At 33.9% G+C, this 70,094-nt stretch overlaps 5 protein-coding genes across 11 annotated transcripts; 1 reads left to right on the top strand and 4 right to left on the bottom strand.

Annotated features, from left to right (window-relative positions):
* Positions 1 to 4,838: 4,838 nt before the first annotated feature.
* Positions 4,839 to 5,959, bottom strand: LOC137807017 (glycine-rich cell wall structural protein-like). The gene is made up of 2 exons (XM_068607435.1): positions 5,429 to 5,959; positions 4,839 to 5,380 (listed from the first exon to the last, which is right to left on the bottom strand). Exons 1-2 carry the CDS (start codon positions 5,784 to 5,786, stop codon positions 4,965 to 4,967), a joined length of 774 nt encoding a protein of 257 aa, XP_068463536.1. The 5' UTR covers positions 5,787 to 5,959; the 3' UTR covers positions 4,839 to 4,964.
* A 20,897-nt stretch (positions 5,960 to 26,856) lies between these two features.
* LOC137807016 (uncharacterized) lies at positions 26,857 to 27,851 on the top strand. The gene is made up of 4 exons (XM_068607434.1): positions 26,857 to 27,122; positions 27,322 to 27,377; positions 27,467 to 27,533; positions 27,619 to 27,851. Exons 1-4 carry the CDS (start codon positions 26,994 to 26,996, stop codon positions 27,697 to 27,699), a joined length of 333 nt encoding a protein of 110 aa, XP_068463535.1. The 5' UTR covers positions 26,857 to 26,993; the 3' UTR covers positions 27,700 to 27,851.
* A 3,631-nt stretch (positions 27,852 to 31,482) lies between these two features.
* Positions 31,483 to 38,951, bottom strand: LOC137807015 (serine/threonine-protein kinase STY8-like). 2 transcript variants are annotated; one of them, XR_011080459.1, is made up of 13 exons: positions 37,929 to 38,796; positions 37,031 to 37,451; positions 36,275 to 36,947; positions 36,028 to 36,068; positions 35,609 to 35,677; positions 34,090 to 34,190; positions 33,881 to 33,959; positions 33,515 to 33,613; positions 33,329 to 33,397; positions 33,154 to 33,203; positions 32,968 to 33,049; positions 32,496 to 32,601; positions 31,483 to 32,045 (listed from the first exon to the last, which is right to left on the bottom strand). XR_011080459.1 is itself a non-coding variant. In XM_068607433.1 (13 exons), the coding sequence occupies exons 1-13, from the start codon at positions 38,372 to 38,374 to the stop codon at positions 31,919 to 31,921; spliced, it is 2,352 nt and encodes a 783-aa protein (XP_068463534.1). In that variant the 5' UTR covers positions 38,375 to 38,951; the 3' UTR covers positions 31,483 to 31,918. The 2 variants fall into 2 exon arrangements, 1 of the variants encoding a protein (XP_068463534.1); XM_068607433.1 differs by having other exon boundaries at positions 32,496 to 32,590; positions 37,929 to 38,951.
* Positions 38,952 to 40,753: 1,802 nt separating this feature from the next.
* On the bottom strand, positions 40,754 to 46,265 carry LOC137807014 (ATP-citrate synthase beta chain protein 1-like). 6 transcript variants are annotated; one of them, XM_068607431.1, is made up of 20 exons: positions 45,925 to 46,170; positions 45,582 to 45,611; positions 45,364 to 45,453; positions 45,069 to 45,111; positions 44,839 to 44,957; positions 44,615 to 44,717; positions 44,347 to 44,412; positions 44,135 to 44,258; positions 43,904 to 44,038; positions 43,356 to 43,416; positions 43,199 to 43,275; positions 42,921 to 43,076; positions 42,696 to 42,824; positions 42,423 to 42,555; positions 42,192 to 42,319; positions 41,872 to 41,977; positions 41,658 to 41,734; positions 41,505 to 41,575; positions 41,131 to 41,415; positions 40,754 to 41,006 (listed from the first exon to the last, which is right to left on the bottom strand). In XM_068607431.1, exons 5-20 carry the CDS (start codon positions 44,936 to 44,938, stop codon positions 40,931 to 40,933), a joined length of 1,827 nt encoding a protein of 608 aa, XP_068463532.1. In that variant the 5' UTR covers positions 44,939 to 44,957; positions 45,069 to 45,111; positions 45,364 to 45,453; positions 45,582 to 45,611; positions 45,925 to 46,170; the 3' UTR covers positions 40,754 to 40,930. The 6 variants fall into 6 exon arrangements, with proteins under 6 accessions (XP_068463532.1, XP_068463530.1, XP_068463529.1 ...); XM_068607429.1 differs by lacking the exon at positions 45,069 to 45,111 and having other exon boundaries at positions 45,925 to 46,198; XM_068607428.1 differs by lacking the exons at positions 45,069 to 45,111; positions 45,364 to 45,453 and having other exon boundaries at positions 45,925 to 46,205.
* Positions 46,266 to 64,140: 17,875 nt separating this feature from the next.
* On the bottom strand, positions 64,141 to 64,843 carry LOC137805856 (dirigent protein 11-like). Its single transcript, XM_068605757.1, has one exon. It carries the CDS (start codon positions 64,775 to 64,777, stop codon positions 64,250 to 64,252), a length of 528 nt encoding a protein of 175 aa, XP_068461858.1. The 5' UTR covers positions 64,778 to 64,843; the 3' UTR covers positions 64,141 to 64,249.
* Positions 64,844 to 70,094: the final 5,251 nt, after the last annotated feature.

Genomic DNA, 70,094 nt, shown 5'->3' with positions numbered 1-70,094 from the left:
TCAAGTGCTAGGATTCCCCTGTTGAATAACGTGGAGAAGGTTTTGCAAGGGCGTAGTTGGTTTTTGAAACAGGAACACAAACTTCGGTGGGCTCGATCATCTTCAAACCAGATTCACCTTTCATCATATAGGATGCGAGACCTTATCCCCCACTTTGTCACAAATATAATATAATAATATATACAAATTGTTTCTTGTTTCAAATTTTAAAGTAAAGAATTATTAAGAAACAGGGCTGAATTGGAAATGGTTTATTTCATATGCTTAATGTTATTAGTTATGATGCAATGCATAAATTCGATTAGAAGATACATTTATTTTAAAATGTATGAGGTGGAATATAAGTGTATGATACATGTGTATGGAAATTCACTAAGTGTTGAGTTTTTTTTTCTTAGTACAATTTCACACCCTACTTACTACTGAAATGTTAAAAAGTTAAAAATTATCAAATGGGTAAAAAGTTATAAATTATTAAAATGGCTAGGTTATATCAACTTGTGATGAATTTGTATCAACATGTGATGAAGTTGTTAAGTTACACCGTAATCAAATTTAAACTGAAATCATATATTATATATGATTTATCTATTTTAATAATTTTTTAAAATTTTATTTATTAAAATAATTTGTTTATGAAATTACTCCTAATTAATAATAAATTCTTATACTGTTGAGTGAATATATATATTTATTTTCTGCAATTCTTTTTTTCACTTTTTAATTCTTATATTCTTCTTCTGTTAATTTTTTTTTCAGAAATTTCGTATTTTTAAGAAAATAATAAACTTTTCATCAAAATATATAATTTTACTTTTAAATCATTTCCTGCCGCTCAGGAATTTGTTGGCAGAAAAAATAGCATCGACCTTTGGGGTAAGGTTTGCCTGATGGAACACCACCACTTTTATGTTGTGTTTTATGATTTCAATGGCTTGTAACGAGTCCAATGACAAAAAAATTATATTCATATATCTCAAAATTAAAATAATCAAAATTTAAAAACAAAATAAATAATAATAATTAATTCGGTATGTTTAATAGTTCACGTTACTTATGTACCGTCCCGTCCCCGGACGTTGACTTTGGTCAACGTCAAAGTCAAAGTCAACATATGGTGGGACCACTCGAGGGCCCCAAAGAAGGGAAGTCAACAGATTGACCACTGAAGGCGTTGCCAAGAGAAGGCGTCGCCAAGAGAGGGCGTAACCAAGAGAAGGCATCGCCAGGGTAAGGCGTCGCCAAGAGGAAGGCGTCGCCAGGTTGAAGCATCGTCAGGTTAAGGCGTGGCCTAGAGCAGTTACAAAGAGAAGAGAAATGTGGCTTCAAGGCCATTGTTTTGGTACCAGCAGGGAGTAACCTGACTCGTGAAGTACCCACGTCACCTCAGGGAGACCTCCGGGATAGATACGACCCATGAGAGGGTCATGCCCAGGGGTGAACCAGGTGCATGGTGCGAGAGGAAGGTAGATATACTCCCAGGGCGAGTGACTAGAAGTTGGGGTGCATGAGTTGGCACCCAGAAAGTCACCCCCTTGCGCCAAATGCACTTCGAGAAAGGAGGGTTTGCACTATGGATTAACCTAAGTTGGGTTACGGCGCTGTAGGGCCCTCCACGAAGAGTCGCGATCAAGTCAGAAGAACACGTAGCAATAAGCACTGAAAACATCAAGGCTTTCCTAAAAGTTCGCTAAGGTACGCACTAATTCAGTTAAGATTCGAACATTCCAAGGAATATTTTTATACGCTTTCAATGCGCTTTAACGTGTTTTAAATGCGAGAGGTGTATAAAAAGGGATCTTGGGACGTTTGAAAGGGATCCGAGTTTTGACCTAATTCTCGCAGTTTTACACAGAGCATAAACCCTAGTTGTTTTCATTGCGCACCCACTGTGTGCACAAGACGATTAGGGCAACACAGTTTTAGTCACTCAGTTACTTCTGACCACCTTCAGAGCATTTGTTTATGGTGTCCCGATACGGAGGTGCGTCACCTTTGATGTTTCTCGCTAGCTGACTTGATCGTCGGAGTGCAAACGGTCGCGAGGGCGCCCCTATGTCCACTTCTTTTCAGGTACTCGCAGACGGAGCAAACGAAGGTACCCTAGCTCGCGAGGACAAGCCACGCACGAAGATGCACCCGGTCAACCGGCGAAAACAACTTATATGTGGTATTAAGGACAATTTAATAACAAAATCATGATAAAAATTTAAATTTCAAGCATATTGATTCTAACAACTTTATTTTAATATATTTGAGTTCGAAAAATTGATAAAGTTGGAAGAAGAAAAATAGTTTGAATAGAAAAATAATTTAAAAAATGAATCTTCATTTTTCTTATATTTCAATTGAATAGACTTATTCTGGTACTTCTAAAGCCTCACAACACTTGAAAGAAATTGATAAGAATTTGATATGAAAAAAAAATTAAGAACACTTTTCTCATTTAATCATTCAAAATCATTTTTAAGAACAAATATAATTATAATTAATAATATGATCTAAATGGAATTAACATTGGAATAATAATAATATAAAATTACTTGAGAGAAAGAGTAGGGGTTGGAATATTTATGAATTGAAAAATGATAAAATAACAACTTTGCTCTGTATACAACCTTTTTTTATGTTTAAAATTCCAAATTTTACATAAAATATTAAAAATATCTTTTTTTTATATCATTAATAAGGAGTTGTAAAATATAACAAGATATCACCATACCATATCATTGCTCTTATTATGAATTGATGAAATTCCTTAGACTTGAACTCAAAGGCATGGCTTGGAGTATCGTACTGGCAGAATAAGAAAGTGCAACTGCAAAAAGTTGTTTGAGGCTTCAATGCGGCCAAAAAAATAAGTTTATGCCAAATTCAAACTGACAAGTATCAATAAATGATAAAACATAAATTGAATACATAGTTTTCGAAACATAATGTATTTTAATGAAAAAAATAAAATACCAACATAAAAACGATATCAATATATAATATACTTTGAAATACATAGTTTTTAAACTTTTTTTTAAGTAAAAAGTTTAAATTCAAGTCATACAAATGAAAAATGTAATTAAAAAATCTCACCAAAAATTAATTTTAATCAAGTTCTCACTAAAAAACTGAAGTTTTTAGCTTCTCTGCAATTTTAAAATCTTCATATTGGCTGGAAAATGTTTTCTCTCTTTATTGATACGATTCAACGCAAAATTCTATTGTTATTTTGACGAATAGAATGTTCCCTCTGTCTTTGTCTTCTGCTACTTCATGTTGTGATGTTGGTAAATTTCAGGCATGTGTATGATCTTTAAATGCCTCATATTTATTTTTTTATTCATTCTTTTGCGAAAAAAAAAAATCTTCAGTGTATTTAGTTTGAAAAACCTATATGAAACCCTGGATAGCCAAAATTGGTTGAAGCAATGGGTCTGACATTGGGTGTATCAACTTCTTTATTTCTCATAATATATATTCTTTACTAATTATATCTTTAAAAAATTATAAATAATTTTTAATAAATAAAAATAAGAATTAAAATAATTTTTTGATAGAATTCAACACTAAAGAATGTTTGAGATTAGCATGTAATAAAATATTACAGGCTAGGTGGATGATATTTAAAAAAAATATATTTATCAGCTATTTCAATAGAGATGATGTTTTAAGCTTCGTGAATTAATATTCTTATCTTGAATCAAACTTTTATATCCATTTTCATCTCTATTATTACTTTTAAACTATTATTTTTCTTCCATAATGATCTTACTTCTATATGTATCTTCGTATGATTTATGTGTTTAATTATATTCATTCCTGATAATCTAATTGTAAATAGTTATGGCTCTTGTTAATCTCATACGAGAAATTCTTTGGTACGTAATTTGTATACAGCATGTGAACTATACTATAATTCATGAAAAGATAAACAAATTTAGATTTTGTAAATGATGTCATCAAGTAAGAGCTAGTTGTTTTGGAAACAATTATTATGTATAAGGGTAGGTGTATTTAAAATAGTTTCTTAATTTTATTTATTTGATAAAAAAAATCAGACATAGTTAACTTAAATAATTTTGGAAGACAGGTATGGAGCTCAAAACAAATATAAATCTGAGCTTCCATTTACCCAACCTTTACCAAAGCATGTATAGATACTGTTGCAGATCTTCCTGAAAATTGCATCATGCATCTACTATCTACAAGTCGTTAATTAATTAATATCCTTTCTCTATAGTCACCAGAACCAGATAGATATATATTCAACATGACATGGTTGCTCTTACTTGTCAGTTTCTTGGAAAAGATAGTCAAGAGCAAAGACAAGGGCTGTTTTTCCAGAAGAACACTAAAACCAATGAGGCCCTTAAATGAATTCTTTTAAAAAGAATAGCACTGTATGAATAAATAAAAACTATGAGAAAAAGTGTGATAAAAGGAAGAAGGCAAGTGGATGATCCATCTTTGAACTTTTGAACTTTTGAACTTTTACTGATGCTGTTCATACCAGCTCTGTAAGGTAGTTATTGGACTAAAACATTCTTCATAGGTACCTCCTATATAACAGGTTTTTCATGACATGAATTTGTTTGTACTACCTCGATTACCACTAGTGTTGGATAGAATCCAAGTTGTTGAATACCTGTTTCGAGAGATGTTATAGTTGTGCAGTTCAATTAGAAGTGCCACATTCATGCCATGTCTTTAATTTTTGCTTGTTAGTTAAGTTTATTTGAGTTGATTCGTACAACACAACAAATATGAGCGTTGTTTTATGAAGGGCTATTTGTTAACTATGATTAACTGGAGTTGTGAGCTATAAAGGAGAAGAATGAGATAGAGTATGAAAGAAAACTTCCGTTTATTTCGTTAATGTATAAATATAGTGTACGTTATACGTACTTGGTTCCTTAAATGAGCATGGCATTGCATGGTATATAGTATACATACTATTCAGAATATATTTTAACTCAGAAATCCCCACCATCATCACCGCCGTCCCCACCAGCACCACCTCCAAAGCCTCCTCCAGCGCCTCCACCGGCACCTCCACCAACTCCTCCTCCTACACCTCCTCCTACACCTCCTCCTCCACCACCTCCAAAACCACCACCTCCACCACCTCCAAAACCACCACCTCCAACGCCTCCACCTGCCCCTCCTCCGCCACCAGCTCCTCCTCCTCCTCCTATACCACCACCTTTTCCACCTCCGAAACCACCGCCAGAACCTCCACCTACACCACCTCCAACGCCTCCACCTACACCACCTCCAACGCCTCCACCTGCCCCAACTCCGCCACCAACTCCTCCTCCTATGCCACCACCTTTTCCACCTCCGAAACCACCGCCAGAACCTCCACCTACACCACCTCCAACGCCTCCACCTACACCACCTCCAACGCCTCCACCTACACCACCTCCAACGCCTCCACCTGCCCCAACTCCGCCACCAACTCCTCCTCCTATGCCACCACCTTTTCCACCTCCGAAACCACCGCCAGAACCTCCACCTACACCACCTCCACCACCAACTCCTCCTCCTAATCCACCACCTTTTCCACCTCCTCCACCACCACCAGCACCTCCACCTGCACCTCCTCCACCACCAACTCCTCCTCCTAATCCACCACCTTTTCCACCTCCAAAGCCTCCACCAGCCCCACCACCTAAGCCACCACCTCCAAAACTGTCAACTAACTCATCTTTTTTTATTTTTCTGCATTCTGCTGCTCCTATCACAAATACAAATGCCACAGCAAGAACTACAACATAGCTTTGTAACTTTCCCATCCTTGCACAGATAGAGAAAATAGGGCAGAAAATGCTTGTTATGGAGAAAGCTTGGGAAGAAAGGAGTTATTTATAGTGGGAACAAGTGCAGACACACCATTAATACACGTAGACTTATGCAGGTCTCAACATGGAACACCGCCAAAAGTTCAACCTTTGTTTCGAAGACAAAATCCAAGGGCCGGTGAAATCTTAATTGTCATGTCCCAACCATCAACTACTTTATTTAAGTACAATGGAGTGCGATTAATAACTATTAACAAAAATGTTAATATCTCGATAACAACAGAAATTCAGAAAGAGATAGTGAAAGCAACTAGCTTCCTCCGGGGTCACTGTAAGTTTAAATACCGATTAGGCTTTTTGGGTTCCTGCAGTAAAGAGAAAAGTTATGTTTACATTATGAACAATAATAACATAACATACATTACATTTTGACACTGTTTATAAAAATATAATATTTTAAATTAAAAATAAAAATGAATAAAATATTAATTTATTAAGATGTGAAATGTATTTTTGTTGATTGCTGCAGTAAATTATCTCATTCATGATCAGGTGCTAAATGGTACATTTCGTTTATCACTAAAGTGGTTGTTCACAATTTTCCATCAAACATGCTCCTTATTTTTATTGTCAAGAATCAGGTTCCTTTTACAAAAATAGTTTCATTTTGGATGATTTTTACCCAAATGGATATTATTTTTCCTATTCTTTTATAAGTTTTTCAATTCAAAACACGACTTTAAAATGTAAAAAACATTCCAAGTACGACTTTACCTTTGTCTAATTTTAAATATTGTTATCGAAGATAATGACTTTAGTTGGTAAATATATTTAAAGCTGGACGTAAGTGGCGAGGTGAAGGGTACAGAGTGATTAATTTAGTTCCATTTTGAGTGTGTGAGTAAAAAGTGTAGTTAGAAATTTTTTCTGTAAGTGACTGCTGTTGGCAGATGGCAATTATGAAATGTTGAAGACTCTCACGTCTTTATACTGTTCTTTTCATCTATACCTTCCAAGCTTGCCCTACCTACATTGGATTGCATGTGATGATGAGCTACATTTTCAGCCATCTCTCTCAAAATCAAATTAAAAATACATTTCACAGCTGTTAGTGTTTACTCCAGTTTTAGAAATATATAGCATTTCTGGACGTTTAACCACCCCACCACATCTACAACTTGCTTCAACCATATTATTTCATAATAATTAAAACTAATATTAAAAGGTTCTTTTGGTTATAGAATGCTTGTTAAAAAATAAAAGTACCAGCGCTTTCAATGCCTTTAATTAGGTTTCAATGTGCTTCCATCACTGTCTTGTGTTAATAATATCAAAATAAAGTAATAATAAGTTCAATATAATCATCTAAAATAATTAGTTTTGGTCTTGGATATCATCTAAAATTTCATATATACTTGTTTGTTTTATTTAGATTGCTGTCTTGAAATTTTGGTTTGTCTACACTCGATTTAGTTTTGGTTTTAACTTGTTGATTTATGGTTTTTGGAAATTTTGGTAGACTTTAGAGTTTTTTAGTTGGTTTTATCTGTTTTTATTAATTATATAAGAGATGGATTATCATGAAGTGTTTCATATTTATTTATTCATTATTACCTGATAAAAAAAAAGTTCAATATAATTATCCAATCAAGATATATAAAAATTAAAGAATGCATGTCACAAATAATATACACCAATTCTTAGAAAACTGGCGTATACATGATGCGTTTCATTTACTATTAGATGAATATTTTCATCGTTTGTTAGTAACGGATTTAGTGTGAATTTCCACGTTTTCTAAATCAGTTATATTATTATAAGGTTAACGTGTTTTGTGTTGCTGAACTTTCTATAGTTATTGGTTCTAATTTTTAAATTAAATATTTTATCTATTTGGTTGTTATAATTTTACATAACAATGATAATGGTTGTAGTTTACTTTGTTAAAATTATATGGATCTACATTTTAATAAAAAAAATTATTATTTTTTCCAGTTGTAATTTGATGTGGGTTTTCAACGTATCAGTATTTCAATAATAATATGATAATGGTTCTCGTTTACTAATAGTTGTTAAATTTTGTTGTGTGTGTAGCTAATGTTGTTCCACCTAGGACTTACAGATATGACATGTTTTTAAGTGAGTAAAAAAAATGTATCACTTTTCTGACTTTAGTTTGAAGAGTTGATAGAGTGAGAGAGTTCTCTGTGTGTATATGCAAAGCCTCAATTGTTGGCCTCTTCTACTCCTTCGTTTGCACATTGGTTTCTTCTGCTTCTCATGCGAATATTGTGGGGACTTATATAGGTGGTGGATTGTGAGTAGGTAAATTTGTTATTTGTAGCAATTTCTTCATCAGGTTAGCGCTATTATTAGGTAAGTTTTTCCTTCATTTTCTTCTATTCTTCCTTTAGATGCACATTGGGGCTACTGAAAGGGAAACTGTTGTTGTAAATGGAATATTAACTTTTAGATTTAAATTGGCTTCGGTTCGAAATGTCTACATATTAACAAGTTTAGGGTTCCAATGTTTGCAGGTTCCATGTATTTAGAGCTATTAAGGGTGACGAGTTATGTTTTATTTACTATAGAATGAATGTTTTGATAGTAGAAAATGGTGTTATCTGCCACCTTTTTTTGTAGTTTATAACTTTCCCAATACTACTTTACAAAGGAGGTAGAAAATATGTTATGTCACTACTACAAAATAATTAAACAACGATCTCACATTTAAGGTGTTTTTACTTTCCGACTCTGTCATTGAAAATACGGTAACATTTTTTAAATTAATTTCATTTAAGAGAATAACTATTTGCTAGAGCCGCCTTCTTAAACAAAGCGCTTTGTTTTAAGAAGGCAACTATGAGTTAAAGTCGTCCTCTTAAATGAAACGCTTTCATCTACCAAATAGTTGCTCTCTTATACTATTTTACCCTAACACAGAGTGCACCACTTAATCTTTCACATTTCTTTTCTCTGTCGCTTCGTTTTCTTCTGCTCTTTTGTTCTGGTGCTTCCTCTCGTCTTCCTCGAACCTGAATTTTCGTGCTATTGGTAAGTTTGTTTCGAGCTTTGTACTACTTCTTCACCATTGGTTTTTGTATTTTTTCGTTTCTCTTATTTGTTTCTTTTCTGCCATTGTTCAAAGGTCACCATTGTTTCATTGCCATGCTGGTGTTTAGGTTTCTCTGTGCCCCATTTGTTTCGTCGCCGATGTTGTCATTGTCGCCTCACTTCACCATCATCGTTTGTTTGATGACGCAGGGCTGCGAGACGCGATGGTCGATGTGGGTTCTAGCGCAAAAAGGGAGAACGACGACCGTGCGAGAGTAAGGGCAACGCAGGGGATGTGCAATATGGCAGACAATGATGGCATGAAATCAATGCATGACGACGACGCGGTCGCAGGGATAGCACAATTTGAGGAGGAAGAAGGTGAAATGTGGTGCCTTGACGATGCAGGCAAAGGGATAGATGTGTGCGAGACAGATGATGTGAAAGCAAGCGCTGCCCCATTTTTTTTAATGCATGCATCTTATAAGGGTGGCTCTTACCATAGTCGCCCTCTTTGCCTGCATCTAAGAGGACGGCTAAATAGCCGCCTTCTTTTATCTTAAACATAAGATTACGCGCTGATTAAAGACGGCTAGAAAGTCGTTGTCTTATAGTTAAATAGTCGATGTTTTAAAGCTTTTTTGCACTAGTGTGTATTGCAGGTTGCCCAGGATGTTGACAATTCGTCAACCCTTTTCACAGTTAAACCTAAATTATGAAGATCTTAAAACATCATTAGTCACGAACACGTCAAATTATCGGAAAACATGATTAAGGTGTGATTCAGTTCCCTTTTGGACCCTATGGAGGGGTTCATGACAGTAAAGATCCAACCAAAAAATATAAATAGGAGAGACACTCAAGAGGCACGGGTAACTTTTCAACTTGCAAATTCTACTTAGATTGGCTTGAATCATAGGTAGAAGCGAAAGGACTAAAAGACGGAAAGATCATAACACCTAGAAGTCGAAAAGACCGGAAGTTGAAGTAGAATAAATCACTCTAGGAGAAATTTGAACTTCCAAGAACATGTTATTTATGGATTTGATGGTGATAAATGATCTTATTTTGAACAATTTTGGAAAAGGTATAGGGAGTTTAAGCATGAAGTACTTGTGTGAAATAAAAATTTATAAATTTGTGAATTTTTGTGTACTGGTTATGGGAGGAAGTAACATAAAGTGTATCTATTCTATCAGGTGATATATTAATCAATATGAAAAACAGTTTCTACGTTGCTTATTCTCACAACCACGGTGATGTGTACCGTACGGTCCTCGAGCGTTGACCGGCCTCGGGCGTCACCCAGGCTCATCATGATAAAGGCATTTGGGACGTTTTGGCGCCCTAGGGAAGTGTCCCCTCCTGATACCCACGGGTAAGGATAACCGTGGAGGAGGCGGCACAGTAGGGGCGTGGAGGCCTTGAGCCTTGGCATCCCAGACAGTAATAATAGGTAAAGAAAGATGGTTCTCAAGCCACACCCCCAACACTAGAAGGGAGAGACCCAAATCACGAAGGATCTGTGCATGAGGTGTAGGGACGCGGCAGTATGCACCACTGCTGGAAAACCACTGGGACAAAAACGACCCATGAGGAGGTCACGTCCCAGAAGGTAATCCACATGCTTGGCACGTAAGGAAGGCAGGGTACTCCCAGGACGAGTGACTCAGAGAATGGGCGCATGAGTTGGCACCCATGCAGTCACCTCCGCACGAGTTGCACTTCGACAAGGCAATCTTACACACTGAGAAGACCCTAAGACTGGGAACAGTGTTGCTAAGGAGAGCCCACAAAATATACAAGTCTCAGGCTGACACGTGGACAGAAACACCGGGAAGGTATAAAAGGTTTTACGATAAACAAAATAAGGTACATTTTCACACATTCGCATACCAGTTAACTCATTTGAGAGAATTCAGTTACACATTTCTCTGGACATTGATCTTACGGTGTCTGCGACGAGAGGTGTTTGGTGTTTCCTGTCCAATAGCTGACTTGATCGTCGGAGTGCAAACGGCCGCGAGGGCTCCATTTGTCTCTCTGTTTCAGGTGCTCACGGCGGAGGAAGGAGAACGCTGGAACAGAAGCGAAGGGGCTCCAGAAGCGCAGTTTGTAGATACGCACGAAGGTGATCCAAGTCAACCAGCTGGAACATTTTCCTTATTTCAACCTAGTTTTCACCTTTTTTTTTTCTTTCTACACTCTATTATACTGTTTTTTATCCTTTCCTCTTAATACTCTTAATGTTTGTGATCCTCACTCTTAATAAATGAACTTTAAACATAACTTAATCTTACAAAATCGACTAATAAGATGAGGTTTACATCCACTTATATATAAGAGTGTAAACCTCACCTTATAAATCAGTTTTATAAAGGTGAGTTGGACTTAAAGTTCATATAAACTACACATTTGATCTTCTCATTTGTGCCATTACAAGTCGTGACCCAACCCAACACCACTATCGCTCCTCTTTGTTTCATCATCACTCACATTTATGTCTCGTCCTATCGTCGATGTTGTCCCTATTACTATGTATAGATATCTCCCTATTCTAGTTGTTCTATTTTACGATAAAGGCTAATTAGTTTCAATAAAAAAATGTTTTCTTTCAGCAAAGAATAAAATTAATTAAGAAACTGGAACACTTCAGGGGTGTCCCAACCCGTATACAAAATGCAAGATACCTTCACCATGAATGAACAAAGGATTCCCACAAAAAGCCCCAAAAAACCAAAAGAGTTGATGCCATGAGAGCACCTATAAAAAACACTTTCAGCAGAACAAAAAACTGCACCTATATTCCTACAAAAAACAGCTACATTCCTACATAAAACAACATCCAAAGAAGCATTTTACACTAGAAAATATTTTACCAACACCTCCAAGATCAGCATCTGTGTGGTTCGGTTCTATTGTTCCCAACTCCCACAAAGTTACCATTCATCATTATTTAGTTTTTGTATAACAAGAACATGATCTTGGGGCCATTCCAGTGATAGAGAAAGTAACATGACATCTTCCTTTGAACTTGAATATTCCTTCAATTCTTTACACTAAATAGAGTCTCGTAAACCTTGACAACACCAACATCATCAATCCTCCCCCCAGCCAGCAGCAAAACCAAACATAAAAAAACCGGCCGCTGGACCTGTATTCTCTTCAACGCATGCACCTCTGTGATTCCTTTACATAGAACCTTCCTTCCATCAAGAGTAGCTCCCCATGGAGCTTCCACATTTTATCCCTCTGCATCCTCCTCTATCATTGATTTTTCACTACTTCTGTACAGCATTTTACTTGCATCAAAGAACATTACCTTCCACACCTTACAGCTAATTTAAGATAGAATATATACCCATAACATTGGTCAATGAAAAAGTCAAATGACAATTTATTGTTACAAACCAGCAACACCATGTGTTGAATATTGAGACACATTGATTATTCTTTTATATTTTTATTTTGTTGCCATGTTAATGCATGTTAAAGGGGATAAAATCCAATCAGAAAAAGAGAACTTGACTTTCCTTACTTTATGTTTCATCCATACCCATAATTGGACTTGTGCCATAGTAAAAAATTTCTTTGCATCTATCTTTGCTTGGTTAAAAATAATCTTGTTCCTATGCTTCCAAATGCACCATACCACTGAGACCCATAGACTTTTCCATAATTTGTTGCCTTCTTGATTAAAACATATACAAGAAAATTGTTCGAAATGATGAATCAAGTCATTGTGGTTTACCGAACTAATCCCTATCCAGCTAAAGCACATATTCCATACTTTAATTGATACCTTGCATGACACAAGAATGTATGAAGTTGACTCCTCCTCCCTCCCGCATAATACACATAGAGTATCCCCCAATATCGCACCCCTTTTATGCAAATTCTGCTTGGTTGCTATCCTCTCTGATAGGGCCCTCCACACATAAAACTGAGCTGAGGGCATAACCTTTAAATTCCAAAGATATTCAAAAACCACTGATACCCCCCCGGATATCTGATTTACTAACTTATTATAAGAAGATTTTATCGAGAATGTGTATAATGGAGAATCATTCCATAATCGTAAGTTCTCTTTATTTGGGCGTAGTGACACATGTGATATACTTTCCATAAAATCCTCTACCATAGTTCTTTCCCACTCAAACCATTCTCTTCTCCAACTAAATTTCCACTCTCACCCTTCTGAAGACCATCTTCCGAAACTATAGACAGTCTTTTCTTTAAGCTCACAATTATTATATATTCTTTCGTACCTTCCTTTGAGTTGACCATTGGCTAGCCACTCATCTTCCCAAAATTGGATCTTCTCCCCAGATCCAAGTTGTCAAACCATATTTGAATTGAACCAATTGTCACCTTGGTCTGAAAGGCTGACTTTGGATAAATCATTCCACCATCTAGATTTATACCTGTTTCGATTCGGTGTAAATGAATTTGTCGTCCTCCACAATCCGTACTTCGATTCAAGAACATCCTTCCAAAGACCATTCTCAGAGGAACCCATTCTCCATAACCATTTTGCCAAGAGTGCCTTATTGAACAAATCAATGCATCTGATACCTAATCTTCCCTCCTCTTTCGCTTTACAAATGTTCTCCCAGCTAGTCCAGGCAATTTTCCTCCCTTCCGCTCCCCACCCCCATAAAAACTTTCTCTTTAATTTTGCGATCTCCTTGCACACTCCAACCGGGACTTTAAAAAAAGATAGAAAGAAGAGTGGTATGGCATTGATAACAAATTTTATAAGGCAAACTCTACCCGCAAAGGAGAGGTTACTCCCCTTCCATACCGAAAGTTTCTTTCTAATCTTCGATAACACTGGTTCCTAGAAAGAGCATCTAGTTTGATTACCTCCAATAGGTAGACCTAAGTATGTGAATGGTATATCCATTAGGCCGCATTGGAGTATTTCCGAGTACATTTTCACCTCATATCTATCTACTCCAATTGCACCAATTTTACTTTTGTGGAAATTTATTCTGAGGTCGGAGCTTAATTCGAAACATCTTAAGATAGCATTAATGCACAAGATATTCTGTACATTTGATTCACATACACAAAGGGTGTCATCAACAAATTGGAGTAGATTCACATCCACCTCTTTATCCCCAACTTTTAATCCCGAAAACAAGTTTTTTCTTGTTGCTTGTTTTACTAGTCCAGCCAAACCTTGTGCAACAATCAGAAACAAAAACGGTGCCATGGGATCCCCCTGTCTAAGGCCTCTAGACAGTTTAAATTCTTTTGTCAGGCTACCGTTTACCAATACTGAGATAGTAGTAGATTCAAGGCATGCTCTAATCCACTGTATCCATTTTCCACAGAACCCTAGTCTTTTCATCATGTAGAGTAAGAACTCCCAACTCACCGAGTCGTATGCCTTTTCGAAGTCAAGTTTTACAATCACCCCGTTTTTCCTCCCTCTTTTCAAATCATCCAAGACTTCATTCACTACTATGACACTATCTAATAATCCTCCACTAGATAAAAAAAATGATTGTGTCCCATCTATGACTTTCACAATAACTTTTTTAATCCTTCTAGATAGCACTTTGGTCAGGATCTTATACAAACATCCTACAAGTGAGATGGGTTTATACTCTTCAAGAGATTGAAGATTCTCAGACTTTGGGATCAGCGTTATGAATGAGGCATTACATCCCTTCGGAATCTTTCCTTCACTGTGAAAGTGTTTTAGTGCTCCCATCACATCCTTTTCTAGCAAACCCCAATGCTTTTTAATAAAACCAAAGGTTACTCCGTCTGGACTAGGGCTTTTACTACTATCACAATTCCAAATAGCATCCTTAATTTCTTTTTCGTCAAAGGGATCAGTCAAGAACATGCTATCAGAGGCTGTTAACTCCTTAAATTCAACATTATCCAACCTGACACCAATATCCTCGACAATCGACATCTTTTACTTGTAAAATTCTTTCACCAACTCCTTTACCGTATTTGGTTCTTCCACCCATTTGTCAGAGATATGGCAATGTATTCCTTTGATCTCATTCCTCACCCTCCCCCATTTAATTGATGCATGATAGTATTTAGAATTGGAATCCCCCTTCTTAAACCATAGTGCTCTTGACTTTTGTTGTAATAAAGATTCATTCCTCATATTGATATCTTGTAATTGATGCAAAAGTTATCTTTGTTCTCTGATCTTATTTTCATCCAGTTCATCTACATCATCTCTCATATCAAGCTCTTGTATTTTATTCAAAATATCAACTTTGATCTTGTCTGTATATCCAAAGACTGTTAGAATATATGGCCTTAAACGAGAGGGGGGTGAATTGTTTAAGAGAGGTTTTTGAAAACTTTTTCAGCTTGAACAAAATCTTTTGTGTGAGTCCAGATCAGAATTTCAGTTAGCCAAGAATTTAAGCACAAAACAACAAAGCACCAGAAAAACAATCTGAAATCAATACAAATGTAATCCTATTCCACTCTCTCTTGAGAAAACCCAAAGCTTGATGTGAGTGTTCAAAACTTGAAAGCAATCTTTCACAACTGAAAAACTCAAATTTGTTTCTCTTATCTATTATAAAACATAAACAAACCATTTATACCTTTCAAAGATTGGTCAAAGCATTTAATAGAGGAGCGTATTCAGTTGGAAATCATTTAAAGCACATTCAACTAACAAAACAAAATTTTGTCAGGATTTTCAAAGAAACAATCGATTGAAACCACGAAACAATCAATTGTTTTGGTTTGACAGCAAGTCAATCAACCAAAACAGTTTTCAACATTTTCAAAAACACCTAAGAGTAAAACAATCGGTTGTTTCGACAAAACAACAGGTTGTTTTTCACTTAGTTTGAAAAACAATTTAAACTAAAAATGGTTTTAAAACACATTAGCTTTAGATTCAACAAAGAGTGGATTACACATTTAAACTCCCCAGATCCTATCCTAAACACAGCAGCAACTCCAGCCTTGCATCAAACGCGTGGATTTGGATTCTTCAAAGCCTTTGATCACTATTGATCAACAAAGACATCTTTGTTCCATCCTTTCAAGTCACTCTTTAGCATTTTCAATTTCTCTTTTAACACTAAAATTTTGTTTCCCTAAACCAGATAACTTGCCCATTTATTTTTAACAAAGTTGTCAAACTCCTTATCTTCCTGCCAAATGTCAAGAAACCTTAATGGTTTTGGTCCCCAATCTGTCATGTTTGATTTTAGCACCAATGCACAATGATCAGATATTTGTCTATCCAATACATATTTTTTGCTACCCAGCCAATGTTGCAGCAATTCAAAGGTGGTTAAAAACCTGTCAACCCTACTCTTAGCCTTGCCATTAGGCTTATACCAAGTATATTTCCTTCCAATACAGGGTATATCAACCATCTTCATATTATCAATGAAATTATTAAAACCTTGCATTTCTCTCTTATTACCACTGACTTGACTAATCCCCTTTCATTCCCCTTCACTTCTTATAGAATTGAAATCCCCCAATATGCACCATGAGTTACAAGGTTCCATTTGTCTGATTTCTTTTAATTCCTCCCACATTTGCAATTTCGTATGCAGATTACATGAAGAATACACATTTGCAATGACAACAGGAATATTACTGTCCCTAAAAATCCCAAGGAACACTATGAACCATCTATTATTAATATGATTAGAACACTGGAAAAAAATTTAGTGCCATATTGTAAGAATACCACCTGCTCCATTAACGGGTTCGCTGTATAGATAATCTATATCATTATCCCCCTATAACTGACAATAATTGTTTAAACTGACATTTACCATTTTCAGTTCTTGCAAGCATACCATTCTGACACCTTCCTTCCTAATGATATCCTTAATATATTTCCACTTCACAGGACTCCCAAATCCTCTCACATTTATAGATAAGATTCTCATTGATAACCCATATTTTCCCCCGCTTCCCTTTGGGATTTTAAAATCCTATCCCTTTTTTCAAGATCTTCTAGGCTTACCATGATATTTCCTTCATCCCCACATGTAGCACCTAACTGTTTACCCAATTCCCATAATCTAATTGTTTCTAAACTTCCATGTTTTAACCAAAATAAACGATTGTAGTTGTTTATATCCATGCCAGAAACAGAATTACTAATTTGAGATAAGACTGACCTTATATGCTTGTGTTCTTCCCGCTTACTGTTTTTGCTTGATTCACCCACCCAGAAAACTCTTCTTTTTGTTGTGGCAATTGAACTAAAGGACATCAATTCATTGCCTTCCTTCATTTGTTTTTCTGTTCCATCCGAGAACGGTTGAATCCCCTTTTTTCTTTGGTCATTGAAGGGTAGATATGTGTCTTTTATTTTGTACGATCTCGACCCCGCATTAATGTGGCTTTGCGTGTAATTGTGCTCCGCGGTTGCTGTAAAATGATGTATAGGTGATTGCCTGACCTCCCTCAAGGGTGTCCTGCCAAGAGAAACCTCCAGTAGTGAAACCGCGTCCCCCACACTATCTTCTCCCATCGTCGACATAGTTTGATGGGAGGGAATCCCTTCTCCTAGCTCTTCCATTTTCGTCGTAAGCGGTAGATGTCTCCGACTCTCCTTCGCTGCCTCTACTGAGTGGGGGTGAAAAAAGGTGGTTGCGTCGTCATTCCGAGGTTGCCCATGGGCATGGAGTGCAGCGGCGACGTCTTTTCGAGAGCGGCCAAGGACACACTGTGTGGTTGCATCGTCGTTCCGAAAAAGCCCTACCTGTTTTGATTCTTCTAGAATGTTCGTCCTTTCCGCATTAAGCGGGCTTCCAAGTGGCCCAAACCATACTAAATCCTCCACCCTACAAACATTTGGGTCAGATTTAGACAAAGTCTCAATGTGTTTTTTTTCCTACACCTCTCTTCCTCATCCGCACAGGGTGTCTGGTTCGAAATGCATTGGGTCGTTTCTGAAGGCCCATTTTTCTTTGCCTCGTCAGCTCTACTTATGGTCGTTGGTGTTACAGACCCTATGTTTTCCTTTCTTGTGGATAGGCAGATATTAGGTGTAGATATAGCCCCTAGGGATTTTGCCAAAACAGGGGTACTGATGGTTCTGATCGCCAGCGATTCTGCACGAACGTTGGCGGTGCATTGCTCATTTCCATCGTCGGTTCCTCATCAACAAACTTTCTTGCATCTTCAAAAGCCCCATTCCCCGAGCGCACAGAAACATGAGACGCAATTGAATCTACATTTGTTTCGGCTTTGTCCGATGTTTGGCCCCAATGGCATTGGCAAAGTTTGTGTTCAGTAGTTGTGCATTCTTCCTCCCCTGATATATAATACAGGATTTCGTTGATTCTCATAAAGCGGGTTATCTTCGCCTCACATCCCACTGGTACTCTAACTTTAAACCTTGTATACTCTAGCTCATCCAGTGTCATTGTTGCTTCATCTACCTCAATCAGGGTTCCTAGTAACGTCGCGATATTTTAAAGCACTCTGTATTCCATAACTTCAACGGTAAGCCCCTACATCTCACCCAAACCAGTTTATCCACCGCTACAAATTGATCTTCCCATGGAATAATGGTATCAAACAGTTCTTCGAACCACTCTTTGTTTTCCTCTATAGCTTCTTTAACCTTCGTTTCGTTTTCCCCCATCAATAAGACATGGAATCCACCCAAAAATTTATCCTTTTTGTAGTTGAAGCCTCCTAGAATAAAGCTTTCGTTCAAGCATGATATTTTGCTTAAATCTGAGACCCTCCCAATATAGCACTGTTTTAACCATTATCTTGGTGTTTCTTCCACTCTGAAGTGTATAGCATGCAAACTTGCCATGTTTTGTGGTTGTGCTCTATTTCTATCACCATTCTTGACAATGTTTGCATAAGAGTTTGTTCCTTTTGCCCTCTACACTTTTTTTACCACTTTCTCTGCCCCTATTTCCTTCTTTTTAAGCTTTCCATTCCATTCCTGTCTTGTTTTTGTTGTCCTATTGTATTTCGGTCTATTAGCATTTAGTTTCCAACTTCTTATCCATATTGTGTTCAACTGGTTCTCCAACTCCCTAATATTTTGCACTCCCTGAAATCTAACAAAATCGAACATTTGCTTCTTAATGTTTAATCTTCTGGATATGAAAACATCGCTCACCCTTCCCCATCTTCTAAAAATCTTTCACAAATTTGTTTCTATGAGATCAAAGGGGAAGTCAGAGGAAAAGAAAGGTGTCCCCACACGTATTGGTTAGGTCGTTTCCATTTTATTCTTTATTTTTAATAAATAAATGTTGAACACTTGTTTTTTTTTTTTGCTCAGCAATGAATAAAATAAATTAAGAGAGGTACTTCAAGGGTACTTCAACCCATTTACAGATCCAAGATCCTTACATCATCCTTAAAAAAGTTTCAAAAACAAGAACCTACTAGTAACCAAAACATATTACACAGTAAACAAGTGTCTAATACTCCCCTACAACACCACACGTATCACCCATCAACCATAATTCTCTACTCCAAAAAGGGGGATCCAGAACATGACCTTACGTACCTGAATTCACCACTAAGAAAAGAATAACAATAGAGCACAAGTCTCAGCAGTGTCACCACTTGTCCCCACATTAAAAAGCCAACAAAACACCGCATATTCTCTTAGTCCTAGGACCATAGATAAAGAGTAACTACGTAGGTTCTTTTGACTTATCAGAACCTCCTTCTTCCTTATTATACTGCTAAAAAAACAACGCTTATCTTCCTTCCGCTCTGCTTCCCTTCCCCTGCAACTGCTGACGCTCCTTTGCTTACATATTTTAGCCTCCTTGAGCACCTGATAATCCCACAGTCCCGCTTCATTCGACCTTGTGCCTAACATCATAAGACTTGTTGCCCAATATGTCCCTGCACCAAATATGGGTCTCCGCAGTGCACGACCCATCAGAGCCTCCCAGTTTTTAATAGCAGTCCATAACCAGAATTCCAATCCAACATAACTTGATTTTCCTTTCATTCTAGTTATCCCCTCTCTTCCAACTCATGTAACAACAACCTTTAGTTCAGTTCAGTAACCTTGTAGGCACAGCATGGGATTGATAATCCAGTCAGAAAAGGAATAATTAAAAACATAAGTCCCATGTTTCAGCCTTAACCACACAGATAATGGTGCTAAGTGAAATATATCTTCAGCATCCACTACCCCTTGTTTAAACACAACCAAGTTTCTTTGTTCCCATATACTCCTGATAACCGCAACCCATACTCCCTTCCATACCTGATTTTGTTTGTGATTTAAATGAACTAAGTGAAAGCTCTCAAAATGGTTCATAAGGTCCTTATGTTGGGCAGACAAGATACCTATCCACCTGAGGCAGAGAGACCACACTTTTTGTGCAAAACAGCAAGATAGAAAGAGATGATGACTTGATTCTTCCGCTGCCTTACAAAGCACACAAAGCATGGAATTGACAACCATACCTCTCCTAGTGAGATTTTCGTATGTTGGAAGTCTCCCAAACACAACCCTCCATGCAGTGTACAACGCCTTAGGTAGCGCTTTAGCTTGCCATAGGAGTGAAAACCCGTTATGCGATATACCAGTGATAGAGTGACATAAATTGTCTTTTATTTTAACAATTTTAGCATAAATTGTTTGTTATTACCTTGTCAATCATTTTAGAAGTTCCATTATGTACGTAATTATTTTAAGTGTTTTGTTGTTCAAATTGTTTGGTGTAAATTATTCTTACAAGTTTTGGATTGACGTCAAAACGAATAGTTTATTTAAAAAAAACATTTTTTATGTTATTTAATTCAACAATTAATGCAGAATGCATTTTTTACATATATTGATTTATGATTTAATAGACATAAAAAAATCATTTATTTTTTGTTTGTTACATTGGGTAAAATATTGAATGACGTAAAAATAATTTTATTATGTTGATTTCTACTTCAACCAAAGTAAAACCTCTTTTTAAGTTCGTTGTTGATCTAAATTGACATAAATTGGACGTTGACATAATATGTCTTTTTTTAAGCCAGTTGTGTTTACGTTCGTTTCTCAAAGTGATATGATTAAATAACTGACGTAAAAATACAAAATAGTAGTAAAGGGAGAGTGAAAATATAGTGGAAACTTAAGATTGAAAGGATGAAAAAAATATATGAAACAATTGTATATGAAATGTTATAGAATTAGTTGAATATGGTAATTATAAAGAGAGCTAGTTGAAATTTATGTACAACATATTGTTAGTGAAGTTGAGATAATTGAGTTTCTTGAACTAATTCAAAGAGATGGTGTGGAGGGTGGTAATGAAAATATTATGAATGGTGGGTGCTGGTGATTTGCAAGTTGATGAAGTTGGTGTTGGAACAAATGTGTGTGCAAGGTCTAATTACCTCTTTCTATTTTTTAAAATAAAGTATTTTTCTTTATCATATTTATATTGTTTAATATAATAATTGTTTTGATAAAGTCTTTGATAATAATTTAAGATATAATATTATAATAGATATTATGATAATAAGTTACAATTTTTTATAACTTTAATCTAAATTATTCTTGATCATAGAATTATAATAAAAAATTATAATAATAATTCTAATAGAACAATATATGGGTGATATATAGTATTCATCGCATGAATATTACTAGATATCTCGTTTGTTAATTTACATATATAAAATGATAACATATGGATGTGATAATGGAATTTATTTGAATGAGATTTTCGAATGATTAATATTACTTTATATATAATGTTAATGAAAAATATTAATAAAAAATAAATATTTTCTTTAACCTAAGATTATCAGATAATTAACTAGTTATTTATTATATTTTAATTTTGAATACCTAATATTCTAGAGCACTTTTCGAGTATGGATATAATTATATGTTTTGGAATTAATCATTATTCGAGAAGGAATCATGAAACACTAAGTAATAAGTTTAAATTCTATACTAAAATTAAAACGAGTGTAAATTGAATGAAAAAAAATAGGTTTTTTAAGTTATTCATTTTATGTGAATGTTTTATGTATTTTTTTACAGTAAACTATTTAAATTAATTATCTATTAATTATAATACATGTTTAATAAAAATATTAACTTCCTCTTTAGAATTGTGTTGATATTTGTAAATTTTATTATAATATTTTTTTATATGGAGGAAATAGTCCTGTAAGTGTTTAATATATATTGTTGACTTTAACGTGTTTGTATTAAATGTTTGTAATATTTAGTTATATATATAAAAAAAAACTATATTGAGTATCTTTTTGAGATGTTACATTCATATAGATAAAAAATAGTAATTTCTTGTTAGAAATTTAAATAAATCAACGGTTTATACACAAACCAATTATGTGACGTTGTAAAATTTAAACATAACTTCTATATAATAAATAATTAAGTATAATCAGACGTTTAATTATTATTTTATTCAATTAACAAATAAACTTAACCACATTTGACAAGTAAAACACAAATAACTTAAAAATATACAAACTCATTTACATTTGTTATAAAATGAATTTGTACATCGATCCCATGCAACTTTCAAATAAAATGAATCCTTCAACACTCCTATATAAATATGAATAGCATGATTATAAGCATTTATTCTCATAACATCTAAATTTACAGCTACCACACCATTATCTGTGTTGAACTTGATGAAATTGAGATGAACAGCTTCACTATGGAGAAAAAATGGCTACAATATCAGTGAAATAACTACTTTCATTTTCAACAACTAAGAAAAAAATGGACTAACAAATCAAATAATTGGAATAGCTGGATCGCAGCACCATGTGATTCATCAACCACCAAATTCTTGGGGATATCCTGTGCCTTAATTGAGCTACCCTAGCTAGCTGTTCACCATTTCAGAAGCAACCAAGTTCACATCCTCAACCATACAATTTAATGTTTTTTTTAGATTGAGGAGAAGATTTGAGAGAGTGGATTTAGAGTGATTTGAGAAAAAAGTGTAAAGAAAGTGAGATTGTTTGAATTAAGGTATGTTAGAGTAGATTTGTAAGAAAAGTTTATTGAAATTTGTGAGTGATATGATGGTTGTAAGGTTTTTTTTTTAAATATATAAAATATAAATTTACAAATTTATCTTTTTTTTAAAATATTTAAATAATAAAGTATGAGATATTTTTGTGTAAATTTTAGTTAATTAAAATTTTATAAATGCATAAAAAAATATTTTTATAAAATCAAATTAAAATTAAAATTAATTTTTATTATTATTGTTTATAATTTATTATTATTTTTATTTTTATTTTAAAAATTTATTTTAATTACTAGTATTGTTTATAATTTTATTATTTTTTTATATATTATTCCTATTTTAAATTTTAAATATATTACTATTATTTCATAGTTTTTATATTTATATTACTAATTTATTTTATTTTACTATTACTATATAAATACATTTACATTATTATTATATAAATTTATCTTTAAATTTTTTTTATATTTTAAAAGTTAAAAAATAATTCATTGATAAACCATGAAAATATTGACTTGTACTTACTTTGACTTTTTGTTAAGGATAAAAATGAAAATTGATCATGCTTACATGTCTTTCTTGGATGATCTTTGCATACATGAATGAAAACTATTTTACAAATATAGTGTCTTTCCACGTCCTTAAATCAGCTTAAATTAATAGAAACAAACATGATTTATTCTGCATTTCTATCTTCGGTAACAGTAAAAATCCAAAAACAAACACAACTAAAAGCATTGCACACCATTATTACCTTACTTTTCACACCACACACATGCTAAAATATACTATTTAATTCAAATACACTAATGCTACTTTTTAACCAAAAAATATTTTAAATTCTTTAGCCAATATTCTAATATATACTTATTATTAAAATTGTGTACACAAAACTAGCTAATTGTATAGATATTTTGATTTACATTGGAGTTCAATGGTAGTGTCTTTGGCACAATTTTTTTTGTTTGGAAGACACTTTTTTGTTTAAAGGACAATTTTGAGTAAAATAGCTACAATGCAAAATTTGCATAACAGGGAAGTCCAGAGAGGAAGGTTTCATTACATATACGTATATCTTATAATATATCAAATGCAGTCTGGAACATGTGTAATAAATGACTAGGGTAAGTTTAGTGAATCATAATGCTTTGTTAAATCATTTTTTACCATTTTCATTGTCTTAGCTTCAACAAGCAAAATAATATTCTATGGAAAAGCATGTGAATTTCTATCATTTGGTGTATTGAAAACACAGAAACAGGTCAGTTTTCAATCAAGCAAAGGTTGATGTAGAGGAAATATTAGCCTTTGCATAGGTCCAATCGTAAACATGGATGAAAACATAAGGTAAAATGTATCAATTTCTCTTACACTGATTGAATCCAATCTCATATCTTATGTATCAATATGACTACTAAACAAGTTAATTGAAAGTGTAAGCATATTTTTGTTCATCATAAATCTATTATAGCCTAATGCTTCTCTATCAAATCCTACAAATATCAATCTTGCTCTATAATGTTGAATTTTGTTCTCCATAATATTCATTTAGTTAAAAGAATACTTTTTTTCTTTTAAAGGACGAAACAGGGGTTGGAGGTCTTTGTTATTTTGAATAGTAATATCGTATCTTACAGGATTTAGCATAGCAAAATGTTTAATATTTTGATATCTTGGGAGATTGTCTTTGCAAGCATGAATAGGGGAGCTTCCTAAGAGAAGGAGAACCTATGCAGAAGAGGAGCTAAATATTCCCTACTCAAATTTGATCTCCTTCCAGCTTGAAGACGTTGATATGCATAGAGGAAGACATTCTTTTTCTGCTACAGAATCGTAAATCAGTAGTGATAAAAGGAGTAACAACAATTGGCTATAGGTCCTTGCAGCAATAGATGCAAAGTTGTGGTTATAGATATGAAGATGTCCTTAATGTATATTTTGGCTTTCATGAGTGCATTTTTCCTTAGATGGTCAGAGATGCAGTATTTTAGTGAAGATTATACTTGGTAGCAACTATCCAAAGAATTTTTGGGTATTTTGTAAGTAGCATTATTTTGACTATGTGGCAAGGAGGAAATATTAGTTATTGGACATTGGGATGGTGGAGGTGGATAAAAGGGTGGTTAAAGTTTGGGTTTCATTGGGAGAGAAAGCTGAGAAGGAAAAATGTCACAGAAGGTTTTGGTTGCAACAAAATGTGATGAAAGCAACAAAAAATGATGCAAAAATTGCTGCAAAATTTGGAGTAGTTTTTGGTTTTTAATATGTGAAATTTGTGATGGGGAAATGATATATGCAAAAAAACAATTTTAGCTAGGTATCAATGACTTATAGAGTATAGTTGCTCCAAGCAAGTTGCTATTGTGGGAGCTGTAACATCTCTGTCACAATTTGTAGTCTGATTTGGCCACGGAAAGTGTAGCAATGTTCGGGTAGTATCTTTTTGTATAAAGGTTGGGACACTGTTCCTTTTTATTAAATTTATTCTTTGTTAAAAAAATAGACCTGAGAAGAAACTATCGATAAAAAAAAATGTGTCTGCATCATCCCTATAAACAAGCTTCTCTTTTTTAAAATGGCATCAGACCAACATCTAAACTAGGAGTTGCACTATAACAAAGACAAAAATCGAAAAACAGAGGTTGTTAAAATTGTTAGTTGTGAATCTAAAGATGAACACAAAATAAATTTGTAATTTTAAATTATTTAATACAATTATTGACACATGTCTAGGTTGTTGGAGATAAGAAGAGATGATAGTATATAAGTAGTTCATCTTATGAGGTGATTTTATAAAATTGAATTAAGTTTAAATTTATTTTTAATATTCAGAGTCATTTAAAATTTATACTAACGAGAGTTTCAGACCAATTCGTTATCAAGGAATATATATATATATATAATATAATAAATAACTTTGTATGTAATTATTTCTTTAAAAAGTTATATATATTTAAGATAAATTTTAATTAGTTATCTATTCCTATATTATAAACTAAAATATATAATTCGGAGAGTGAGGCTAGCTCTTCGTGTTCTCTCAATTACACACGACCAATATTTTTTTTTTCTATTTTCTTATTTTATATACATTTTTATATTGCTCCTACAAAAATTTTCTTTCAGAAATATTAAAATACCATTCTTTGATTTTATTTTTATTAGTATATTTGATCTCCTGTCTGTTCGTTCCTTTCTTCATATATATTTTTTATTTCTAAATGTTTTTAATTTTTATATTTAAAATTATAAATAACTAAAAATTATTTGTTTTATTTATAATATAGTTTATATCTTTTATTGGCAGTGAAAAATATCCTCGTTCTTTTGTGAAAATATAGTTGGGCCTAGCTTAGTGCGACAGTTATGAAGAGTGTTTTAGAGAGGGCTTCTTCTTCCTGCACCCCTACATTTTTTTCCTGCACTCCCACAATTTTCTAAATCCTAAAACTGACCTTAATCTTTTACTTGAAAAAGGACACCGTGGTTACCAGAAATAGGGATTTGGGAGTGTGCTACGGATTCATCAATCTGGAACTGAATTTTTTTTTTTCCGGATGAGGGGGTGTTTCAGAAGCAATTTTTGCATAAATTGTTGATTTCCGAATTGCTGAATCCAGAAGCCTAATTCTGTTACAGATTCGTGGATCTGGAATGCTTTTTTCTGAATTACGGATTTCAGAATCCAGAATGCATATTTCTGTTACAGATTAGTGGATCCGAAATGTTTAAATGTGAAGTGCATATTTTGAATTATGGATTGATGAATCCGAAATTTTACCGAAAGTGTCAATCCAAAATTTTTCCGGATTCCATAATCCATAATGCAAAAAATAAATACAGTTCAAGTGCATTTTAGGGTTTTTAAAAAATAATAGGGACAATTTAGTCTTTACATAACATTATGGGGGTGCAGGAAGAAAAATGTAGGGGTGCAGGATGAAACTGCCTTTAGAGAGATGGGTTCAGGTTGAGCCCACGTTGAGCCCAATAAGGCCCGAAAATTGCTTCAGGCAGCACAAAGTAACAGTACGAGAGATGAAGCTCTTCCAGCGTTGCGCGTGGGTTGTGTGCGTTCTGTTGTGGAGTTTGATTTTGCAGCAGAAAGTGTGAAATTGGAGAGAGAGAGAGAGAGAGAGAGAGAGAGAGAGAGAGAGAGAGAGAGATGGAAGGTGCAGAGGAAGGAATAGAGAGGGTGGTGGACTCGAAGGACATGCAGCAGCAGACCAAAGCTTTCGACAAGCTCACTGACCGCGTCGAGGATCGCCAACTCGATTCCTCTCGCGTTCAAGAGGTTCTGTTCACCCTTTCTCTCTCATCTTTTCTTGTAATCGCTTTCGAAATTGAAAACACGTTCAGAAGCGCGTTTATCAGCTTCTCAAAATCACGTCCTAAAACTGAAATCAAACAACCAAACGTTGCCATAAAATTTCACACAAGCGATTCGATTCGTGTTAAACTGAATTTTGCGGTATTGTCTAACGATATTGCAGGCCATGGCATCAATTGCTGCATCTGCTGAAGCTGACTGGCAAGCCATGCGTTTGAGGTAAAATCATTCCTAATTTTTTTTTCTGTCTTTTACATTTGATTAATGATTAATTAACTCTTAATCTGTATTTTTTCCCCTGGTTTTAGGGAGAAAGAATTAGCTGCTGTTAAGATAAATGCCGCCGATGTCGACATTATCGCTAATGAATTAGAGGTAACTTTTTCGGTATGTCGCTTTATAAATTTTCTAATTTTTTTTCAATCAATTGATGTATTTATATATAATTTGTTTTCAAAAGCTGGATAAAAAGGTGGCTGAAAGGACCTTGCGCGAGCATAAAGGTGATGCTGTTGCTGCAATCCGGCACTTGCTTCGCTAGAGTTGTGGGAATGGAAGTGCCAGAGTTTAGCGAAATCATACTTATCTGAACACAGACTTTATACAGAAATCATAGGATTCATGCGCCGAAACATGTGTTTAAATGTTTACAAATTTATTATATTCATAATCAAGTTCTGTCAGCACTTCAAAGCATGATAACTAACATAAAGGAGCTAACAATAGATTAGCTTAGTTGTCTTGCGTTGTGCTGCTCTTCTGTTTGGTGCGGATATTAGACGAGACTTTGAGCAAATATAAGCCGATAGAACCAATCAATTAATGTTTCACGAAGGCTAGGGAACCTAGTGGCATGGCTAGTGTTTTGCTTTGGCATAGATATTTCTAGCTTGAATTGGGAAAGTGGGGAGTGAGATTTGAACACAGGTTATCACCATAGGTAGCACCCGTTGGATCATGGAAATAGTTTGAAAAACAAAACTCACCATTCCAACAATGTTTTCTTGAGAAAACTTGGGGTACCCAAGGAAATTTAAGAGTTTTGGTACTATTATTGTTTTACTTTAAGTTTAATGATTTTCTATTTAATGAAGTTTTATCCCTCCTTCCCTCTCTTTTTTATGTTTTAAAATTCATTCTGTTACTGACTCAAGCAATACATGTATCAGAATTCTTAGATTTCTCCGGGTACCATGACAATTCTGTTCTTTCTCTCATGCATCAAATTGACCAATTGGAACTAAACGAATGGCTAAGATGACATACGATAGGATCTTGAGTTCTTGATCCTTGGATCATCTATGCATAGTTATTGGAGCGTGGAATAATTGGAGTCTTGTATCTCCATGTTTGTCACCAATATAGGCTCATTTGCATGTTCAACGTGAAGCTCCTTCATCTTCAGTTCAGTGCTTAATGATTTTTCAAGTACTGTGGTCAAATAGAAAACACTGTACTTAGCATGCTCTTGTAAGGTATTGTGTGCAAGTGGTTATGACTTATTTGCACTATTTTTACCACTTCCAAGTTGATAGAGGCTAGATTCTCGATGTCACTTGAAGTTGACATTGTCGTGAAGGAAGCATCCACTATGTTTTTGCCTACTTTTTTCCGTATTAAAGAAAGATTCCAATAAAACATATAGCTGCAATAGTTCTTCATGCTATGGAGTCTTTTTTTTTATCTTTACTTCTACGATGTCTTTAGAGCCATTACTTTGTTATCCTTTTTTTCTTGTTTGTTTGTCGGGGAATCCACTACTTTCTTTATCTGAAAATATAATGCCACTTCCCAAGTGATAAAAGTAACCTTAGTCCTGAAATAGGCTTTATAAATTCCCCACCATGAAGTTGTTTCAGAATTCTACAAGTTGCATGAGATGCTTCCCTCCATCCATGTCAAATAACTTACATCACATTTTTCACTAAACAGGAAATCGGTAGGAGGGAGGAAAAGGGCTATGTTTGACCCAACCTTTTTTCTTATTGTTTAAAAGTTGTTTTTAAAGTTTAAATTTGAAATGATTGTTGCCTAGTTGTTTTATCTGAAAAACTATTTGAAAGGTAACTTTTTTGTAACATCAATTAATTCAAAATGAAAGATTAAGGCGTGTAATTTAATTTTAAAATTTATTTTAATTAGTTTTCCCTTAAAAAATTCTTTCTCTTTTTTTTTCAGTTAAGATCGTTATTTTTTTTTTTCAGGAGTTTTTCTTTAAATGTATTTGGCGCAACTTTATTAAAGAAGAATGGAAAGATAAAGTTAGGTCAAAAACTACCTAAATACAAATTATCAAATCAATATTCTCTTGAAAAACTCATAATATCATGTAAAAATATATCATTGTATATGAGTAAGGTTTCCACAATATTATTAAAAACAGTTTGTTAGAAAAAAAGGGGCCCTTGATTTGAAATTATATATATATATATATATATATATATATATATATTCATTTTCTTTAGTTTGCAAAGCTGTGTATAAGAATTATTACAACAACAAAATCTTCACTAGGTCAGATCAATTTATAGATCAAATGATAGCATTAAAACATATTAAAGACCAAATATTCAAGGTTATTTTTTATAAGAGATTCTTTTTGAAAAATTCCTTTTTAGCATGCTTGGATAAATTTTTATAAAGAATTTGATAAATTATATATATATATATATATTCATTTTCTTTAGTTTGCAAAGCTGTGTATAAGAATTATTACAACAACAAAATCTTCACTAGGTCAGATCAATTTATAGATCAAATGATAGCATTAAAACATATTAAAGACCAAATATTCAAGGTTATTTTTTATAAGAGATTCTTTTTGAAAAATTCCTTTTTAGCATGCTTGGATAAATTTTTATAAAGAATTTGAAATATTTTCGACAAAATATATTGTTTGGATGGAGAATTTTAAAACAAATTTAAATTTTAAAAATTTATGAAAACAATAGAATTACCAAAAATTAGAAAAATAAACTTGTTTTATTTTCTCAATTAATATTAGCATTGATATATTTCATAGTCATATTTTTGTTGATAATTGCTAAAATTGTTTTTCAATCAGTGTCTTTGAAGATATTTTTTCACAACGTATGTCATATTTTTTTCAGTGTTAAATGGGAAAACTTTTGAACTTATTTTGAGTGAACTGTTTTCACTAATCTCAGAATCTCAGTTAGGAGATTTATTTAGTCAACGTGTACGAAAAAATAACTCCAATTAATATTAATTGAAATAAGAACGATTAATATCTGAAAATAATTTTGATTGATTCTAATAAAAAAAAATCCTTTAAGCGTTTTTTTTAAATTGTAAATTTTCTTACAAACTTGTGAATGTCTTAATAATCTTCATATCACCCTTTACCCATGTAATTTACTCTTCTCACTAATAGTTTCTACATAATATTAAAATTCATGTAATTTACTCTCCTTAGTAATAGTCTTGTTGGCTTTTTTATTGTACATGTTCAAATCATCTCTTATTTCGGGTTATCTTTTTCTCAACTGATACTACATCAAAGTCTTCTCCTTAATTTGTTAGGAGTTTGCAGCACAAATAAGGACTTAAAAGTTTGCAACGACAAGTTAAACAATGGATCCTATTCAAATGAAGGAATAACTTATGTAATAGAGTTAGGAATAGAAAACAAACTAGACGATTTTTTGGTTTTGAACTTAAGATGGCATAGACCATTTATGAACAGTAACCCAATTCACTCCATGAGGAACCTGATTATACGGAAGCCTCACGTGTGTATCGGGGCCACGGATAAAAGAGATTTTTTACTATTTTGGTGCAATTTCTTTTTGAAATGATGAGAAGAAGTTGAATTGAAAAATTTTACCACAAAAGGATAAGTTGAGTCTCATACTTCAAACAAGAGAAGTTGTCATATTTCAGCTGCACTGAAGTATAGACCAGAAAAGTGTCATGATTCAACGACTTTTGCGCAAATTCTCACTATGCACAACTTTGACTAGCAGATAGACATTCACAAAGTCGTGCAGTTAAAAGACGATTTTTGCTTCTTTTTTTTTCTATATAGAAGTGATATCACATGACGTCAATCCAATATAAAAATAACGTTATATCCAATAGGAAATCAGACTTTTACAGTTCGGTTAAGATTAACAAAAGGAACGGCCAATAGAATGCAGAAACAATTTGAAAATTACTGTCTATTCTAGAAATTATTATCTGTACTGGTTCGATTAGTTGAATTGATGACAGCCAATGAAATTGTGAATGGTTCATTTCAAAGGCTGTCTGATGTGCTAAACTGCACTTTTTGCTTCGAGTGGATAATGAAGGAGATCCAACATTAACTTAAAAACACTGACTTTGTGATTCTAATCTATCTAGTCAAATGATGTTCCCACTTCTTTTCGCCACCTTCTGTACAACTTTGAAATAGTGGCGGAAACAATTGCATAGAATAAGTACAACGCGGGTGGTAATCGATCCAATTGACAAGACTCTAAACATTCAAAACCACCAATATGAAACTTAAAAGATGGCACAAGAGAAAAAGAAGAGTGACCCAATCACTATCAAAAGTTTGGCAATTCCCACGTTTCTTTTATCAGTTTATCCCTCTTCTCCAAAATAACTTGGCAAATGTTGAAGGACTCAGATCAGCTATGCTACAAATTTCCAAGACCAGCTGTTTGTTTGTACTAACTCATCTACTCCAGCAGCTTCGGTAAAATATATGCAAAAAAATCATTAACCATCAGAAAAAATAGCTCCAAGGTTTTCTAGGACTCTTTTTGGGTACTTTCCTTGCTGGCGGATCGGGTTGCCTGGAACTGAATGGCATACTGTTTTTGCAGCTCTCTAAGCCTATCAAGTAGTTCCGGGAACGTTGGCCGGCTTGCTGGATCGCTGGTAGGAACAGACAAATTAGTAAGTTGGAAAAAAGTTTGATAAACTCCCCTACATGGCTTCAACATTAGTATGTAAAACTACCAAAAGAAGGCAGGAAATAATTGGAATCAAGGATTTACATAAAAAAAATTGAGTAGCAAACACAACAACCCAAGGTCAACTATGGAACCAAGAATTTCTTATTCACTACAGTCCGAAAATGTAATTGGGCTACATCAAGTAGGTAACCTAATATTGAATAAATAAAAGGGCAAACAATTCCAGTATGATGAAACAGCAAGAAAACAAGAAGATTGTTTAGGTAAGCTTGCCAACTATTGGAGCACAAGTAAAGCAACTTCTATATTCATTTGGGTGATAACTGGCATCCTTGGATATTAAAGACTATATTTGGAGGGTTGGGTTTGGTTTGGGGTACAAAAGTTTAACAGAGATTAGAATGCTCACGTGTGCCAGCAGCTCTCAATTATAGAAGCCCACCGTGGATCGATATTTTTTGGAATTTCTAGCCGTTGATTCATGAATCCTACAGCTCCAATCACCTGCAAGATCCCTAGAGGAACAGTTGTTCATATATGCACCAACAGTGATCCATATTCCATAGTTCATAAAAAAAATCTTCATATTGAACTGGGAAAACATTATGATATAATAATTTCCAGTCACCGTGGTCTTTAATGACGTAGAATGAGCGTAATTCAAAAACTAAATAAGCTGAAACTAAAGACACAATATAAACACCCAACGTGCATCCTTTATGGAATAATAGTTCACTCTCCAGTTTGAAGCCCCGGAATAACAAATAACTTAAAAAACGATAAAGCCAATCTCTGCAATGGATTTCGGTTCAATAAGCTTTACTAATTTTAAACTTCGCAAGTATATATTTCGAAGGTTCATGTACGCATGAAAGCAATACCTGCATTGAGTTGAGATTATCCCAAGGTATCTTTTCAGTTGCAATTTCCCATAATATCACTCCAAAGCTATAAACGTCAGATCTGATGTTCCCAAGAAGCAGCAAAAACAGATATTCATAAGTCTGAAATTTGTTTAGAAACATCAGTAGAGAGAAAGAGTAATTGAGAGCATAGATAGGACATACTTCTCATCGGAGGGTTCATTACGAAGAACTTCGGGTGCCATCCATTGAGGCTACAAAACAAAAAAATGCTAGAATCAGTAAGATGTTTTTGAGACTCTGTAGCATTGAAGAATATGAAGTGGACAATTGCAAAAATATAAGAAATATTATGTCCCACTAAAAAAAAGGAGCGTACCGTGCCCCTTCCAGTCTTAGTTGTGAGATATGTTTCATGCTTAACTCGTGAAAGACCAAAATCACCAACCTGTTCAGTTAAAACGTCATCAAGATATTGTGTAGCTTAGTGTTAGAACCTTTACGCAATCAAGGACAATTTCAAACCAACATTATAGGATAACTAGAAAAGTGAAAAGTGGCAGACCTTCACAGTCCAGTTCTTATCAACTAGAAGATTTGAAGACTTCAAATCTCTGTGGATGATAGGTGGGTTAGAATGATGAAGATAATTTACGCCCCGTGCCTGTAGAAAGAATATGCTGTAAGCTTACAACAAGCTTCAAACAATGAGAGATGCTTTCTAAGATACTAAAGGAATTTATATTTCTAATAGCAAAGTCAAAATTACGTTATGCTCCAGGAACAAAACCCGAAATAAATTAATACCGAAAAGGGAAAAAAGTGAATGATCCATTGTTATACTAAATAAATAGCATCATAACAATGATCTTATTTAGAAGGAAAATGGATAAACACCATAAGATCTATAATTCTATTACTAAATACTTACAATATCCAAGGCCATATGAACTCTCCGTCTCCAGTCAAGTTTAGAAGTGTTTCTGTGTAACAAGCGGCACAAGCTTCCACTGAAGTCATAAAATACAAATGTACACAGCAATGATTAACCCAGCTAAGTACTCTCTGATACCTAGCATAGTAGACTACAATCATATGCTCTTGATACAAATGGGCAAAAAGCAGAAGTTCAGTACAAACCGCGGGAGAAACTCTGTCACGATGCAGAGACGTTGAGGTGAAGTCACGGCCCCCATAAAGAGAAGAATATTTGGGTGTCGAAGTCTTTTCATGACAGACACCTTCATACAACAAAAATATCATCAAATCAATGCAAGACAAGAAATTGTAGGGGGATGCCAAGCACTCGGGAGGTTTAGACGAGAAAAGTGATTAATACGGTAAAATAATCAAGTGGAAGAACAAGACACAGTTCCATATTAGCTAAATTCTAGATCAAATTCCCAGCGATTATGATAGCTACGGCACTCAATAACTAATAGTTTCTGCACCGATCCAAAAATTTTCCGATTATTTTAAACATATTATAGGAAATTGTCAATCTTGAACATATAATGCAAAATCTAGGATGTAAGCGTCCATCCATATTACCATAGTAAATTGGATTATAAAGTCGGATTATTAAAGGAATATAACATATATGGGTCATATCAAATCAATATAAGCAAATATTTAAGGAAGATGTGGCTAATAACAAGATGCTGACTAACCAAACAGTATTGTACTTGAAGGACAACTAATGAAGAGAGAAAAAGGCATCCAGTCACAAAAGGGAAACCACATCACAAAAGCTAGCTGTTGTAGGTGGAGAGCCCAAAGCCTTATAAATCCCGCACTCTAGAAACCCTTGTGTTCATACGGGCTGGATGTACACACTAGCCTAAGTGAATGCTGCAATGGCAGAGTCACCACCCGCTGCTTGTTTGTAACTGATAGACACAGTCTTGAAAAGCTCTAATACCAATTGATAAAGAATCATGGAAGAGCTAGATCACAAAAGCTAACCATTTTAGTTGGAGCCAAAGGCTGTATAAATCTCACATTAGAATTCCGTTCTTTCAGTATAAGTCTCATACTTTACAATTGGATTTAAAATTTCTAACTTGGGACAATCTCTCCCCTCCGAAACCCTTTTATTATCGAAGAGGAGATTAAGATAACGAGGCTGAATTTTACTCAACCAGTCATGCTATAAAAATGATACGTTAACTTTTACGCTAAATGTGTGGATTTACACTGTATTTGGCTAATTGTATCCACTCCACAATGCAAAACAAAACAGAAAAACAATGTAGGCCATCATTCGCCTAAGCAATGTACTATAAACACTGATCTCTTTCGCAAGCTTAGCAAAGTCACAATAATGCCTGTTGATCCTTCATAAAACAACCTAAAGTAATTAAGAAACCTAACACATGGTTAACAAATGAATCAAGTTCACATATTAGAGACCTATGATGCCCAACGTGAATGTGGATTTGTGTGTCTCATAAAATCAATAAATGGTATAAAAAAAAGTGAAAGCAACAAGTATGACATTTCCCTCCCAATTGTGCAATAATTGAGCAAACATCAAAGTAAGGAAGACTATTATGTTTTAGTCGATTTTTCTCACCTAATTACATTAGCAACAATGGTTGTTTTCTACACCTTTGTCACTTCCTTACTAATAAGCAAATTAGGCTATAGGAAAGCATACCTCTTGTCTGAAGGACAGTATCAATTCATCTGAATATTCTTGCTTTGAGAAAACTTTAACGGCAACATCCTGCCAAAACCCAGATATAAGTTGACATCAGAATTTCACTCAGAAGAAAAGTAGGTTGTCTGTCTATAAAAGACGCATTCTAACGTTGTCTGGCTTAGAGTTGCCGTCCACATTTCACAGGACAACCAGCAATTCTGTGTTGCCTTAACTCAAGAATGTTGAATTAGCACCATAAAGAACATTGGTATACTAAATGCTATTAATTTCCAGTTGCAACAATATATAAACTTACACCCCAAAAAAGGTAAGGTAAAGAATGCAACAAAGAAATCTAAGTTGGAGTAAAATTCTTGGAAAAATCATCTATAATGCATGAAATCAAAATAATTGCAGCAAGGAAAAGAACATACTGATCCATACCACAGAGCATGATAAACAGTTCCACAAGAACCTGCAATTTGGAAAAGGAAACAGTTATGTGAATAGCATAAAAGGCATAAACTTGATATTTGGGTTTGCAAGCACAGGTATAATAAATTATGAGAGCTCTAGAAAGAAACGAACAACATTTCAAATATAAAATATTTTTTGTTCTTAAAGCATAGACGTCAAAGGATTATGTCCTCAAGTTTGCCCCTTTAGTTAAGAATGTCTCACCTTGCCCAATTTGTTCTCCAATTGTCAGGTCCTCCCACAAAATTTCATAATCCAAGCAATCAGTGTCCACATCCACTTTATTATTGACAGCACAACTGCCAGCACTCCCACAGCTGCTGGCACTGCTTGTGCTGTTAACATTAAAGGAGGACCAGGATCCTGAAACCTCATTGTTATTAGGGCGATTACTTTCACCTCCCTGGCTTTCTTGCTTCAAGCCAGAAGAAAGAATCTTCTGATTAACTGATTCACTTTCTCGATCATTCTGTCTCCAGGGCCCAGTAGCACGAACTTTGCTTCCCTCTGATCCATCTGAACCTTCTCGGTCCTTTGTTCTCCATGGCCATGATAATGTTTTCCTTTGAATCCAGGCTTCAGCCTTAGCAGGTATGCTCTTGTGAATAGATTTTCCTTCACTCTCGTCACCAGACTCTCTCGAAGATTTTCCCTGGGATTTTTCTTCGCCATGAGAAAACACACCAAAATGGAACGGTGGCACATCACCTCTGGGGGTGCTAGCTCCACTGGAATTAGCATCCTCTCTCTGGTCCGAAAGAACAGATTCCAACAAACTATGCTCAGAATTATGACTTTCACCGCTCCCACCTTCACGATCCACATTATTTTCTCCCGTCCAGATCCTTGACCTTACTTTGTTACTCACCTTTGATGCCTGTTTAATGATTAAAGATGTCAAGAGTCAAGATATACCACGGTATACTAAAATTACAGAAGCGAGAAAGTTATGTCACAAACCAAATTTGAAATTTTTGACGCAATAGCAACTTGAAGTGGCTGCTGAGTGTCAATGCCAAGTTTATTCGTAATGCTACTTCTAGATCGAGTTCCACCCGAGTCCAAATCCGACTCAGTGTTCCTTACACCAGACATCGGAACTTTCATTTCAAGAAAGGGCCGTGAATCACAAGAGACACAAATTATCCCAACTAAGCTTCCATCATCATCATAGAAAGGTGTATTAGTCGCTACAGCTAAGAACTTCTCCCCCATCTTATTCTTGACCGGAAATTGCCCCGTCCAATTCTCTCCCACCATCACACGGTTCACTGTATCATTGGCCAAGCCCAAATCCCGAGGGTCTACAAGCAGCTCAATCCCATCCCGCCCTAAAGCTTCCTCTGCTGTATAACCATACAGATTTTCCGCACTACGGTTCCTGTAAAATTTTCCCCAACCACATTTTTTTTTCTCAAAACAAAGCTTTTAATACAGGTTCCTTGAATTCCCGCAATCAGCACCATACAACATCACATGCTCAACAGTAAACGATATATCAAAGCTCAAACACAGTCAGCACATCCATTTTCCAGTAATGAACTAATCATAAGTTTTGAAAAACTTTCCCATAAATATTTATTGCAAGACACTTCTCTCCACAAGCATTTGTAGTAAGAAGCTTTTCCCTAAGTATTCACAGAAAAGGAAAATCATCCGACTTTCTCTTATGCACTAAAATTAACTCATGCATCATCTCATTTTGAAAAAGTTAAATGAGAAAGTTGCTATAAAAGTCAATATATTCATATATTCCACATCTTCATTAACTATCACCGTTACGGAATAGAAAAATTACACAGAATTTAATAGTAAAACAAATAAAAAAAAGCGATGCGCATTGAGACAAATGACTCACCAGTATATTATGCGACAGTTAAGATCCAATATATGAACAGACTGTCCCATTGACTGCAAAATATTAAGATACTGTCGTTCCGTAAAGTTCACGGCGGAAGGACCACGGCGCGGAGTAGCACCTTCTCCTCCTCCTCCTCCTCCTCCGCCGCCGCCGCCGCCGCCGTGAATTTGAGGATCCCCGCCGCCGCGGCTCTCTCTCTGCAGAGGCGAGGATTGTTTAAAGGAACACGAACCTCTCTTCCACGCAGCCGCCGGTGCATCGGTCCGCCTCCTCGGGGGAGCGCCCAACCTGGAACGCTGCGGAGAGACGGAGTGCGACCTCTGGCGATGTCCGTGTCTCACATCGGAGAGTTTGAGCTTTGACATTTCTTGCTTCAAGTGCGCGTGTCCTTCTTCTAACTGTTGGATCTTCTTCACGAGTTCATCCGTTGGTGGAGTTCCCATTGCAACAGCAATCACAATCACAATCACAATCACAATCCCAATCACAAAAACACGCTATACGCTATTGCTATCGTCCTCTTCAGATATCTGTATCTATCCACTAACAACAAGCAACCGCAACAACAACAACAACATTCATCTTCCTTCTCTCTAGAAGCTACCAACACATATAGCTCACAAATAAATTGATTAGACACACAGATTGCAATAAATTTTCAATTGAAGTTCAAAGTCTTATCTCTCAACAGAGTCAATAAAACATCAAAACAAAACAACAACCTAATCCTCTCTCTATCACTATTATCTCTACCTATATTCTTCACTCTTACTTTTTTTCTTTTCCTTTTTTTCTTCTCCTTTGCCTTTGCTTACTCTTACTTCAACTCTTTTTCTTTCCACTCTCTATCTCATCGTTAATATCTGAATCCAGCTATTTGAACCAAAACAAAAGTTATTCATTATTATTACATCATAAAAGTAGACCAAAGAAACCCCACTCGCGATCACGCGCGTGGAACTTACAGTCCGTTCTCCTTTCCAGTTCTTAGTGTTGGATGGACCAATCCACGACGCACGTGTGTCAACTCTCTCCTCTGGGTGTGCTTTATGTTCTTAACGTACTCTGTCTTTTTGGTTTAAAAACTTTTGAGTCGCTTCATTCGTATTGGTTCATTCTCACACCAACGCTTTTTTTTTTATTCCGTGGAGCATGCTATTTTTTCTCTTCAGGAGGACTCCACTTGTTTTAATATGGTTCAGACACATTTTTTACCTGTTTTTTCCTTGTTTGCAAAATTTGTGATTACTCATCATAAAGTGAAATAAAATAAAACCTCAAAATGTGCAAGCAACAAGATATTTTTCTTTATACATTTTGGGTATGTTCATTGGACTGACACATTATAATTGAATCTGTTACCCATTGTCTATTATAATAATAATAATAATAATAATAGGCATATTTGATATATTTTTAACATATTAAATATAATTTAATAAATGTAAGTATAGTTACACCCATGGAATGCACATTTAAGATAAGATAAAAAAATTTAAAAGAAAATATTATTCTTTTCTTGGTCAAAACACACAATTTTTATATCATTTATTTGTTTATTTATTTTCAGTTGTGTTAGTAAAATAAGAGAGTAGAAATATTTTGAGATATTAAACAAATAGAGCCGCCATTGAAGTAGTAAGTAATATCAGAAGGACTGGCGTGTCCAAAAGGAAATCACGGCTTTGTTGTCTTAAACTGTCTAAATCAAATACATTCTGTATTTACTTTTCAAACTAGAAAACTAACTTTTTTTTTTTTTTTCAAATGGAATGGTTTTACTGTAACTTTTGTTAGAGTGGGTATAAATTTTGTTTCTTATTATTGAATTTTATCCTTGTATATCACTTTATAGTTTTTTTATTCTCATACAACTTGCATTACAACAACAAAAATTTATCCACTTCTTTGTTTTATTTTAGCCTTTGGAGAGAATTTTTAGATTTTTTTTATCTTTCAAGAACCTCAAATTAATACTTTTCTAAGGTTAGTATGTGACACCCTAGTAGATGGTTAAATAATCATTTTAAATGTTGCACAAAAATAAAAGTTAAGAATTAAGAATATTAATTTGATGAATGTAAGTTAAGAATTAAGAATTATAAATATAAAGAATAGTATGACATTTTATTTAAATTTGTAATAGTAAAAAATATTATTTTACATTGGTTTCTTCAACTTCAATGAGTGCACGCACACAATTTCAGAGGGCATGAAAAGATTGAAAGATGGGAAGAATCAGGACATCCTATCGCCGTTTAGGAATAGATATTCCTCAAGAGGGAAAGTACATGAATTATTATTACAAATTTTGCAAGTGTAAATTGTAATACAATAATAATAAATGTATGAAAAAAAAGACGAAAAAGTGAAAATATCATTTGACCAAACAGAAATAGAAATATAAAAAAAAATAGACGCAGAGAGGAAAAAGTAATTAGTATATATAAAGTTAGAGTTACATTTCAGGCAGGGTTTGAAAGTTTACTTTGGTGTGAAATAGAGAATAGAAAAATTTATGTCATTCAAATAAATTACTAAGAATGAAATGTACTAGTTAAAATCATTCTGACCTGTGACAGTTTCTTAAATTTGAAATTCAATGCCCAAGCTTTTGAAATCCTGTTTATTTATTTTCTTCAACTACATTTGTTGAACCAAACAAATGATGAAGAACTTGAAAATAATTGGGACATCTTTTCATGGTCTACTTAGAGTTGTTATTAGCATAAATAAATCAATCATATACAAGTTTATGATGATCAGAGTTTTTGCCAAAATAGCAGAGTAATGCAAGAATGTGCGCGGACTCGGTGACCATCTTCATCAAGAGGAAGAAGAATAATTTTAAGTTATTTCTTAAAGAAATTTCTGATACAACTTACAAACAGCTAGATACCAATAAGCCCCGTACACTGGTCTAACAACTAAAACAAATCTCCAGCGTGATGCGTGATTTCCCGAAAGACAGCTGATTTGAAAAGCATAGCAAAGTTCCCTCATTTTGTGTACAGAACATCTTCCCATGGGTGACGATAGAGTGGTTGTTTCAATCTCTTTTGGTCAAAGGTATGCCTGAAAAGGTTAATTAATGAAAAATGAATTAGTTGTAAGTGTGTACACCCAAAAATGATATCTGTTATTTACTTAAAAAAAAACGCTCTTCCTGATAAATAAAGACAATCAAAATGAAACTCACCCGATCAGACCAATGGAGCGTGCCAAAACAAAAAGCCCATTCAGATAGCCAATCCCCACAATTTCGTCAACCTCTTGTTTAGTGAACATTCCGCTACCAGCTAGAAGATCCAAGAAAAGTGACCCAATTGCACCATCTACGTTTAGAACTAGGTTATTTGCCTTGGTGAGGGTGTAATTTTCAACTTCAACAGCATACTCCATGTATTTCACAGACGGAAAATGTGTGCGTGCAAACTTTTGTAGCAGCTCGACTCTCTTATCCTTGTTATCCCTATTCTTGATTCTAATTTACAGAAGAAAACCAAGATATACATTTAGATTTTCAAAGAAACAAAAACAAATAGTAAATGAACACACAAGTATCCACACTACCTGTGCCCTATTCCAGGAACACGGATGCCCTTCTTCTTCATACTTTCAACAAATTCATAAGGTGTAAGACTCTGTAACAAGAAAATGCGTAGTATCGCATGTTAAAACTATAGTTGGATAGCTAGCTTCACAGGAAAAGCCTATTAATCATACCCTGTCATAAGCATCCTTGAAATAGCGAGCAGCATCATCAATGGCACCCCCAAATCGAGGACCAATTGTAAGCAAGCCTGTTTCATAATGTTAGGAATCAAGAATGCCAAATGAAAAATATTAGAGACCATTAATGGAAATATTAGTGCACAGACACGGTTACTCAGATAACAAGCATACTTCAGCATTAGAAAGACTAGAGGCCAGTATTTACCCGATACAAGACAGGAGACAAGATCTTTCCCAGCCCTTGCTGTTACTATAGAATTGTGAGCACCAGAGACACAAGGACCATGGTCGGCACACAGCATGATACATATCTGATAATCACCAATTTAATGCATCAGAAAAATATAAGCTAGAAGATGATCTCAATATTTTACTATACCTATATGAAAAGAGAACAGTACAACGATAGTTTTAAAAAAGAGCATGAGCATAGACAGTTTTACATTCTTAAGATAGACATGCATAAAAAGAAAGGGAAAACAAGATTTAAGGAAAGCTCTGCAAACTGGAGTATGAATAGTATACCTCAATAAATTGAGTACAGTAACGGGGAAGGCTACGTTTGAACCACAAAAGAGAGATAACATCCCCCACACCATAACCATTTTCAATAATGGTAGACATTGGTACCCCAGCATAGCAGGGTTCCTCACCTTCGGAAAATAATGGAAGAGAAGTTTGATTTAGCTACCAAATGTGTCTTGGGACACCTCATTTCCATGTTACAACTAACAAACTTGATGGATCCCAACATACCTCTGTCATCAGAGATGGTGGAAATAATATGAGTTGGAGAACGTACTTTTCCACTCTTAATTGCAATGTTTAGGTCTTCGGGGATTGGTGGAGGAGTAAACTCTTTAATGGGTGTGATATTCCCTTCTTCAACCTAGCAAAAGAAAAAAAAAATCACGATACTCAAGCTAATCTCGAAAACTTAACGAGACTTCTTTAAAACATTGCTCCTTATGGGAGATGGAGACAACGTAAAAATATCAGTTAGAGATGAAAAATTCAAGATAAACTAACCAATTTATCAAATGTTTCCTTTATTGCAACTTCAAAAGCTTCATATGAAGTGGGAACAACAGCTCCAGCTTCTTTTAGTGCCTGATTCTTTGCTTGAGCAGACTCCATCTCACCGCCACTTTTTGCTCCCTGATTTATAAATTTGCCAATGAACATCAGGAATTCGCCTCCCTTATTATAAATGTAACTGAGAATTAGTCAAAAAATAATGAGCCAGTGACATACAGCATGACCAAATTGTACTTCAGATTTGAAGAGTCGTGCACAGGTTCCGCTAACCCAGGCAACAACTGGTTTTGTCACTTTCCCCTGTTTTAGGGCTTCCACCAGAGAATACTCATCTCGCCCACCAAGTTCCCCAAGTACTACTATCATTTTAACCTGAGGTTTGATGTAAATACAGACTGATCATTCACAAGAAAATTATAGGCTCCAAATTCTTCACAGTTCTTTATGAGTTGCAGATATTCTGTACAGTAATCAAGATGAAAAAGAAATTTCACCTGTGGTATGTTGCTAAACCGCAAAACATGGTCAGAGAGTGTGGAACCTGGGAAAACATCTCCGCCAATGGCAATGCCTGTATCAAGACGGAACATTAAAATATAATTCAAAACTATCGTTAAAGAAATACAGCAGCAACATACACCCTGGCAGTACCTTCATAAATTCCATCAGTCACACGGGCAATACTGTTGTATAACTCATTGGACATCCCACCCTGCAATTCAGTAGTTTTTTCTTCTCTCAAAACCATTGGTGTATACATAATAAGATAATATCAAAAGAAATAAAGCTCAAATTCCAAATTTCTTAGCTGTTTGGTAATCCAACATCGGATAACCGTAATTTCACTATCAAAATGTAAGCACATCATCTTAGCTATACTAGCGGGCGCCCCTACTTACCAACAGAAAGGGGGTGAGCGAATGCTGCCTAGTAACGTTACAGAATCCTATCACACAGGTTTACTACTACCAATTTTCACTGTTAAACAGAACTGCACTTCGATATTAAATTGATACATCACTCCACAACCATAATTTCCACTATGAAATCTACAAGACCGAGTGCTCACCAATATATTAATAGAAAAGTATCTCTCCTTCTTTCAAAGTAGTACTATATAAAAATACGATATCCTTAAGAAGAGAAAGGTTAGATGGAACAACACTACGACATAAACTGAAAAATGAATAACTACATACAGATTTAGAAACAAATCCAACAGATCCAGGCCGGTAGAGCTTGCACTGAATTATGTTGTCAATTGTTCCAGCAGTGTCACCTATCTTAAAACCACCAGCTTGAATTCCTCCGACAGTGGCTGGACCAATAACAACCTAGCACAACATCATCTCTAAAATTAGTATTTCCAGCCTATTCTATTTACCTATGAAGTTTGTTTATTTAATTTGAATTTCCATTTCTTCTCTCACCTTATTGTTTGCCCGAGCATACGCTATCAATTGTTTAGTGTCTGACTCAGGCACACCTTCAGCAATAATAGCAATAACTCTAATTGTCGGCTGCTTTAAAGCAGTCATGGATGATGCAGCCGCACTGCAAGTATATCAAACTATTTCGTGATACCATGCAATACAATACTCCTGGACTAAAAAAGAATAGCCATGATCATAGCAATACCAACCTTCTAAACGATGCAAAATTGATGAACACATCAGCAGTAGGGTGTGCAGCACAAGCAGCTTCAATACTGAAAAATAAGTCAACATAAACTTAGACAAACAAGAATTTCCTTTCATTACAGGTCACTTGGTATTCCAGTCCAGCGGCATGTGCAAGTGGTAAAGAGACCACAAAAATGAAGGGAGAAAAAAAACTCTTGACTATGTTTGGTTCACCAAGTCCAAATTTATAGCAAAAAAGAGACAATTTGTGCATCACGACACACATACTCAGCATGAACTGGGATGGCAATTTCCTCCTGACCAAAAAAGAGCTTTTGAAATCCCTCGGAACCAGGATTAATTATTCCAGCAACTGATGGTGTTTCTCTACCTGCGAATAAAAAAATTGGATCTTCCATTAATAAAAAAATACATTAATGTAGCCCTACAATTTGCTACTCAGTCTCGAATTGTAATAAGGATTTAAAATAATAAAAATTGATGATGCACACCACAAAGAAAGTCAAAGTCAAGCATCCGCTGGATGGGAAGTTGCTTGTAGTTGTAAAACAGAGCTTGTGTAGTACGCGAGAATAGTTGTCCAGTGGCCATGACGAAGAAGCAGATAGATCTGTTAACATATACTAATGCATTACTTTCTACATTGCAGTATAAACTAGATACGGTATAAAGCAATAATTGAAACCATAGTAAAAGACATCTAAAATTCTCTCAAAATCACCTATAGATATCGAAATCTCTCTCCAGGATTCAGTATCAATCAACTATTTCAATTTTAAGCAGCAAGACAGTTAAATTCTTAAAGATAAATCATTAAAAAAATAACCACAACACTCTAATGACTTATTGACACTCTAGCCTAACAGTTATATTACATAACAGCTCTAGGATCACGGGACATATTAACAAACCATAAGCAGATCAACCAGATTCATAATGCGCAAAAATCCACGTGTCATGCATGTCATGAAGTCATCATCAAACGCACGCAAGGAAAAGGAATAGAGCAAACAAACCAAAATGTGAAACCTCTGAAACTTGAAAAGCAAGAAAAGAAACCACTCAGCGTAGGCATTTACGAAGAAAAACAACACGCGTTCCAGACTCTAATATAACCTCAGAAAAGGCAATGCAAAAGTACATCATTAAGTTCCTAACTTAAAGAAAGAAAGGAAACAAATTAACGAAGAAGCGAATTTGTCAAAGGAGTGAGTAAATGAGACCGAAACCTAACCGAGTCTTAAACCACCACCAAACAGCTACCCTGACAAGATGGACGTGACGTTAGGCATTAAGTTCGATTCAAACAAAATTATAAAATCTAACGATGATCCAACGTAATTACTGCAACTCGCCAGATCCGAAATTCCGATTATAATTACACAAATTCTTTTGAAAGAACAAGATGATATCGTGAATGTGCATGATGTGAGTTTTGAAATTGGGGAAAGAAAAAACGAGAGAAATGAAATTGAAGCAGATTAGAGAGCAGCGAAGAGAGAAATGTGATAAGATTGGTGAAGTGAAAATGGAAGGAAATGGTGAAAGGTGATCTGAGATTGAAAGAGAGAGTGTACCTGAACGGAGTGAGTTGCTATAATTTAGGATGATTGCAATAGAGAAGTTAACTTTTATATATAACCAAATGAAATGAAATGACAAAATGAATGAGAGTGGTCACGTGAGAAGGGTAGTTAGCATAGCTCGTGAGTCACCATTATTATGAGTGGTTAAAACCTCATCCACATATATACATTCTCATTGACCAACTTCCATAACTCTCTCTCTCTGTGTTTTGCGAAACAGAAGGTGGGGTGAGCACTGGCAGTACCACTGGCCTAGTTGGTCTTTGGAGAAGGAAGCAGTGACTGGTTGTGTTGTGTTATGTTATATGTGTGCGTGGTGAATCACACCCCAAGTTTTGTTTTATTTTTTATTAAATAATGACACATTGAAACCTTATCTAAGTATACAATTCTCTTTCTTTGTCTAAAATTTTAATTTTTTTTTATATGATAAAAATATTCTTTTTATATCATTAATTACAGATGATAGTGGAACAAGTGTCAGTATATATTGTTCTTTATATTTAAGGCTTTAACCAAAAAATGCACATTGGAGTGGCCCACCCTTTTATATTACAAAGTTATCACATCACTTTCGACTTTGATATTAATTTTAGCCCACAACACGTAAATACTATTAATATAATGATAAATATTTTTACTAAACGACTCTTACTTTCTCTATAAATATATTATATTTGGTTCACTCATTCATTATTTATTAAGTTTATGAAAGAGAAATTATGAACAAAATAATAGATTTATTATGAGAATATTAATTATTTATAAATATTAAAACTATAGATAATTTAAAACAAAAAATAAAACAGGTATGGATTTTTAAGAACTAAAGTTTAATATAAATAAATTTTAAATGAATCAAATATATATATATATATATATATATATATTTCTTTGTTTTATTAGAAATTTTAATTTTCTAAATCTTTTTACTCTTTTTACTTTAGAGTATCAAGATAATCTTATTTATATTGTACTTACATCTTTAAAGAGGTAGTAAAACAAAGACTAAAGTTAAACCAATAAATCTTTACTCTATTTTCCTTTTTCTTCTTCTTTTCGAGTTATAAATGAAGAAAAATGTTTTCAGTGTAGGAATTGATATTTTGGGTTATCATGGTAGACACGGTAACCCTAGATAAAGAGAGTTAATTGTATTCTATTCAAAATTTATATTCTCTATACGTGGAAATAACTTGTATATATGATTAATTATAACATTTTGGAGTATTTTGTATAATATAAAAGTGTTGAAAACGAAAATATCATAATCTTTTTAAGGTAAGTTGTGGTTACATACATTATTTATTATTAAAACACTAAGATAAACACGTTTAAATAATGAAATATATAACTCAAGTGATAGCTTTAAACTTGAAAAAAAAAATAGAGATTAAGACAGTTTTATTTTATATATCATAAATGATATTAGGTTGTTTAAATTATATTTTTTTATATTAAAGTAAGATCACTTAAAATTATACATAACTAATAAAAAATAAAGATGCAAATGTAATATATATATATATATGTATGCAGAAAATACTTTTTATGTCGGGTTTAGAATTGTCGACATAGAAAATCTGTGTTTTTTTATGATGGTTGTACACCTGTCATGAAAAATTCAATTTTTATGTCAGATTTAAAGAAATTATCATAGAAAATTCACTTTCTATGACTCATTTGTCTTTAACCATTATAGAAACTAACACATTATATGATGATTAAAATTACACCCGTCATAGAAAATATTACTTTTTATTACATCTAATTTTTTAACCATCATAAAATGTGTTATTTTTTATAACAGATAATGTTTTAACCGTCATATAATGTATTATTTTCTATAATGGTTAAAGGCAAATCAAATATATTTTATGACAGATTCAACAATAATTGTCATAAAAAGTGTACTTCTTTTTAAAATATTTTGTGATATATTCATTTTTCTACTTACATAATGTACGTTGCATAATAAACACATTTCTCAAGTAGATATTTTCAAAATAAAAAATTAACGATTTAGCACATAAAAATTATAAATTTGACTAAAAGTTTAATATGTTAAAGTTTATACAAAAATGTTAACTAGTTATAACATTATCATTTACAGTAAATACTTAAAAGTTAATATATTGACGTTCATACAAAATTGTTAACTAGTTCTAACATGATCATTTACACTAAATACTTAAAAGAAATGATGTCCATTTCTCTTAAACCTCTTGTAACACTTCCAACTTCAATGGAGATGGATCACTGAATATCTACATAATCAATTGAAAATGAAATTAACATTTAACACATTTAACATATTTGGGTTAATTGTATATTACATCCATCCACAAGTCCTTAATGTTAACGAATATGATTTTATGCATATGCCTCATCACATAATACTCGCACTCATAACTTCTCGTTGATGTGAGCACTACAAGTTAAATATAAATATTATAATATAATAATTTATACATTGCAATTTAATACTAGTAAGACAAATGGTTTACATTTTGTGCAATATATTGTAGCTTCTTTCTGATAACATGTGGAAGTCCTTGCAACCTTAAATGAGCTTCCACAACTCTATAAGTAGTTACATACATTAAAGTTTTATTAATTTATAAATCATATAACATAGGAAACAAAATAGTAGAAAACTTGCACGTCTAGTATATTTCTAATTGTTAAACTATTAATTTTCTTGTACAATGATCACAAGATAACAACAAGAGATTGTCGAGGAATAATTACTATCAATTGTGATGCAAACCAAGCCCACAAGGAGATGACCAAGGATGCTAAAGCACACAAAGAAAAGTCATCTCAAAGTAGAGACCTCACCAGAGGGAGCATTGGACAAAGACAAGAGCACCTAAAGTTCTTTCTGCTAGTCTTCTTAATGTCTAGAAAAATGTTGTAAACAAGTTGGGCTCCCTTGAGGGGTCCAAATAGTAAAGTAAGCAAGAATAGGTCTATATAGCAATAATAGGAGGTGAAGACATAAGAATGGGCCTATGAGATGTCCATTAGGGTAGGAAGGAAACCCTACCTTCTAGAACATGTGGAATGGTGCGACATTGACAAATGTCAACACCTAGCCGCACCATATTTTGTGTCTTCCTATTATACCCTCTTTTCTTCTCTTCCAAGGCTCCTAAATCTATAAATAGGGAGACCTACCTCATGTATTCACAAGTTGAAATTAGAGTAAAGAAATTATGCACAATTTTTGTGTGATTTGTGAGTGAGTGAATCTCCTCCTAAAATTGGTCTTATCTTGTGAGAAAGGAGCTCTCAAGTGGCGGCCTCCATACACTCATCTTAGTTATTCCATCACATCAAGTGGCGTGTCTCATCCTAGCTCCACATTCATAAGTTCTTCTTTCATCATCTTTTCCATTAATCCATTCCTACTATGTTTGTGTCAATTCGGTTTTCATATTCTTGTTCTTAGTGTTGCTTCCTTGTTTTTACAATTCGGTCCATTCAATTGTGTTGCTCTTGCTTATTCAATTTTTGCACCATATTTGTCATCATCATCACCATTAATTGTGTTTTCTCTTTGCCTTATGGAAATGAACATTCACATCTACTTAACCACTTGGTTAAGTTAATGTCCAGTGAGAATTTTCCTTAGGTTATCACCTATTATTGTCTTAAAATCCAAATCTAAGTAAAGTGTCACCATACAAATGAACAATCATAAAATCAACTCACATCAAATTGACGGTGACCCCTACAATGGAAACATATTTCTTCTTGTATCATGATATCCCACATTGTGGACATTGATGTAACTTGTCAAATTCTTTTTTGTATAACATACAATCATTAGGACATACATGAATTTTTTTATACTTCATACCCATTGGACACAATATATTCTTTGCATCATAATTATGTGTTGGCAACGTATTACCTTCAGGAAGCATGTCACTCATCAACTTAAGAAATTGTGTGAAACTTTTGTTAGTTCATACATTTCTTGCCTTCACTTTAAACAATTTCAATACTGCTAACAATTGAGTGAACTTAGTGCATCGTGGATATAAAGGTTTTTTTGCATTACTGTATAAATTCTCGTATCACATGTGCATGTTGGAAGACATCATGTCCTACATCACGAATCAATTCCTCTAGTTGATCATCTATCTCTAAATTTGTGTAACTTTTTAGGAAACCATCACGAAAAAATGCTCTCAAACAACTTCAGTTGGTAGTTTTCGCTCATTCAAAACAATTCACACAAGGACAATAGAATCTCCCATTATTATTCAAAACATTCACCTTTACAAATACAATAAATTGTTGTCCATTTTCATATCATGTGTTGTATGTTTATAATTGATCCAACTCCGATCATTTGTTATGTTATGTGACGTAACAGAACATGTAAATATATATTTATAAATTTACTAATACAAATATGAAACTTAAGTGCTTATTTTAACTTTATGGATACTAGTGTATTTACGGATCGGGTTGGATAGTCTTTGGGTATATCATTTTGCATGCATTGTTGCTAAATTTTAAATAACATGAAAACTATAAATGCAATAAAATCAATATTAATACCAAATAAATATTTTGCATACCTTGATAGTGTAGGTTGAAAGTTCGAAGACAACAACATTTGAGGAGATTCAAAAGAAAAATTGGTGCATTCAAGGAATAAAAAATAAAAACACAAAAAAAAAATAAGAATATAAATATATTTTGTTATAAACCTATAAAAAGTTTGGATAAGTCATACAAATTTAAAAGCAACACTAGTCAACATTTAAATTCCAACCAAAATATATAATACAATCAATCTCATGCCATGGTGTAGAAAAAAAAAAAAAAAATATATATATATTTATATTTTCGGTGAGATGCGTAAATAACATACATCTTTTATGAATGAGACAATTATGTTACTCATTTAATGTAAAATAAATAGTTTAATCTTCTTAATTTAATGCATTTAAAATTAATTACATTTATCTTCTATATAAACTACTGTAACTTTTTCTCTTAAATTATATAATTTAAATTCTTGAATCTCATAAGTCTTAAGTCTTGAAATATATGATTCACTCTTTATCTTATTGGATTTTCACTACTACAAGATCTTAAGTAATATCTTTTTTAACAAGAAACTTAAATACATTTTATTCTAAAATTTTCCATCTTCAGTGGAAGAAACAATTAAAGAATATTTTTACTTGAAAACTAAAACAAACAAAAAACACTCTAAAACATAAATTAAACATATTACTTAGAACTAAATTCAAATAAGGACAACCAGCTTTTCATTTTAGATCCATTCTTATCATTGCCATCAATGTCATACTTTTTACACAAAAAAAGTTTATCAAAAAGATTTTTTTTTTCTCTTGGTGTCATTAACTTGTTAAACACTACAAAATATTTTTTATTTTATTTTGACCACATAACTTAAAGTATCAAGTACACATTGTTAGAAAAGATGGCTTTAAGCTAGAGGGGGGTGAATTGTTTAAAGGGGTTTTCGCAAACTTTTCAAAGCTAGAATGAATTTATTTTAGAAACCAATTGATTCAGCAATTCAGTTAGCCAAAACAGCAAGCAAAAACTGTAATACTAGAAAAAACAATCGGTTGTTTCTTCGAAACAATCGGTTGTTTATATCAGCAAACAACAAACACACTAAAATTAAAGAGTTAGGGATAGAGAGATTGTACACAATTGTTTATACTGGTTCACTCCAAACCAGAGCTACATCCAGTCTTCTCAGAAACCCTGAGGATATCCACTAAGCAACCACACCTTGATCACTTACACAACAACCAAGAGAATGACCTTGAAAACCTCAAGAAACACACTCTCCTTGGTCAACACTAAGATTGCTGATCTTGAACACCTCAAGAACACACAGCCAATCTCAGCAAAACACACAAACGAATTGTTCAGCAGTTTACAAAGATTACACTTGTTACAGATGAATATCTGAAATCAATACAAGTAGAATCCTATTCCAGCACCTTTGATCAATCTCTCAACTCTTAAGCAATCTCATAACTCTTTGAAAAACTCTTAGTTAAAAAACTTTGTCTCAAGATTCTTAATCCTTAAAAACAGTTTTTCAGAATATATTCAAGAATATAGTTTGTTATCAAATCTTAACAAACTCTTAATTGTATTTAAAATAGATTGGTCAAAGCATTTAATGACTGGAGCGTATTCAGTTAAAGCATTTAAAGCTCAGTCAAAGAAAACAGTTTTTCTGTTATGGTTTCAAAACAAAGAATTGATTGTTTCCTCGAATCAATCGGTTGTTTTGTTACTTAACAAATTTCACCATTTAAAAACAGTTTTCAAACTTTCTCAAAACACCTAAGTATAAACAATCGGTTGTTTCGACAAAACAATTGGTTGTTTCAACTTATTTTGAAAAACATTTTACTTTGATAAAGATTGAGATGCTAATTGCTTGAGATTTAATCTAAGGGTGGATTACAATATTAAACTACCCCAGAACAAAGCTTAAACCAGCACAGCAACACACAGCAAAGCAGAGGCTTCAACATCCTTCAAAGGATTTGGATTCTTCAAAACATTGAACACCACTTGGTTCAACAATCTCCCCCTATTTGATGAAGACAAATCCCTGATGCTTGTGTTGTACCTGATTAAATCTGAAGCAGTTCCTGCAATAGAACTTTGAGCAATATATTGAACTTCTGATATTCTGTTAGCATACAGATAAACATTTAAAGCTTAAAACAGTTAATATCAGAAACAAAATACATGTTACTCAAACTGTTTTTAACAAAATGAAAAACAGAGATATTTAAACAAACTGGAAACACAAACACAACATATATCTCCCCCTATTTGTCTTCACAAATAGACAAAGATAAGAGGTAAAACAAGATATTGTTTCCATTACATCAGAATAAACTAGCAACAGCAGAAGGAAAGAAATTTTAAAACCAGAAAAGAACAGCCCAAAAACAATCGATTGTTTTGTTGACCAATCGGTTGTTTTGTTGACCAATCGGTTGTTTTTCCTTCATTCTTCTTCATCAGCAAACTGAAGATCAAAGATTTGATTCTGGACAGCTTCAATCTGTTCGTCCAGAGTCATAAACCTTGTATCCATGTTGTCAAACCTTGTATCAATCCTCTGAAAGTTACTAACACACAGATCATGAAGGCTTCTTTGATTTTCAGCAAAGCTATCTAGCCTATCCATCATTTGTCTTTCAAAAGATGACATGGTTGACATTTTTTCTCTTTGATATCCATCAGCAGCACTAGGCCCTCCATCTTGAAAATCTCCAACTGGATCTTCATATTGAACATCCATATCAGCAGGTTCATCTTGTTCAAGATGAGCAGCACGACTTGATGAGGCACCATGATCACCATCCTTACTTATCCACTTTCCACCTACTTTTGTAAAGCCCATCTTGTTGAGTGATCCACAGTTCAACTCTTGAGTTGACTTGACCAGCTCAGAAGTTTCATCTTCAAGATTAACTTCAAAATGGAGTAGAAACTTAGATATTAAAACAGCATAGCACTACAAAAAAACGTGTATAATGCGGCAGTTATTTTTGCAAAAACTGACGTTTTTAACCGCCGTATTATACATCTGTGGCGGTACCGCGTACCGCCAGAATTCTTGCCGCCACAAAATTTAATGTGGCGGTCAATTGAGAACCGTTGTAGCAGACGCCATATTATGCATTGTATAAAGTGACAGTTTTAAACGTGTAATTGACGTCAGTTATAAATGTCGTAATTTAAAAACTAGGTAAATCAATTCTAATGTAAATAGTGACATTTTTAACCGCCACTTAATACAGGATAGTATGACATTTATAATACACCTTATAATTTTCATAATTCGAATATTAAATATTTAATTTTATTTTTAATATTTTTAATAATTTATTTAATTCTATTTTATAATTTGATTTCATAATATTAATTAATTTCATATTATAATTAAACTTCATATTATAATTAAACTTCAGTACACAGTTATGTTTCATAATATAATTAAATTATAACATAAACTAATTTCATAATAATATTGTACTTCATAATATAATTAAAATTGATAAATATAATAATCAAAATATGACTTTGAGAGAACAAAGTTGATAATGTCAAACTAATCCAAACAACAAGTAAATTAAATTGTCAAAATATAAATTGTTTCACGTTCTAAACATAATACAACTAAACTCCCAATCCTAATTTCTCTTACTGCCTCGACTTGATCTTATATTATGGTTTGGTGATAAAGCACCACTTCCAACATCCTGTGCCTGGAATAAGTTAAAATATGTTTAGAGTTAATTGACAATTTTTAAAATATAAATGAAAACAATATTATAATCAAAGACACTATATGGATGAGTAATGTGGCAAGATTAGACCCTTGCATGATAATCAAATAGACTAAAATTATAAGAATCAATGAAAAATAAATGTATAAAAGATGTTGCACATATATGCTATTCACACAAGTTAAGAGAAGTAAGGCAGTGGTAGTTTGGACCTAGAAGTTGTGTACAATAAAATGTTATTATGCGAAGAACTTGAGAAGCCTGCGGTACACAATGTGCAAAGGTTAGATCAAGGTAGCTAGTGCATTAATACATATAAAATAGTACTTAAAAGTAACATTACACATATGGCCAGCCTACATTTATAGTATTGACTCATCCTAATTCATCAATCTATCACGCTAAGAACTCATCTATTCAATTAATATTCCCAAAAGATTAAACAATACTTTAATGAATAAATCAAATATTTGTTTATGCTTACATAGCAAAATCAAGCAACCTTTAGCTTATTTGGGATTTCAAATGGAGCATAAATCTGCGTCCAACATTACAAATATTCATACACAAACAATACAAATGGATTAGAGTTAAATTTTAACATTTTTAAGCTTGTCACTCAAGCATCACCCAGAATATAGTATAGGCATACAACTAAGAGCATTTAAGTAGCAGTTTAATAACAAGATAGATAACAACTGAAGCAATACATACAATAACTATATACCTGAATGTTCTTAACAGTAGAAGTGACGTCTTTGCCTTCATTATGATCAACTATAGCCCTGCAATTCATTTTACAGAAAAATAAATGCATAAGTTGTTTGGCCAGGTGAGAAGAATATTAATAGACTCATGAGATAAGTGTTTTGGGATGGGAAATAGATTCATTCTTTCCATGTATAAATAACTGCTAATTCAAGTAGAAAATGTAAGTAAGTTTTATTTCCAGACTTGCAGACTACAAAATGCTTCAAAGCATTTGGATGAACACCTTGAGGAATATTTATTTTATCAATATTCCATTCCAATCAATTTTGTTCCCAATTTTCATAGAGGACCCGATCCCAATAAAAAGGCTTAAGCAAAAATAGAAAATGAAAGTACTATATATAATCAATATTATGTCTCAAATAAAAAATGAAAAAAAAACTAGAAACAAAATAACAAAAAAGACACCCAAAGACCACAATTTTAATAAGAGCAAGTAAGCTTTTGATAAAAAAAAAAGGATTTATCATTAATTTGACAGTAGTGAACGAATTCATAAGAAAAATGAAAGTGGCATAACTATAGAGTACAAACCTTGAAAGAAAGGTGGTTTCCTTCCTTTCTAAAGTTTGTAACGGGGGGTTTTTAGTTATAAAAAAATAATAGATATTAAAAATTATTAGTTGGAATGTTAAAGTTTGAAGAAATAGGGAGACCCAAAAATAATGAAACTTGATAGAATTCAAAGCAAGAATGGAGTTTTGACAATTCACTTAATCATCAATAATTATGAAAACAACTAACCCTTCTTATAATCTTTCTAAAGCCTTAATCATTAACATGAATTTCTAGCATTTGAAGTAAGCCCCCAAATAACTTATTTCAGTTAAAAAATTATGTAAAGAACTCATCCAGACAGGAACAACATGCTTTATAAGTGCTCGTTGAAATGGATAACTGCAACTAAATTAAAAATAAGTCCATCAAATAGAATCATAAATGCAGTAATAAAAAAAATTAAGAAAAAGTGAGAAACCATTAGTTTGGTTCATGATAAAGATCAATAGCATTGACGGAACCACGCTAAACTGATTACTTTACAGCCAAAATCAATTATTGTCGGTGATGAAGGATGAACAGGATACCACAGTTAAGATATTTCCAAATTGAACAACAAAAACATGAAAACTTTGAACTAATTGTTTACTCCATTTCTCGCTCCCGTTAACAACAAAACGAAATTCCCAATTCACAGTGATTTTAGGATGAACAGGATACCACAGTTAAGATATTTCCAAATTGAACAACAAAAACATGAAAACTTTGAACTAATTGTTTACTCCATTTCTCGCTCCCGTTAACAACAAAACAAAATTCCCAATTCACAGTGATTTTAATTTTATAATGAAACAAGAAATATAAATAATTACAGAGAAGCAACATATCATCAAACATGTGTACACACAGAATCATATTGTCGATGACGTACCGGGTTACGAGAATAATTTTTCGGTGAGAATGATTGCGAGAAGAACGATTGCGGTGCGACTGAAAACCCTAAATCGAGAGAGAAGGGAACGATTGCAGTGAGAGAAGAGGAATATGAAGTGGGGCGGTGAGTGAGGTTTTACGAAATACAACTGTGAAGGGAACGGTTGCAGTGAGAATGAGGGTGAGGGTTTACGAAATGGGGCTGGGAGAGGAACGATTGTGATGAGGTTGAGAGAGGGTTTACGAAATAGGGCTGAGAAGGGTCAGAGTGAGGGTTTACATGATCATTGAATGAGGAACGTGAAGATTGAGAGGTACATTTCCAAGAGTAAAACTGGTTTATTTTCGAAGACTGAAAGAGGGGAAAACGAAAACAAAAAACTTCGGGAAATAAGGTTATGGAGGGAACGAAAAGTGGGATAAAATTTATTTCGAAGGTTATGACGGTTCTAAATGCCACATTTCGAAGGAACATTATGTCACCTACGAAGCTGTCGTATTATACAGCTAATTGTGGCGGTTTTTAATAACTGTCATATTAAAACCGCCACTTTATACACGATTTTTTGTAGTGTAGGGATAATGGTAATCACCTAACCTCATGGCTTTTTGCATATGTTCTTTGATTATGTGAATCCAATTGATCTTCACTTTCTTGGTGATGCAGAAGATGTAAACCAGATCTTCTTCAGTCAGCACAAAGTGATTACTCCCCCTTGGAGTTAGAATCCAAGTTACAATGAGAGCAAGCAATCTTTCATCAAGCTTCAAACCTCCAACCGAGCATGTGCTAACTTGAGATTGATTGTTCTTCAAGCAACTTTTGTAGAACTGGATTTTGTTGAACTCTTCCACCACACCAAGGTTTCCCTTGTTGATTCTCAGACCAGAGAACTTAAGTCCAACAACAGCAGCCCAAACCTCATAAGTTATCTCCATCTCCACACCTTTCACATGAGAGACTAGGTTGTTTCCCTCAAACTTCAAGTTGGTGTAGAATACCCTCACCAAATATGGATATATGTTCCCTTTTAGCTCCAGAAATTTTCTGAGTGATTGGTCCTTGAGAAGCCTCCTCACTTTGTCAAGCTTTTGACTTTCAGCCAATCAAAGCACACAACCTTAGGGTTGTTTATCTTCTTGACACTTGTTTCATACCTATACTTCTCAATGAGATCGGTGTCACCAGAAAACCAGCTTTCAAGCCTTCCTCCAGACCTTACAGCTCTGGTTTTGACTCTTTTAGAGGTGGGAGGGGTTGATTCCATGATAGCAGAGACGAAAACTCACTTCATAGAATTTTTGCAAGAGATGGTGCAAGAGATATTGCAAGAGATGTTGCAATTGGTTGTTCTTGATGGAAGAAATCTGGACCTGATTTTATAGCAGAAAGAGAATCAATTGAATTTAATTTTATTCAATGGTTACCTGATTTTCAGAGAGAGGACTTGACTCTGTTATGCACTGAAAATGTCAGAAAAAGCTGAAAATCACATGGTCTTCACATGTGATCTTTGACTAGTCATTAAGGCTCTTGAATTTCCAAGATTTTGGAATATATTCCTTTATGACTGTTGTAACTTCTTTCTGATCATGCTCATCTTTCAACACAGATCCTTTGACCAAGATTCTCCCTTTGAAATTGATCTGCAACGGATAGAATTTAAAAAAGCAATTAAATCAATTTCTTCACAGTGCTGTCAGACTCAAAACAATCAGTTGTTTCGAAGAAACAATCGGTTGTTTTTCTGCAGCAGTTAAAAACTTGATTTTGAAATTTTTAACCATAAACAGAAACAGATTAAAGCACATGACATTGACTAAAAGAAAATTAATCATAAGAAAGAACTTTGAAACAGAAATTGAGAACAAATAAAGGAAGGTCTTATCCTTGTGTTGTTTCTTCAATGAGCCAATTGCTTGTTGATCAAGAAAATTTATTTTCACTGTTTTGACCTTTTTCATAGCATTGATACAACTTCAATGACTGCCTTTTTCTTCAACAGCTTGATCAGATGACTTAGTTCTTCTTTTTCTCTTCATTTTTCCTGCATAAACAAATTCAAGTTGCAAGATTTGGTCCCCTTACAAATTTGGGTCCTTTTGGCTTTTCTTTGCTGTTAGAAACATCACATCCCTTAGGAATCCACTTCATAAGACCTTTAGGAACACAATATTTTCTAATTTTACAGAATCTAACAGAGTGGCCTTTCTTCATGCAGTAAAAGCATGTAACAACCGGTTGTTTCGTCTTAACAATCGGTTGTTTTTCTGATTTTCTTAGAAAACTTTTTGAAAATCTATCTTGCTTGTTTTGTGGATTGAAGCCTAAACCAGCCTTTCCAAAAACACAGCTTTGAGATGCCAAGACATTCTCAAAGTTTGATTTCCCTTTTGAAAGCTTGTCCACAGTTTCAAGAAGATAGTGAACCTTTTTCTCAAGATTTTCACAATTTGTGCAAATGAGAGTATCACACTTGCAAGAGGCATTTTTAAAAGATTTTCCAGTTTTTCAAAATCACTCTTTGCTTTTCTCAGATCCTCTTCAAGTGATTTAACTTTCTTTTCAAGCCCACTATTAAGATCTTTCAATCTGTTGTTAGAAAGAACCAATCTATTAGCTTCATCATGTGTTTCTTGAAAAGCTTCAAGTAATTCACTATAGTTTTGTTCATTTAAGGAAGCACATGAACTTACCTCACTTGAACTGCAAGAATCATCATCATCCTCAGCTACTAAGCATATGTTGGCTTTTTCATCTTCACTTGATGAAGATACCTCATTTTCATCCCAAGCAATGTAGGCTCTTTTTGTCTTGCCTTTCTTCTCCTTGTAGCTTGTCTTTTTCTCTTTGCTCTTGTTGGGACAATCTGCCTTTATGTGACCTTGCTCACCACAACCAAAACAAGTATAGTTATTTGAATTAAATTCATTGGGTTTCTTGTTTCCATACATATCCTTGTTGTTGTCTTTGTTGCGGTTTCTCTTTAGAAATTTGCTGAATTTTCTTGACAGCAAACTAAGATTTCCCTCATCACTATCATCACTTGAATCTTGCTTTCCCTTATGTTTGGATGCTTTCAAGGCTATGCTCCTTGTGTGCTTATCTTCACTTTCTTGAACATTGAGTCTATTAATCTCTAGCTCATGTTCCCTAAGCTTTCCAAACAAAGAAGCAACACTTAATGATGTTAGATCTTTGGATTCAGAAATGGCAGTTACCTTTGGTTGCCATGCTCTATCAAGACATTTCAAGATCTTGATATTCAACTCTTCTTTGTCAAACGTCGTGTCTAGGCTCATAAGGTGGTTGATGACGTGTGTAAACCTTTTCTGCACTTCAGCTATGGTTTCTCCTTTAAGCATTCTAAACATCTCATACTCTTGGATGAGAGCATGTTTTCTAGCTCTTTTCACCTCATTTGTTCCTTCATGAGTGACTTCCAAAGTATCCCACATTTCTTTTGATGATTTGCATTGTGAGACCCTGAAAAACTCATCAGAATTTAAAGTAGAGGTTATGATATTTTTGGCAATGCAATCAAATTTGGCCTTTTTACTTTCTGCATCAGTCCATTGAGACCATGACTTCTCAATGACAGAACCATCTTTTTCAAACTTTGGGATAAAAGGGCCATTTTCAATTGCATCCCAAATTCCTTTGTCAAGAGATTCCATAAATATTTTCATTCTAACTTTCCAAAACTGGTAATTCAAACCACAAAACAAGGGTGGTCTGTTTATTGAGGCACCTTCCCCAAACGGTAGTCTATCAACCATTTTAAAAGATTTTAGGATCAACTTGAATGACTTACAAGAACCAAGCTCTTGATGCCAATTGTTAGAAAAGATGGCTTTAAACTAGAGGGGGGTTGAATTGTTTAAAGGGGTTTTTGCAAACTTCTCAAAGCTAGAATGAATTTATTTCAGAAACCAATTGATTCAGCAATTCAGTTAGCCAAAACAGCAAGTAAAAACTGTAATACTAGAAAAAACAATCGGTTGTTTATATCAGCAAACAACAAACACACTAAAATTAAAGAGTTAGGGATAGAGAGATTGTACACAAATGTTTATACTGGTTCACTCCAAACCAGAGCTACATCCAGTCTTCTCAGAAACCCTGAGGATATCCACTAAGCAACCACACATTGATCACTTACACAACAACCAAGAGAATGACCTTGAAAACCTCAAGAAACACACTCTCCTTGGCCAACACTAAGATTGCTAATCTTGAACACCTCAAGAACACACAACCAATCTCAGCAAAACACACAAACGAATTGTTCAGCAGTTTACAAAGATTACACTTGTTACAGATGAATATCTGAAATCAATACAAGTAGAATCCTATTCCAGCACCTTTGATCAATCTCTCAACTCTTAAGCAATCTCAGAACTCTTTGAAAAACTCTTAGTTAAAAAACTTTGTCTCAAGATTCTTAATCCTTAAAAACAGTTTTTCAGAATATATTCAAGAATATAGTTTGTTATCAAATCTTAACAAACTCTTAATTGCATTTAAAATAGATTGGTCAAAGCATTTAATGACTGGAGCGTATTCAGTTAAAGCATTTAAAGCTCAGTCAAAGAAAACAGTTTTTCTGTTATGGTTTCAAAACAAAGAATTGATTGTTTCCTCGAATCAATCGGTTGTTTTGTTACTTAACAGATTTCACCATTTAAAAACAGTTTTCAAACTTTCTCAAAACACCTAAGTATAAACAATCGGTTGTTTCGACAAAACAATCGGTTGTTTCAACTTAGTTTGAAAAACATTTTACTTTGATAAAGATTGAGATGCTAATTGCTTGAGATTTAATCTAAGGGTGGATTACAATATTAAACTACCCCAGAACAAAGCTTAAACCAGCACAACAACACACAGCAAAGCAGATGCTTCAACATCCTTCAAAGGATTTGGATTCTTCAAAACATTGAACACCACTTGGTTCAACACACATATCAAAATAAAGCCATTTGCTCTTAATGACTTGCATTTGGAATACAATCAAAAATAATATAAAATAATTTACATCTTTAACTTTTTTAGGATAACTTTTTTAATTTGAGAAGGTAACAAATTGATCAATCATTTTCTAATTTTTATAATAATACAAAATTTGAAAAACAAATAAACAGTAGATATAAAATATTTAAACTATGTATATATACATAAGATAAATATAATTTGAAATTTATATATACATTTATGTTAAATTACATCTCTATTTTTTGTTTCGTTTTCAATAATGTTATTTTAAAAGTGTCATTAATATCGTCAATTATGGTTTAATGAAATAAATGTTAAGGATAACTTAAACTTGTGAAAGAGTTGGAAAAAATATTTAAACTAAGAGGAATTAAAGGAGGTACATGAGGAGGTGTATAAATTTTTGTTATTTATAATAAGTGAAAATTGGTTATAAATGTGACACATATATAAATTGTGTTAAAGTTATATATTGAGTGAAAATTAAACTTTCAATTCCTTTGTATCACATTCATTCTCTCACATACAAATAAAACAGAAAAGCAAATAAATTTGGCTATTTCTTTTATGTGGTATGGTGCACATCTCCTAATTTGCCTGCAAATCCTCACTCATCAATTAAAGTCAAAAGTCAAATTGTGGGACCCATTAGTATCAAAATAAAATAAACATTTTATGGCAAGATGGCAACAGAAATGGCAAAATGCACCAGACTGAAACATGAAGTATGAAACACACGAAAAAAAAGTCATTGCCATGAACAAAAAATATCACATAAAGCAAACAAAAGTTGTTGTAATCAGATTTTCAAATTTGCAGCCCCATATCAAGACAATAGAGGTTTTCAATGCATCCATGGTACATTGAAAAACAAAAACAAAGGAGAGAGTAGATGAAAAAACCTAATTGTAACCACCGCTTAGGGTGGTGAGCTATTTTAATGTAGCTTCGGTAGGGAGAGTAACCGACAACGTTAGAGTGGAGACAAAATAAAAATGGTGGTTATTTAGGTTTGTGGACATAATGAGCTGAGGCAAAACGGGAATGGTTTAAGGGTTTTAAGGATGAGAAAGAAAATAAACAAAAGCAACAAAAACATAACACAAGATCCCAAAGCCAAGTTGCACTGGTCTATTCATATAAAAACAGTACGGGAGGAGGGGGGGAATGGAGAGAGGGTCTCACTAGCCCTCCTCACACAAACTTATATGCCAACATTCCACACATATGCTTATGCATAAACATGTACCCGCATTTAGGTATGAAAATCAATATCCTAAAATAACAAAAAGATCGTATACAAACTCAACGAATGTCATTGAGACATATACCTCTTCAATGCAAACCAAGAAACACATTTAAAAGGAAGCACTATGAAAGAATACAAAATGGAGAGGGCAAAAGCCCAAACTTTAACTTCACAAACCTAGGTGTAAAAGCTAGTTCTTGGGACCAATATAGGTAGCTTGGGTGAAGAATTTGCTACTCCATGATCCTCCGTTTCCAGCAATTGGTGTGTTGCATTATGTCCTGGAGGTGCAGTGGAGAGAATGGGAGAGAGAGAAAATGTGTAAGAGATTGTGAATTAGGGAAAAAGAAGGGCAATGTGTTGTCTGGTGAAAGGTTGTGTGTGGTTGCATCTTCAGTGAGTGGAATGTTGTATGGTGGGAGAAAAAAAAATGAGGGAACCCCTCAAAATAAAAGCGAGTGTATATATATGGTTTGATTAGGGTTTTCGCCCCTCTTTTGTTGTTTTTTCAATTTAACCTTTTTAACGTATATCTCATATAACAAGCTTCTATGTAAAAGTTATTTTTTTTATCTATCTTATTATAAGTATGAATAACTTTCATCATTCTTTCATCTATATAACTCAATGTATCTGAAAATTTTAAAATTTTGCGAAATTTCCAGACTTAGTACATATACATAATTAACCATTTAATAGTACTTTCTTGAATGTATGTAACTTCACTAAGATACTTTTTGTTTTAACGACTTTTTTTTTATTAAAAAGGAGAATAATTTTTGCAAATAATTTATTATTTGAATGAAACAAATTTAATGAAACAAGAATTATCTCGACATTTTTTTTAAACTAAATTTTTTCGATTGAGTAAAAAATGCAGTAAAATGAAAATTAGTAACAAAAATAAATAAATTCAACAATTAATCTTTAATAATTCTAATATTCCTCTGTGCATTCCAACCACTCAAGGCGACATGTTTTTTTTACAAAGAAGTTGTATAGAAACCAATCCAACTTTTAAGTTTACAATAACTCCATATTTGTTTTATTTTAATGAAAACTCAACATCAATTCAAAGTAATAATATGTCTAACACTAAAATATGTCTAACACTAAAATACCAAACCAGAAGAAATTAAATGAATTTGGAAAAATCAATATTTATGAATAATTCTAAATTAGTTGCATAAAAGATTTTCACACTCCCAAAAATTTAATTTTATACATTCTACACCAAGTTTCTAACATATATTTGTTATGTCACTTTAGATATATATCATCATTATCATTATACAACCGTTATTTATTAATTTGACTAGTTAAAACCCAAATTTATATTCCAAAAACATATCATAAAAACCAGTTTCTAAAACTATTTACAACTCTTAAGAGTTATCAAATGAGATTCTCTATTGTATCAAGAAACAAGTTACTTAGAATCTGAATCAAACTAATTTCTGTATTACACAAAATAGTGTCACAGTTATAGTTGGAAATGTTTTGACAATAGAAATGAAATTGTAGAAAAGATGAGAGTGAGATTTGTTAGTAATGCTTGAGTGTTACAGTGAGTTTAAGAGTGGCCCTAAGAGTAGCTATATCCATGAACTCGGTTTCCATAATCCCGTACCCTTTCACAAACCTGAAATAACCAGTGCCAGACACAACTCCGAACTCTCTTTCTTTCATTGTGAAGATATCAGATCCTTGAATCTCCAAGCTGCTACCTTTGAATTCCCCAGTGGTGAAGATCACAGAGAAAACCATGTACAACCCTTTCCCATCAAGCTGCGAATTTATGTACATACCCTGAGCTCTACCAATGAGTGCTGAATCGATATTGGGTCCTTCTGTAACTGGGTCATCCACAATGGCCACAGTGCCAAAGTTTAGGATGCTGGAGGCAGGCCCAGTCTTTCCGGCCACCGTACTCGCCGTCGAGTGGTCGCCAGTGAAGTGATCATGAACGTAAAAGACGAGATTCGTTTGCTTTGATTGGAGTGTGGAGAATTTGTAGGCTGTGTAAAAGATGATCAAGGTGAAGATGAAGAAGAAGCTGGATGTTAGGTTCATGATCGTGTTTTGTCTCTCGTCCCTTGTCCCTTTGCTTTTCTACCTTGGGTTAATTTAATTAAGATGCTTTTAGGCTGATTAATCAAGATTTTTTAGTTCATTAAATTAATTGTGGTGGTTCAAGATGCTTTTGTGTTGATAAACCAAGATTCCTAGGGAAAGAGACAAAGGAAGTTTATTGGTTGAGAGATTCCAAGTGCATAATGACAAACGCGGTCACCACTTTTACACCCAATGCCCTTTTGTGCTTTAATTTGGAATTCACGCACCTATTTGTGATAAGGAAAACATTTTCCCAATGAGACTAAGTAAAAAACTGTTTTTTTAAATTTTAAATAGATTTTTTAAATGCCTATACCTGTGTAAATATTCTCCCCACAAAACATTTTTAGTCCTTTTAAATATATATGTAATTATATAGTCCATCATCTAAATTTCTAGTTTGATCGCTTAAGCGTTTCTCTTAGATCAATTTTCATTTGAAAAATGATTCTTAGCTTGCCCCAAATTACAATCAATGACATAGACAAGAATATTTACGGGCCAGGACAATTAATAAACTATATCATATTTAATTTTAAAAAATTAAAAATATAATTAAAATTTTGATATTATTAGTTGTTCGGTAATTAATTTTTTAAAATATTAAAGTCTATCTACTTAATTAAAATAAAACAAATATTTGATAATAAAAAATTCAAAAAAAAATCATATTTGTGTAACATTTCCAAAAACTAACGTTTTCAAACAAATTTATGTTATTATTTCCAAAAATATCATTTATATGTAACATGAAAATCTATTTCTTCTCAAAATAAAATAAAAATTATATGTTATTATTAATAATATATTTTATCAATCCACAAATTTATTTATAATTTATGAGATTCATAATTTTCAAACACAAAAAAAATCGTATAACTAATGTCTCTTTAAAATAATTCGAAAATTTAAAATCTTGAACATGAAAATTATAAACTTGCGAAATAGTTACATATTATTAATATAGTAAAACTTAATAGTATTTTTATTGATCATTTACCTCCTTATTTCTTTCTTGTTAGAATGTTAATAGGTATTTTTTAAAAGTTTTTCCTAAATTATTATAAGAAATCCACAAAGTTTGACCTCGTAACCTGATTAATAAAGTATATACTCATAATAATATACACTGATTACATGCAATATAACACAATACTATCATAAAAAAAATCACATAATTTACAAAAATAAAAGAAGTATTAAAAAAATAAAATGATGACATGGATTACGAATTTCAAAATTATTTATTCAAAAGGGTTTGTGTGCATTCATTTGTATTTAACAACCCTTTTGCAGGGTTTTCATTTTCAGCACCACCACAAACCTCTTTTAGCTAAATATAAGTTATATATAGTCAACTCTACTCCAAGCAAATTTAACCAACCATATTTTAGGGTGTTCCTTGTTTCTGCGGTCTCATCAGGAAGGTAAAACCCTATACAAGGGCTACCACTTGTACCAATTGTTGGGTCTATTAGTGTCTAAGTTCAAGAGGGGAGGGGTGAATTGAGCTTATAAAATTTTCGCAAGACACACAATTTTCAGTATACCAGAGACAAAAAGAACAGATTGATTTTACATGAAACAAATTGATTCTTCAGAGCAGTCTGGCACAATTATACTTTGTTCAAATTAAAATTGTAATCAGCAGAGAGCTATAACAGAATCAGATTAATTTGATTTTATGAGTATGAAGAATACAGCCATGTCAAGAAATCAATCAACTTCATTCAACACAAGGTTTTAATGAGAATGAATCTTCCTCAGGTTTTAATGAATAGACAATTTTGTTTTTCAAATCAATTAAAACAGCATATACAACTGCCTTGTTTGAGATTAGAAAGCTTTAACAAATCAGGAAGAACAGTTCTTGTTTAAACCCAGAATTAACAGATTCAATTTCAAAAGAACAGATTTAGTTCTTGACAGAATTAAGCAAAACCAGAAATGAGTGCAGGGATGAGAAGAAAAGGCACACAAGTTTTTATACTGGTTCACTCATACATAGCTACATCCAGTCTCACCTTACTCCAAGGTGGAATCCACTAAAAACAGTACCAATTACTTACAAACACAGCAGTTCTTGAACACTACAAGAACAACACACACAATGCTAAAAAACCCTATTTCAGCACACCTTGCACTCCAAGAAACCCTATCAAGGAGTGACTAACACTTACACCTTTACAAAACAGAATAAAGGAAAGATTACACCTGAAAAGAAGATGCAAGAACTCAAAACCAGTAGTTCACTTTGCTGCAGAACTGCACCAGCACCTTCACCAAGATCAAAGGTTTCCTAGAACAAGCACACTTGAAAATCTCTTTGGAAAACCTTTCAAAAGCCTTTCAATCCTTCTTCTCACATGGAAAATGTTTTATCTCTGTCAAAAACGTAATTGCTCAGCTTACTCTCATGTGAGAGAGACTTTTCTTTATATAGAAAAGCAGTTTCTAACTTGTTTTCAAAAAACAGTTGAAAAGCAGTTATGAAAACAACAGATTCATTTTTGAACTTAACAGATTTATTTTTGTGAAAATCGCCAACTCAGCTAACTGAAATAACTGTCTGAGTTGTACCTTTGGTGCCCTAACTAACTTGTGAAAAACCTTTTAACTGACCAGAAGGGCAAACCGATTCTTTCACAATGAAACAGATTAAATGAGAGCAAATAGGTCAGCTCAGCTTTAACTGAAATAACGACCTAAGCTTTGCTTGTGGTGCCCTAACAGAAATTTAGAAAAGCCTTTTAACAGAGAAGAAATAAACAGATTCTTTCTCCATAAAACAGATTTATTTGTGTACTGATTTAAAAAATTTTAAAATCATTTTAAAAAGCTTTTCAAAAACCATTTAACCACATCATGTGCTTGATCTAGACTTGGTTAGGCATCTAGGATAGGTTATACAGCAAAAGGCTATCATACACACTTACAAGCCTAATTACAAATGAATCTAAAAACCTATTACAATCTTCAAAGCACTCAAGCCAATTTCTTCATCAAACACATATCAAGCCTTGGTAGGGAAGAAGCTTCCTCCAACTTCAACATAAACATGTGAGCTTTATGTTGTTCTTAGGCAGGGTGGTGCATGGGGTGTGTGTAAAGTGACCTTAATGGAGCAGAGCAATGTACAATTACCTAATCTCAAAGTTAATGTAGTTAATCAGAGTAAGTGGTGACCTGTGTACGAATAAGTGGTGACCCCTGCTACCAAATTTCTGCATAGTTAATTAATTTTAAAAAATTTGAGGTTTGTGTTGTTCTTGTGTAGGGTAGTGCAGTGCATGAGGTATGTGTATAGTAACCCCAGTGAAAAACACTAACCTCAAGTTCTCTAATATGACTATTAGTGCAGTTAGAGACAGTCATATTAAGTGATGACCCGTGTAGGAATAAGTGGTGACGTACTACCAAGTTTCTATAAAATTAAGTAATTTTAGAAATTTTTAAGTTTTATGTTGTTCTTGTGTGAGGAAGTGCATGAGGTGGGTGTAAAGTGACCTCAATGGAAGACATCAAGTTACAATGATCTAATCTCAGTGTCAATTAGTTAGAGTAAGTGGTGACCTATGTTTGGTGGTCTGGGGTTGAAAGACATCCGTAACTTTAATTATGCTCTACCGGCTAAATGGAGATGGCGCCTTATATTGGAAGAGAAATGGAGGTGGAAGGATTTGTTAGCCTCAAGGTATGGTTCGGGTTTAGATGTCTCGCATACACCAATGAAACTCCAATCTTGGTGGTGAAGAGAATTGTTTAAAGTCTGTGGGGAGGACGGAGGAGATGGGTGGTTCCTTAAAGAAATTGGGTGGAAATTAGGATGCGGAGACAAAGTAAAATTTTGGGAGGATGTATGGGTTGGGAATTCTAGCCTCAAATCTATGTATCTCAGATTGTATTCCTTGTCTTTAAACCAGGGGCAAAAGGTGGAAGAGGTCGGTGAGTGGGTTGATTCGGTATGGTGATGGTGCTTAAGGGGAAGGCGTGCAAGATTCGAGTGGGAATCTATGTTGGAAGCAAAGATGGTAACTCACTTATCCACGACCAACTTGTGTAGAGAAGAAAAGGATGTCCAAGTGTGGGGGAATGATGAAGTAAGATGCTTCTCCATGAACTCCGCTTACGAATGTCTGACTAAACAAGGAAAAGGTCCACACTTTGATGTGTTTAAATATCTATGGAAGGCTAAAGCTTTCCCTAGTGTGGTGACCACAGCATGGAGGGTTCTGACGAACAGTGTGCCAACAAGAGAGTGTCTGAGCAGGAGAGGGGTGGCGATGAACAATGCCTTATGTGCTTTTTGTCAGATCAATGTTGAATCTTGTCAACATCTCTTCTTGGAGTGTAAACACGCTATGTGTGTTTGGTTCATGTGCTTAAGATGGGTTGGTATCTTGTTTGTTCAACATAATGATATAAAGACCCACTTTGAGAGTTTCCATCTGTTCTAGGTTAGTAATAAACAAAATCTGGTATGGAAAGGGGTATGGACAACAGTTGTTAGATGTATTTGGGACCAAAGGAATGTGGTGGTGTTCAAGCAAGGTGTCGTAGATGCGGAAGAGATGTTCCAAAAGGATTAAATAAAATCTTGGTTATGGATGAAGCATCAGTCAACCTCTTTCAATTGCTCCTTAGTGGATTGGATTTTGAATCCAATGTCCTGCATCAAAAGCTTTAAGTAAATGGGTTTGGAAGGCGTCAAGTCTGTTTTGAAGGAGGGAGAAGGTGTTGCAGGTGGATCTGGTGTGACCTAAGTTTTAGTAGGGTGCAAAAAGATGTTGGTGTGGTGGTGATGGTGTTGGAGTTTCGTTCCAGAGAGCTAGAAGGCTCATATTAGTGCCATATCTGGTTTAGGGGACCTCAGGGATTGGTGTAGTCCCTCTGGTAGATGGAGCAGCAAAATCTTCCCAATGACAAGCTCAGTAACTTGTCTTGTGGCTGCTCTTGTCTTTGGATGGATGAGATGGAGCAGGGTGGATGCAGATCTAAGAAGGAGGTTTGCAGCTAATGCAGACCTTGAAAAGGAGATTGGTGATTGCAGATTTGCTATAGTCGGGGTGTGGTTTTCTCACCTTTTGACCCAAAATTGTGCAAAGTTGTGAAGAAGAATGGTCCTGCAGCTGAAGTTAGTCTTCTACTGAAGTTGTGCTATGTTATAACCTGCAGCTTAACCCAAAGTTGAGTGCCTTTTTTTTGTTATGTTGTGAGGTTGGGCTTGATCTTTCGGGAAGCATGTGCTTGTCTTACTTTAACAGTGTTCAAGCAA

This window comes from Phaseolus vulgaris, chromosome 3 (genome assembly GCF_000499845.2).
Source record: "Phaseolus vulgaris cultivar G19833 chromosome 3, P. vulgaris v2.0, whole genome shotgun sequence".
NCBI classification, from domain to species: domain Eukaryota; kingdom Viridiplantae; phylum Streptophyta; class Magnoliopsida; order Fabales; family Fabaceae; genus Phaseolus; species Phaseolus vulgaris.
Note: the sequence above shows the minus strand (reverse complement) of the source record. Positions and strands in the feature narration are given on the sequence as shown.

Bases quoted from the DNA above. Each gene is read 5' to 3' on its own strand.
- LOC137807015 (XM_068607433.1), bottom strand. From the start codon at position 38,374: ATGGGAACTCCACCAACGGATGAACTCGTGAAGAAGATCCAACAGTTA. The intron at 36,069-36,274 runs GTGAGACATTCT...TCCAAATTGCAG, and splicing joins TGGAGAACAAATTGGGCAAG to GTTCTTGTGGAACTGTTTAT. The intron at 32,046-32,495 runs GTGAGCATTCTA...TGTTCCTACCAG, and splicing joins ATTGAGAGCTGCTGGCACAC to CGATCCAGCAAGCCGGCCAA.
- LOC137805856 (XM_068605757.1), bottom strand. From the start codon at position 64,777: ATGAACCTAACATCCAGCTTCTTCTTCATCTTCACCTTGATCATCTTT.
- LOC137807017 (XM_068607435.1), bottom strand. From the start codon at position 5,786: ATGGGAAAGTTACAAAGCTATGTTGTAGTTCTTGCTGTGGCATTTGTA. The intron at 5,381-5,428 runs GTGGAGGCGTTG...GAGGTGGTGTAG, and splicing joins TGGTGGCGGAGTTGGGGCAG to GTGGAGGCGTTGGAGGTGGT.
- LOC137807014 (XM_068607427.1), bottom strand. From the start codon at position 44,938: ATGGCCACTGGACAACTATTCTCGCGTACTACACAAGCTCTGTTTTAC. The intron at 44,413-44,614 runs GTATGTGTGTCG...CTTATTTTTCAG, and splicing joins GCCATCCCAGTTCATGCTGA to TATTGAAGCTGCTTGTGCTG. The intron at 44,259-44,346 runs GTTGGTATTGCT...ATATACTTGCAG, and splicing joins AATTTTGCATCGTTTAGAAG to TGCGGCTGCATCATCCATGA.
- LOC137807016 (XM_068607434.1), top strand. From the start codon at position 26,994: ATGGAAGGTGCAGAGGAAGGAATAGAGAGGGTGGTGGACTCGAAGGAC. The intron at 27,378-27,466 runs GTAAAATCATTC...CCCTGGTTTTAG, and splicing joins TGGCAAGCCATGCGTTTGAG to GGAGAAAGAATTAGCTGCTG. The intron at 27,534-27,618 runs GTAACTTTTTCG...TGTTTTCAAAAG, and splicing joins TTATCGCTAATGAATTAGAG to CTGGATAAAAAGGTGGCTGA.